This window comes from Notolepis coatsorum, assembly GCF_963971535.1.
Source record: "Notolepis coatsorum genome assembly, chromosome: 19".
In the NCBI taxonomy this organism is placed as follows: domain Eukaryota; kingdom Metazoa; phylum Chordata; class Actinopteri; order Aulopiformes; family Paralepididae; genus Notolepis; species Notolepis coatsorum.
Genome location: NC_140183.1, coordinates 74264593 through 74336681, shown reverse-complemented (window position 1 = coordinate 74336681; position 72089 = coordinate 74264593). Strand labels below are relative to the sequence as shown.

Sequence of the window (72089 nt, the reverse complement as noted above, 5' to 3'; positions counted from 1 at the left end):
AGATTCATACCTTCAAAATAAGCCATCAATTGTCAAATTTGAGACGATAGTTTTCAATCAATGTCCTATCAAACATTCTGGTACAGTCATTACCAATTTGCAGCAGGAGCCTCTGAAGAGAATTCAGTGAATTCAGCTAATGATAAGGGAACTACACTCCTTCCCAGAATGCAATGTGATGTCAATGTCAATGTCAATGACTAATTCACACCATGAAACAAAGGCCCAGCAGGGAACAATTACGGCTGAATGGGGGTATAGTGTGACTGATCAATACAGGCAGGCCTACAGCAACACACACTTTGATTTGATGCCAAAGTGTCAGATAGACAGAGGTTTAGATATTTAGATAGATATATAATAGTAATATAATAGAAAGAGAGAAAGAAAGAAAGAAAGAAAGATACAGAGAGAGAGACATTTATAATAATAATAATAATTATTATTATTATTAAATAGAATCATTTTCTATAGGCTTGCCGTGGTAGTCAGTGATACTGGTGTATACACACACTAGATAGACCGAGGTTTAGACATTTAGATATATATATATAATAGTATAGTAATAGAGAGAGAGAGAGAGAGAGAGAGACATTAATAATAATTATATTATTAATTAGTTTTTTACACACACACACACACACACACACACACTAATAACATGATCATAACCAAATCAATTTCAAATGTATCAAGTACAAAATAGATTTGATCGTAATATTTATGAGAATGCATGTTTTTTCACACTACAGGAGGAGTATGTCACAGTATATCATAATCGAACATTTCCACTGATCCTAGTTATGCCCATTCTGTGTCCGAGTACAGTAAAGTACAGTATATATAGTACTGTAAGAAAAAGAAGCAAACCAATAACAATTTGTGGTTGTATTTCTCTAGAATGAGAGAGAGAAATGAGAGAAAGAAAGAAAGAAAGAAAGAAAGAAAGAAAGAAAGAAAGAAAGAAAGAAAGAAAGAAAGAAAGAAAGAGAAAAAGAAAGAAAGAGAGATAGAGGGGGAGAGAGAGGGGGAGAGAGAGGGATATAGAGGAAGAGAAAGAAAGAGGGAGATACAGAGGAGAGATGGAGGGAGAGAGAGGGAGATATAGATAGACATGAAACCTAGGTATGTAATTTCATCTTTCCTTGTGACAATATTGTCACCCACTGTACAAGACTGTACAAGAAATTCCTTCTGTAATGTACTGATTTCTTTTGATTTCTCTGTTTGAGAGAGAGAGAGAGAGTGTGTGTGTGTGTGCAGGGGAGTAGCTGGGGGGGGGGGGGGGGTTAGGATGATTCCAAGGGCCCAGCAAATGCCCCAAATTTCTTTATAGATTGGGGGCCCCACATTTTTTAATAGATTGGGGGCCCACAAATTGATTCTTTCATGGGGCCCAGAATCTCCAGCTACGCCCCTGTGAGCGCACCTTTCTACTCTAGAGAGCTGTCATCACCGTGATGCGCGCTTGAATGAACTGCGAGATAACTCATAACTCGTACACACACGCACTCTGTCTCTGCCATACAGTAGTTATGTTGTTTTAGCACGATGTGGGTATATACACGGGCGAGGATGAAAAGCATGTTAGACTACTTTTAATACATAAATTAACGTTCTGTCGGGTCCCGTGTATTCTCGAGAATGATAATAATAATAATAATGCAGGACCTCTTCAGATTATATTATCAACGACAGACAGTGAGAAACACAACCCCCCCCCCTCTCGCGCTGAAGAATATGCATATTAGATCACTCAGTGATTAACACCTATGCGCTGTTTGTGTGTGCGTGCGTGCATGTACGTGACGCGTTGTAGTTTCGGGGAATACAGGGATAATTTAGAACTATACAATTTAGCAAGAATTAAACATATTTACAAGTCGTATTACGTTTAGCAAGTAAGGAGACATATATATTACATCTCAAAGCACTAGAAAATGTCATTTTTCTATTTTGACCGATTTCTGAAAAGCGCTACTTCCTGAGCATTTCTGAGAGATTCTAAATCCCTTTGTTCTCCGCCGACGGGTTCAAACAGGCCCTTGGACTCTCAAGGGTTAACTCGTGCTTCGATTCCATGCGTTGTGGACCAGAGCCACGAGTTAACTCGTGGCGAGTTGTTATTATTTTATTCCATATTTATAACGCTATTAACGTCCGCGATCGAGATGCATGACCTACCCACATATTTGATTTTCGAAACATGCAATACCGGCCAGATCCGCTTAGGGGTGCCATCGCTCCACTGCAGTATCATTGAGGGCATTTGAAGAAAAAAAATCTTTTCACTGTATGTGGGCGTTTCATATGAGCCTCGGTTCCAAACTAACACCCTCCATCTTTGATCACGTTACCGATCACATATTTCAGCCTGGAATAATGGGATTTATGATTAGCCAATGGACATATCGATCTACCAGATTCAGATGACTAATGACGAAATGCTGCCGGCGATCACATGGCCTGACAGTAGGATACTATTCCCCCAAATTACAGCTGGATTGGACATTGTTTTAAAACCTAACGTGATCGATCACTGACATTGGCTGATTGATTGATTGATTGAAAAGTTTATTAACAGATTGCAGAATGGGTACAGTACAGTACAATACCTGAACACACACTGTATTGCTAATCAATAATACTAATCTGCGTTCCCCGCCGCCCCCATTTCATCCATAGATGCTCTGTAATAGTCCGGATGCTACAGTTTGTTTTATTTCATTCGTATATATACAGCAGAAATGGCGTTTGATATAACGGCGCCAACGTTTAGCCTATTATCTAGCTTCCTGGAAAAAAGACGAGACGAAAAGCGCGATAAACCTTATATTCACGACGCTATAAAATGACAACCAACCGATGGATTTTTATTTTCTTTAAGCCATTATGAAGGCACGGTTTATGCACTCAAGTGACAATGAGAATGGACAGATAGCAATACTATAAATTATATATATAGCTCTTAGAAAGTACATCGGTTTGTAAACAAACCTCTGTCCTCTGAGGCATAAATTGCCGCAAGACTGTGGTCGCCAAAGTGTTAAGGGTTCACTCAGCAAAATGACGTCTCGTGCCCCTAGATGGCGCTTTAACTCAACGCTGTTGAAGAACGAGGAATTTAACCTACAATTTAAGGAGAAGCTCATTGAATTCTTGCAGTTTAATGCTGGATCAGTACAGGACCCCAGAACTTTGTGGAATGCGGTTAAGGGGTTTATTAGGAGTAATACCACTCTATTTGCTTCCAATCTCCGCAAGGGGTGTCTCTCCAAGTTAGTAGAATTGGAAGAGCTGCATAAAACAAGGATGTCTTCTATGCAGCACAGATACTCTAGCCGACTGGAACTCCAAATTAAAGTGGTAAAAAGGGAGATTAGGGTGCTCCAGTAGCACACCATGTTACCGCGCTGCGTCGCGGGACTCCGTGCTGCGTCACGGATCTGGTTGACTCCGAGTTCGATTCCCGGACTCGCCGTCATTTGCCGAATGTCTCCCCCTGCTCTCTCTCCCGTTTCACCCTACAACTGTCGGTCATGCTTGACCAGAAAAGCGATAAACGCTAAAAAATAAAGTTTAAAAACAAAAAAAAGGGAGATTAACTCCATTTTAAGACAACAGTCTGAATTTCAAATGCACAGAACAAGACAACACTACTACTTTCATGGCTCTAGACCTAGTCACCTACTAGCTATGAAGATACAGGCCAGCGATCAATTTGCAGATATCCCTGCCATTAAGAACCAACAGGGGGAGATAACCACCAACCCCAACAAAATCAACGATACATTTCATTCGTTTTATTCCAACCTGTACGAGTCAGAAGTGGTCTTTGATCACGCCAAGCTGGAGGACTATCTTAGTCAAATTAACCTACCATAAATCTCAGAGGAGGACGCTAAACGGTTAGCTGAACCTATCACACTAGATGAGCTCAGGGAAGCAATTGCTGACATGCAGCGTGGCAGGGCTCCTGGTTGGGACGGCATTCCACCGGAACTCTATACTGCGTTCTGGGATGTACTCGGTCCCTTATTACTTTCAATGATTTTACACTCAGTCGAGGAGGGCAATTTTTCCAGGGATGTCAATATGGCACTTATATCTGTTCTACTCAAGAAAGATAAGGACCCCACCGAATGTGGCAGCTATAGACCCTAAGTCTCCTCAGAGCCGATCTCAAGCTATATGCTAAGGTGCTAGCCATCCGACTTCAAAAGCATATGACATTTCTGGTTAACCCCGATCAGACTGGCTTTATAAGAGGCCGACTAGTCACGGATAATATCAGACGGTTACTGCACGTGATTGATGCCAGTAAGGATGTTGCAACTCCTACGGCTGTCATGTCCTTAGACGCGATGAAGGCCTTCGACAGATTGGAGTGGTCGTATTTATGGGCAGTACTAGGAAGGATGGGATTGGGTGATGGTTTCATTCACATGATCAAAGTTCTCTACACAGGTCCCTCTGCCATGATCTTGACAGGGAAGCTTTGCTCACCACTCTTCGCTGTTTCGCGCTCTTCTAGACAGGGTTGTCCTCTTAGCCCAGGACTCTTTGCTCTATCACTCGAACCTCTAGCTCAGTACATAAGACAATCCCGGGTTATATCCCCTGTGTCAATTAAGGGCACACATCACCATATCAGCTTATACGCGGATGATGTACTCCTATTTATGCAGAACCCAGCCGTGATTTTGGCAGTCTATCTGGATTTAAGATCAACTGGCCAAAATCAGCCTTCCTTCCACTCAACGAGACTGCGAAGGCAACCATCCTTCCAGCAAACATACTCATGGTAGAGCACTTTAAATGCCTTGGGATTGAAATATTCCCAACTATTAACCAGACGGTAAAGTATAACTACTCCAGCTTGCGTGACAGGATTACGAAGGATTTTGACAGGTGGTCCAAATTAAAGAACTCATTACAGGCCCGCGCCTCAATAATTAAGATGAATGTTTTACCCAGAATAAATTTTATCAGCTCCATGCTACCGTTATCTCCCCCTGTTGGTTACTGGCAAAAACTGCACTCTGCTGCATATAAATTCATCTGGAATAACAAACGCCCACGCTTAAAGGGGAACTATCTTATAAATGGCCTTTTTCAGTGTTTAGCATTGTTTCCTAGCTATGTGGACTTATATTAATATGATCTATGTCTCTAATTCTCATATTGGCGCATTCTTCCAATTCTCCTCTCACAATATTCACCCTCACTGAACTGAGTCATCTGAAAATGTGCTGATTTGTGATGTCAGAGAGACACCGCTGCATGATAATGTGGCTCCATGTGCTGAGACTCGTACCCACTCCACACAGTCAGCTCAAAACGGCTTAAGATCTTGAGGTCGAAATATGCTGTTTTTGAGGACTTGATTCGAAATACAAAACAATGAATTAAAAAAAAAAAATTACAGAGGTGTTCCATAAACTCAGAGGAATTGTGTAAAAGTGCCCAAACAGTGAAAGAAATAGTAAAATAGTTCCCCTTTAAAGAGATCCACTGCACAGAGGAGTAAACTAGACGGGGTTTAGCATTTCCAGACTTCAAGTATTATTTTCAAGCTTACTCTTTGAGACCTCTTATCACTTGGTTTGACGCTCAAGCAGCTGTATCCTGGTGACCATTGGAGGAGAAGATGGTGTCCCCACATAGACTTCAAGATATCGTGTATACCAACATTTCAATTAAGCAATGCAAATTACGATTTGGCCCTCTGATCACACATGTGATCCAGATTTGGCGTTACACCCAGAAAGCACGCACTAACCGCCATAAATGGCACACGCATTCCCCACTATTCAATAACAATTTGCTCCTTATTGGACAACGACCCATTAGATACCCTAGATGGGAAGGGAAAGGCATCCATACATTGGGGGATATCTTCAATGACTCTGGTATCCGGTCTTTTCAGGACCTATCCAACGGATTTGATCTCCCCGGAAACTCCCTTTTCTTTTATTTACAAATGAGGGCAGCTCTGAAGGCTCATGGAGTTCCATGGGACGCTCCACTAGAGCGACACCGGTTTCACAAATTATTTTATGACGGAGACATCGAGAGGCTTCGTCTCTGACTTTTATCGGCACTTACTTACGTCCTCATATAAGGACCTACCCTTAGATACGATTTGGAGAAAGGATATCCCTGAGTTGGATATAGATTTTGATTGGGATGCAGTCTGGGAAAATATTAGGCTATCATCACGCAACCCAGATCACCAACAGATTCATCTAAATTTTGTTCATAGGACTTATTTGACCCCCAGGCGATTGAACCTAATGGGTCTCAGACCTGACTCTCGATGTACCTTGTGTCCAAACGGTGCCATTGGAACATATATGTATATGTACTGGGAGTGCCCTCCTGTTGAGATTTTCTGGGAAAATGTTACCACTCAGTTATCAGAGATTTTCTCTCTAACCATACTTGCCGTCTGTTTTATTGTTGAATGATGTTTCTCAATTGCCAGCCTCTGTACATGTAAGGAGACTTATTTTGGCTGGCTTGACGGCTGCCAAAAAGCTGATTGCCTCATGCTGGATACAACCAGATAAGTTATGTCCGAAGGTATGGATTCTCACGAGCGAATATTCATGTATGTTGGTGGTTTTGGTGTCTTTTGTGTTTTTGTTTTATTTATTATTTTTCATACCTTGTGATCCTATGTATATTTTCTGACCCCCTTCTGATCTGGGTCTGGTGGTCGTGGGCTCGGACTGGGGGGGGGCGTGGTTCGGGGTCTCTGCGGGTTGAGGCACTAAAGAGGCGTGGTGCTTTGGCTTGCGGTTGCCGGCCCTGGAGGTGGAGGGGGCTCGGTAAGCCCGCTTTTATAGTAAATATTTTATTTTCCTTTATTTCCCCTTTACTTTGTGACAACTTATTTTGACTGGTTATGTATGTAAATGTATAATTTGTCTAATCTATTGTCTAATCATTGTTGTGTTAGTTTATGTTCTTGGATGTCTTTTATGTATTATTGTTACTTATTGTGTTGTGAGTTGTGTTGTTTCTTGTTTGAAAAATGAAAATAAAAAGATTTGATAAAAAAAAAACAATGGAGCGAGTGGAAATAATGCGAAAGCGGTTTCCCTGTCACTGACACTTCCTCAAACAGGTTGACGTGACGCGAGTGCTGATAGAGAGAGAGCGAGAGAGAACGAGTGAGGGAGAGACAGACAGACAGAGAGAGGGAGAGAGAGGCTCTCATACAGTGCAACTCGTCTCGGAGCATTTACACACACTCCCGACTGCGTGTGTGAGGGGGGGAACACACGCACGCTCTCGGAGCATCTCTCCCTCTCTCTCTCGCTCGCTCGTTCTCTTGATTGAAAAGTTTATTAACAGATTGCATAATGGGTACAGTACAGTACAGCTCAATACATACAATTGTTAAGGGGATGCAGACCAGAGAGACTTTCGTCTTGTTTACATCAGGGTCCCCCATTTTCAATTCATCATAACATATATGACACACACGACATACAGATAGACAGTACTGCTACATCTATACATTTATGACATGCAAATACAGTACTGTTTGTGATACAAAAAGTGTCCAGAAAAAGGGGGGGGGGGGGCTGTACATTGGAGGTGGGGGGGGGGGGGGGGGGTTGGGTAGGGGGTGGGTGGGTGGGGGACACTGTACATTGGAATACTGACAAAGACATACTTGGTCATTTACTGTACAACTGGGTTAGGACATTTGTAGGGGCCAGTTTCGAATTGCAGTCTCCCATAGGTGTTCTTTGAGTGTTTTTGAAAGTGGGTAGTGATTCACATTCCTTTACAGCTTTGGGTAGGGCGTTCCACATTGATGTGGCATAATTGCGAAACGTGTTTAGTCCCTTGTTTGAGCCGAATCTGGGTTTAACATGATTTGTGGAGCTCCCTCTGGTGTTGTGATCGTGGTATTCACTGACCTTTGGGAAGTATTTTGACATGTACATGGGTACCTTGGTCGTGTAGTGTATCTTGTAGACCAGGCCCATTGCAAGTTGCTGTACTCTGTCGTCTACTCCATCTAAGCCATCCTAGGTTGTCAAAGTGGGCAGGGGTGAGGTGGGTTCTAGGAGTCAGGTCAAGCAGTAGTCTGACTAGTTTGTTTTGAGATGTTTGTAATTTGGTTTTTAGTGCCTTTGAGGTGCTTTGGTACCATGAGGTGCAAGCATAGTCGTAGTACCCTTGAATGAGTGCTCCTGCCAGAGTCTTCAGGGTATTCTTGTTTACCAGAGAGGAGATCCGGTACAAGAATCAAGTTCGTTGGTTGACTTTTTTTATTACATTGGATGCCATTTTGTCACAGGAAAGATTAGCCTCTAGGATGGAACCCAGGTAGGTAATTTCATCTTTCCTTGTGACAATATTGTCACCCACTGTAACTGAGAAGCCGTCGGTCTTGCTGAGTTTGTTATTTGAACCGAAGAGAATGGACTCTGTTTTGCCCATGTGTAATGATAGTTTGTTGTCGGCGAGCCATATGCAGATTTTGCCTAGTTCCGAGCTGAGGGTTTTTTCAACCTGTAACTTCTTCTTGTCAGATTTGATTTTATTACGGATCCCCATTAGCTTGTGCCATGGCAACCAGCTAGTCTTCCTGGGGTCCACACAAAAAAACATACAAAAACAATTATTGCAAAACAGAATTATTAAAAGTCAGTACTCAACATACAATACACAATGAAACTAACAATTAAGATGGCTAAAATTGCATGCAAGCAAAGAAACAAAAAAACAAAACAAAACACAGTGTTAAATACAATTTAAGATTGTTTTTAAAATTGAATCTTTTTAAGAATTGTTTTTAGAATGCTCATCAATGTTACTAAAACATCAATTTCACCATACCTTTAAAAAGAAAAGAAAAACACACAAAGTAATCAGAAGAAGTTTTGGATAACATGGCTGCAGCTACACTCATGCATGACATATATTAACACTTTGGGTGCCATGGGTTAAATTCATGATATACCATAGATTGCCAGCTCTATTTGTCTATGGAGAAGTACCCCTTCTTTGCATGGCTATAACTATTTAAATTCTATTGCTACATTGCCATTATTAGGACCCATTCAAAGTCCTATATGGGAGGGTAGTTTATTTACCAGTGTTGTGGCTATGTTTGTGAAGAAAATGTTTAGGTAATTGGCCACATCTAGCTTGTCTGTGATGAGCGTGTTATCGGTCTTTATGTTTATATTTGAAAATCTGGTTAAGTTTTTTACTGCAGCCTAGTTGATTATTGAGTAATTTCCAAAGTTCACGTGGTTTATTTTAGTTTTCCTCAGTTTTGTCATTGATGAAATTCTTTTTTGCAGTTTTGATCATGGAGTTTACGTCATTTCTTAGTCTGTTTCTTTGCAGTTTGAGTTCAGTCACGTGGGTTTGGAGTTCACTGCTCAAGCTTTTGGCTCAGCGTGATTTTTTTACCCTGGTGGTTCTTAGGGGGGGCCATGTCATTTAGTATTGTTGAGAATTTGGTTTTGAAACCAAGCCATGTTTCTTCAACCAGTGTACCACTGAGCTCTTCTGACCAGTCCAGACTCTCCAGTTCTAGGTTAACACATTGAGTGCCATGCCCCTTCCGGGAAGTGACCTGGCCTTGCCGTCCATTAACCCCATGTAAACATAGTTGTAGTTTGTAGAGCTAAACCTATATTTCATATTATAGCTATGGGTCTAATAACACCGTCGATTTGTCAGTGAGTTGCTTCCAGTCAACGTGCAAAAAACAGATAGTTTTTTCATCTGTACATTTCCATTTTATACCGTTTTGAATATGAATATAGTTTGGGTGCTTCTGAGTAATTCCAGGAAAAAGACGCGAAAACAGCGTTTTTGTGTAATTCAATAAACACCTCTGATTATCGAATCTGCCTGAAATCAACGCTAGATTATCATTATTATCCTTCCTCGTGCATACATGAAATGTGCCCTGGAGTGCGGCGCTCCCCCCCTCCCCTCCTGCACCCAACGGCACACAGCCACACACATAAAACACAGATAGCTTCAATCGCGGGGCGGCTAAGTGGCGCAGTGGGCAAGGCTCTCGCCACTAACGCAGGAGATGCTGGTATCAAGCCCAGCTCTCAGCGTTGCTACCGGCTTGGCTGGTCGTCATACTAACACAATTGGCAGTGTTAGAGGGTGGGAAAGCCGGTGGGTGGGGATTGGACGTTGTGGACAGCGACTCCTACAGGTCGGTTGGGTGACGCCGGTGCGGCAGAAACAGGAAGTATCGGCGGCAGCGTGAGCCTCCCACATGTTACTCCTTGCCACTGAGAGTTCGAGCTGCTGCGGTGAAAAGATGCGACAGGCTGCCTCCTCGTGTACCGGAGGGGACATGTGATGCAAGGCTTCTATCGTCACTACAGCCGACCAGTGGGAGGCATAGTCTAGCAACGTTCAAGACAGCGGAGGGAAGAATTGGAAATACGAAATTGGGATGGGAGAAAAAGTGGATAAAAAAAAAAAAGATATCTTCAATCGCGGTAGAAAGAAATATCAGATCAACGCAAGATTTTATATATAGAGTCCTTACCTGGTATCTGATGTAATGCAAAAAAAGAATCCAATTATCTGATCGCCAATACAGTTATCCACAGCGATCTTGTCTCCGACGTTATTGGGCATTGCACATGAACGGGCGGGCGGGGTCAGTTGTCCAAGCCATCCCTACAAGCCCGTGTTTTGCCGGAGTGCTTAGGATCCGCCCCCACGCTGCAGCTCGGTAGAGAAAATAAACTACACCGTTTCTAATGGAGTGCAATATCGGCCGAAGGCGTTAGAGGGCGGTATAAGACCGTCTGCCAGCTCAGACACACTCAGAACAGTATGCACAAGGTGCCCCGCTGAATTATGAATAGCAATAGTGAATAAAAGAAATACCGTGAGAAAAACGTAGTTCTACGTTTCCGGCACTCAACCGTTGAGCGACAGAAACGTAGTTCTACATGAACGGCACATGTGTTAAAGGCCTCAGTCATTGGGTAAAGTGATTCGAGTATTTCACAGTCCATCTGACCAGGCACATTGGTTGGCAATAACAATAATCCTACATAAACACAAACTTCGGCCCTTCGTTGAGCCGACCGCCCAGTCCCCCAATAGATAGTGGATAAGACCCCCCGGCTTCAGGAACACACATATACAGAAGTGCTCCCCGTTCATACACCAAGCGTCCCATCCACCCAAGAATCCCCCCCCACCAATTGACAACCGGTCAATCCATTAACGTTCAGCAATTAACATCAACACTACAACTGAAATAAGCTACTCCTGAGTAGGGCTGGGCGATAAAACGATAACGATAATTATCGCAATATATTTTAATAATCGACATCGGAAAAAAAGAATATAGGAAAAAATATATATCGAAAAAAATATTCTTTATTTTTTGTGACCTGCAACAGGGCAGTTTTAAAACCAGAGAGAGGACAGACTTGTCTTTCTTGCCTGCAACTTAAAGTAATGGCCTTGCTTGTCCAAATGACAATACTGACCAAATTGAAATTTATTTTTCTCTTGTCCATTTATTTTGTTTGCTTTCTAATTTAAAATACAGTTTTAAACTGTCTGTACACAGTAGGCTATGTGTGCTAGCAGAGCTAGTCTCCAGTCACGAGTCACGGTGCACATGTGCGGTGGTTTGTCCACCAAAAAAGCGCCAAAAGATAGAAAAGAAACTAGCAGAGGCAGACCTATTCAACTCCCCTGGAGCCACAGCCAGCAGAGAAGGTTGTTTACTTTCGCTTTCAAACCAGCTGCAGCCTGAGAACTGGAGTGTGAGGGGATGTAACACTAAAGATGGTGGCAACGACAAAGAATTGCTGCAAAATAAACATACATCTGTTGTTTTTTAATACTTATAAAAATATCGATAATTAGCGATATCGAGTGGTATGATATCGTTATCGATATCGTTATCGTGATATCATTTTTGGCCATATCGCCCAGTCCTGAGTTAACAGTTCAATAAGGCTCATGGCTAGTTAACAACCAGCCAAGCATAATAAGTAGGGTTGGGCACAGAGAGCGAACCTAACTTCCGGTTCCGGAACCAGATATTTAAATTTTTTATAATTTCTTATTAATTAATTTGTCACATGACTTTGTTTTATTTTGTTTCATATCTCAACACCCACCTGGGCTGCAGCTCCTTTTTTTTTAGACTGCTGCCAACTTGCAATGTTATTTCAGCAGGTTTCAGTTTATTAAGTATTAAGTTAACTCATTCTGCGCCAATCACGGGAAAAGTCGGGTTAACTCGCCAACCGGTCAGCGCCAATCACGAGAAAAGTCGGGTTTTAAACTTTTATTAGTTATATCCATTAATTTTCATCAATCCAGCTGATGTTATCGTTGGGAATGGGTCTGAGCTCGCAAAAGGGCAAATACCGCCTGGTATTGCACTCCATTGGGAATGGTGTAGTTTATTTTATGGGACGATCCGAGCCGTGCGGGCGGGGTTTAGGTGCTCATGCGAGGTAGGCCTTTGCAACGATGGTATGGAACAGTAACCCCGCCCACCCCCTCATGTGTAACGGTCGGTAATGTGGGACGGAGCTCCACGAGCAGTATTTGGAATAGCGATCAGATAATTGGATTATTTCTTTTTCATTACATCAGAGACAAGGTAAAAAAAACTATATATAAATTTGATCGTTGATCTGATATTTATTTCTACCGCGATCGACGCTGTCTCTGTGTGTGTGTGGCTGTGTGCCGTTGGGTGCAGGAGGTGGGGGGGGGGGGGGGGGCGCCGCGGTCCAGGGCTCTTTTCATTCTTGCACGAGGAAGGATAATAATGATGATCTAGTCCGCTGCGCCACCCAGCCGCCTGACCCATAGCTATAATTTAAGATATTATATCTATTTAAGCACTCGCAAATCTCGCAGTCCCCCCGTTGATTAAAACGGCGGCATTCTAGCGCCCTCTCGCGCATTAAGCGATGGCGCAGAATGAGTTAAGAGTTTCATGTACATGTGCCTTTTCAGTTTTACAGTTACAGTTATTGAAGTGTAAACTGTATCAAGTAAACTGACAATGTGAATAGTATGAAAAAAATAAAGGATTTTTCAAATAAATGTTTTCTCCTGCGAAATAAGCTGTGACCTGTTTTGACCTGCACCTCAAATAATCTGAATCGAGAATCGTTTAGAACAGGAATCGAAATGGAGAATCGGAATTGTTCAAATCCAAATGATGCCCAACCCTAATAATAAGTAATACAAAGTAATACAGATCTACTATCAGCATTACTGAACTAATAAAGTGCATTCAGCCGGTTAGCATGTTAGCATCCTCAATGCACCCGACCACAGATCACGCTAACCCCCGCTGCTCAAAATGTTCCCGACACTTCATAAACATTGCGCCAACCTAACCCGTTAGCTCACATGTTAGTCAGACCACCCGGTCCCTGTGGCCTGCTCATCATTAATTCCAAACAAGTATTAGTTTAGGCATGAGCCAACAGTATAGTTCAAAATATTGTAGTAAGACATTTGTATTAAAAAATAGAAATTAGTGGACAATAACCATTGTAGCAGGAATGTTGGGCCACTTATCGCTCGCTAAAAAGCGAGCTAGGTGCAATACAGATTGTCATTTCAAGCACATGTCTGTGTCGGTTAGCTTAAAAGCACGAGGTCAGCTTATTTAATGATCAGAGCTGGATAGCATATGTAGCTAGCTAGCTCAATGTTGTATATCTGCATAGTCCGCCGTACAGCTAGCCAGCTATTGTATCTGTTCCCTGGCTTATTCAAGAATATGTTGTTCCCGGCACACGGGCCAGTCCAGTGTTACATCAATATAAAAAAAACGAATTATTTTATTACTAAGCCTAGCTTAGCTTAGCATGACAAAAGTTGAAAGCTTGTTAGCCAACCTAACTTTGCTCCGCCCGGCCATAGCCGGTTCCATACCCACGTCGTTAGCATTCACTCTCTGTCATCTTCCAGTTTAACCCACTCTTTTTTCAAATATTCTCCAGCCTCTGCAAGCGACCAAAATGTCCTCCGTTCCTCATCCCTTCATGAACAACCCAACTTCCATAATTTGGACATGGTGTACCGGTCCTCCCCTCTCTGTGCCAACACTTCAGGAGTATAGTCCTCAAATATGGCAACCTTGTGTTCTTCATAACGTAAATCTCCTCTCCTGGAGTGGGCCGCTCGGTCGATTAGCTCCTTTGTTTCGGTCTAGGTTTTTGGTCCTTACCAGGCCTTGCTAGGTTAGCTCTATGGGCTACATCACATTCTGGAGGACATCTTTGCCCAATATTTCCTGCAGTAAGCCGGGTCTGAATTCTGAAGAACGGTGCCCTCAGGGATTCCAATGATTCTTATATTGAAGCGTCTCTCCCGAGACTGTATCTCGCTAATTCTGACCTGCAATCTGGCCAGCACTGTCGGTTAGGGCCTTTTCCAAAGTATGTAGCTGTAGGCTCTGTCTCGTGGCTTCCCTTGTGAGTGAGGCGATCTCCCCATCGTTAGCCAAGGTTCTAGTTTGAAGCATTTTTACTTCCTCCATCACCGGCTTAATAGCCGTTCCTATCTCCTCCGTTACCGACTGACGATAGACGTCGAAGTGTTTGGCGAATTCTATTGATGCCGTAGATGCCGCTGATGCCGCTAGGAGTTTGCTAATGGCTGTTAATGTTAGCTCAGCCCCTGCCACGCCAGCTGCGGTACCTTCGGTTGCTGGCGTCGCTACACCTCGTCCAGCAGTCCGTTTGCTAGCCATATCCGCAAAAAGAAATTATACGTGATTAACCTGTCGATGTTCTTAATAAAAAATTAAAATAAAACAAAAACTATAAGGGGAAAAAAAAGTATGTTTTTCAAAGTATACAGGAGCAACTGTGAAACACGTCCTCAGTCCATGCCGCCTGGCTCCGCCCCCCAATTGTGCCAACTTTTATGTCTATTTTGCATCACTGCTGTGAAGCACTTTGGGCTGCAATTCTTGTATGAAAGGTGCTATTATTATTGTTATTATTATATTTTCTGTATTTGGAGGAACTCCTCGTTCCATCACAGATCATCCTCTCAGTTCTCTGGTTTCTAGCTTTGGGAGGGAATTGGTAGTGTTCAAGTGCCGGGGTCCCTTTAACGGAGAGTCAATTCATCCCCCGACGAGCTACAATCACCGGCGACATGACCAGACTCACCGTTTTACACGCCTCCAGCATCTCTTGAGCGAGCCGGTACACTCTCCAAGCCACATCCAGCTTCCCGAGAACGGCGACGTGCGCAGAGATGTTATCCATGATGACAGTGTTGATCGACTCCATTAGCTCGTCACCATCACCATTACATGGACTATTTTTTTCTGTCCGACAGAAAGACACCATGAACGGACCCACACAGTTAGGATTACGGTCAGAGGACTATGGTCAGAGGACTGATAGAGCCTAGGTATGGGTGCTGTTGCAGGGTATCTGCAGGTTTCAAGTTTCAAAAGTAAGACTTTTTAAGGGGGGACAGCACCCCCTATTAGGGAAAGAAAAAACTTGAATAGATATCACTATGAAACTTTCCCAGTTTGTTATGTACATATAAACTAAGAAAAAATATATTACAAGTTTTCTGAATTGTATGTTTATATATGCAAATGAGGCACTTCCCCATTAAATATGTGCACATCTATGGATGCAATCAGGCAAAATGAAGTCAAATAAACAACTAAATGTGTGTTTTTGACATTTTATTGTCACTAGTTTCATAGAAGACATGTTTAGGAAGCAAAATATAACAATCTCAATATCGTCGAAAAAAAGCAAAAGGGCAATTTTGGGGGTGCTGTCTCGCCTTAATTTTTTAATACCATTTAGATCAAGTTTTAATACCAATTTCACAACCATACTAGCAAAAAAACAAAACAGATACTGAACTGACAGCTACACTTGTGTGCTAATTGAAATTCTTGCACGTTCCATACAAGCTCTCGCCAGACGCACCAAGCCCTGCAAAAAAAAGTTTAATACAAAAATATTTCATATATTTAATATTATTTCATCTCCCGACAGCCGGGCTGCCCCACCAATAATTGAATAACTGCGGATTAAATATTTTTTTAATAAATGTTAAGGTCTTCAATTATGAATTTAAGACTTTTTAATACTCTGCAGGTACCCTGTGTTGTTACTGAATTAACAGTCTTGTGAATATAAAATGTCAATGGCCCTCTGTTGTACTCTATGTAATGGGTGACAGGGGAAGTACCTTAATCCCCTCAAAGTGTTGGCTTTCACCGCAAGCTGGTAAAACCGCTCCGCTACCGCCGTGTCCAGAACCTCTTCCATTTCCTTCTTCAGAATCTCTCCAATCATAGTCTGAATATTGGGGTGCATATTTAGTGATGCACCGATGTGAAAATTGTGGCCGATACCGATAACCGATATTAATATTGCTGTTCTGGCCGATACCGATATTTACCGATGTCGATATCTCTGTATAGATAACACTTTTTTATGATAATGAAATAAAGAGCTATTTTACAAAACGCATTTTCTTTTTACTTTTGTAACTTATTTTCAGAAATGACTGAAGATTAATTAATTTTTTATTTTATTTTTTCATATCGGCCCTATCTTGATATCGGACCGATACCGATGTCTAAAAAAGCTGCCATACCGGCCGATATTATATCGGAGGACGATATATCGGAGGACGATATATCGTCCGATATATCGTGCATCACTAATAAATCAAATCAAAATCAAATCAAATTTATTTGTAAGGCCCGACAACACACGTTAATGTCCCCATGGGCCGGACACATCTTCTTTAAACAAGTCAAGAAGAAACATCACGATAAGTCAAGAAACAAAACAAGAACACCATAAGGTCCAACAAATTTAAAATAAATGCAAAATAAATGAATGCAATGCAAACACTCCCAGACATACCCCACGCGAAGGTAAGGAAAAACTCACTAAAACCTAGCAATAGGAAAAAATGCACCACAGGCAAAGCTTGTGGACGCGACAATAGTGGTGGGCGTAGGGTGTTAGAGCTTGTAGCGCTAGTTAGCTCATAGCTACCCAGCTTGTTAGCTCGCAGCTATCGTTAGCTTCTAACACAACGGTGTATACCAGATTTAAAATGGTTCTCTCCTCCTTGTATACCCGCGTCCTCACAAGTATTCTGCCAGGGAACTTATGGACATGACAATAGTATTTATAAGGTGTTTGATCATTGTGTCGTTGTACATATTGTGTATACACCATTGCATTAGAAGCTAACGATAGCTGCGAGCTAACTAGGCTACAAGGCTAACAAGATGGGTAGCTATGAGCTAACTAGCGCTACAAGCTCAAACACCCTACGCCCACCACTATTGTCGCGTCCACAAGCTCCCCCGGCAAAACACCCGCAAGGACAAAGGCACACAAAGAGGAGAGAACCACCCCAAATTGGGCACTCATGCCGGCCAACAAGCGACCTGCGTCTATGCCTTCTACATCGGGCATTCATGCTGGCTACCAGGCTAAGCTGCGTTAGCTTCTAACGGTGTACACAATATGTACAACGACACAATGATAAGCTGCGTTAGCTTCTAGCGGTGTACACAATATGTACAACGACACAATGATTTACATTATTACATATGGTAACGTGGTTGTGGCTTTTACAATAGTGCTGTTAGGTGAAACAGAAGCTGGTGTGTGACTCTCAGGCGTAAGCGGGGTAAGGGGGGCGTGCCATCGTAGGGTCACATGGGCTTAGTGGCCAATCAGGCCAACCCCGGAAATCAAATCCGTTGCGGAACTGGTACACGCCTCCGGCACAGCAACTCACAGGGAGACGGGGAGACGGGACAGGCGTTAGACAGCTCGCGTGATTGTAATGGGCGGACATAGCAATAGATACAAGTGGTAAGCATATATGTGAATAGATATATGAAGTAAGCATATTAAGTGAATAGAATAGAAGTACTTAACCCAGCAATGAAACCACGTTGACAGACCACAAACCACTTTGACAGACCACGGACAGAAGACGGTAAGAAGCTGATCCATGGCCTCGGTGGTGCACGTAGAACAGTCACTGCAATCTTGGCCAAGACCCCGAGACATCCACCACCTTGGTCAGCACTACGAGACAAGCACTCAGAGAGATGGGGGGGGTTGGGACAGGGGTTAGAGCGTTCCCATGTTTGTAGTGGGCGGAGATGGAGCAATAAATACATGTAGTGAGCATATGCATACATGGTGACAGTAGAATCATAGTATATAAGAAAATTGTGAAATAGAGTAATAGATAGAACTACTGCAAGCGTATGGATACAGGGTGAGATACAAGACAACAGCTCAGGGCCGTATGCCCCGAGGGGGCAGGAGGAGTCACTCAGAAGGTTCAGCACTGCAGGCCAGACAGAAGGTGGTATGAAGCTGTTCCATGGGACCGGTTGAGACAGAGACGGAGGTTAAAAGGTTCTCCCATGTCTGCAGAAAAGCAGACGTGGGAGAAAATACACATCTAACTAAGGCCCCATCCACACGAGCGCTGGATTTAATATAACCATGATTGTATGTGCGCAGTTGCACTGTTCGGCCACACAGTGAGCTGGATGCAATCCTACCTTGAGGGGAGGGAACAGATGGTGGAGGTAAACGGTACCCTATCCCCCCCCCTCACAGTGAGCTGTGGTGTTCCACAAGGAAGCATACTAGGACCGCTACTGTTCCTAATTTATGCAAATGACATGTCGTCAGCTTGTGACTGCAACTTGTTCCTGTTTGCGGACGACTCAGCCCTGCTGGTCTCTGACAAGAACAAGTTACAGGTTGAAAAAACCCTCAGCTCGGAACTAGGCAGAATCTGCATATGGCTCGCTGATAACAAACTATCATTACACATGGGCAAAACAGAGTCCATTCTCTTCGGTTCAAATAACAAACTCAGCAAGACCGACGGCTTCTCAGTTACAGTGGGTGACAATATTGTCACAAGGAAAGATGAAATTACCTACCTGGGGTCCATCCTAGAGGCTAATCTCTCCTGTGACAAAATGGCATCCAATGTAATAAAAAAAGTCAACCAACGAACTCGATTCTTGTACCGGATCTCCTCTCTGGTAAACAAGAACACCCTGAAGACTCTGGCAGGAGCACTCATTCAGGGGTACTACGACTATGCTTGCACCTCATGGTACCAAAGCACCTCAAAGGCGCTAAAAACAAAATTACAAACATCTCAAAACAAACTGGTCAGACTACTGCTTGACCTTACTCCTAGAACCCACCTCACCCCTGCCCACTTCGACAACCTAGGATGGCTTAGAGTAGACGACAGAGTACAACAACTTGCAATGGGCCTGGTCTACAAGATACACTACACGACCAAGGTACCCATGTACATGTCAAAATACTTCCCAAAGGTCAGTGAATACCACGATCACAACACCAGAGGGAGCTCCACAAATCATGTCAAACCCAGATTCGGCTCAAATAAGGGACTAAACACGTTTCGCAATTATGCCACATCAATGTGGAACGCCCTACCCAAAGCTGTAAAGGAATGTGGATCACTACCCACTTTCAAAACCTCTCTCAAGGGACACCTACGGGAGACTGCAATTCAACACTGGCCCCTGTAAATATCCTAACCCAATCATTCCAACCCCCTCCAATGTACAGTCATTTACCTAGTATGGTTTTGTCAATAGTTCAATGTACAATTGTGTTTGTTTGTACAGTGTCTCCTCCCCCCCCCCCTCAATGTACAGTGTTACTTGTTTATACAGTATGCCCCCCGCCCCCCGCCCCCCCCCAACCACCTCCAATGTAAATTACCCAGTATGGTTGTCAATATCACAATGTACCCAACCCCCCCCACCCAACCTCCAATGTACAGTTTCTACGTCAAATGTATATACTCCCTTTTCTTGACTCCTTCTGTATCACAAACAGTACTGTATTTGCAAATCTGGTATGTCATAAATGTATAGATGTAGCAGTACTGACTATCTGTATGTCATGTATGTCATATATGTCTATATGAATTGAAAATGGGGGACCCTGATGGAAACAAGACAAACGTCTTTCTCAGGTCTGCATCCCCTTAACAATTGTATGTATTGAGCCGTACTGTATTGTACCCATTCTGCAATCTGTTAAATAAAGTTTTCATTCATCATTCATTCACACAACCGGGGATTTGCTACACTGCAACCGCGGTCTTGAAAACCGGTGGCCAGGGTGAAGTTTTGCGGTTTTGCGGTTGCGTGTGGGCATAGCAACCGAGGTTATTCCCAGTGTTTACAGCAGCGCTGTCGCAATTATTTCCCATGTTCACGGCAGACCGCGGGGTAGAGAGAGCAGAGCTAGCTACACCAGTGTTTACAGCAGAGCTGTCCCAAGTAGCGTTATATGAAAATGATTGTAACAAACTTTTGTTCGAAACGTATCGTCTGTGTTGAAGAGTGTTGTGATCGACTGATGTCTGTTGTCGCATTCCTGACCTGATGCTCAGAGTAAACATGTAGCTACGGCTAAACTAAACTCATGTGTTGTCAAGTTATTGTTATAAGGAACCCAGTCCAGACTGCATCCCCTTAACAATTGTGTGTATTGAGCCGTATTGTATTGTACCCATTCTGCAATGTGTTAAATAACATTTTGCATCCATTCATAGCGGTAACGTTACCACATTACGTTAGCATTTAAGCTATATACTATACATAGATATAGCCATTCACATTAGCATGTAGCTAACAACACCGGCGGTCTTTTGTGAGACTAAACTATCCGCTCTTGGTGGTAAATTGTGTTGCTGATGGTTTTGTTTCATCAACAAATGAGGCAGAACACACAGTGAATGTATCCGTTTGTTTATTGCACTTTTATTTGCAGTTTCTTTCTTTGCTGAAAAATATATCCTCCGTTGGCAAAATGACATAGATGGCGGCAAAACAGGAAGTGTAGTGAGCGTTCTACCTTTTCTGATTGGTTGAAATGGCCTTCATGTCTGAACAACATCGCCGCCTACTGCTTTGGCATTGTATTACATTGTACTACATGTATCGGTTGCTGGGTTTCCAGCCCTGCCGTGAGTACGCAGTTATACACGGTTGTTCACCTGTGTTCACCTGTGTGGACGGAGTTTTATTTTTTTCAAACTTCGGTTATATTAAATCCAGTGCTCGTGTGGACAGGGCCTAAACTAGACAGATTAATCTAAAGGTCAGTCCCCGACCAGGTGAGATATTAACAAAACATCCCAGTCGCAAAGTGCCCAATAGTCAATAGGGGGTCGCGAGCCGCCGCAGTCAGGCCAGTGCAGTCAGGCCACTGAACTTAGAAGCAGGCCAGGCCAGTGTTGCAAATATATGCCATCACACACACTGGCATTTAAAGGGTTAGAATTATAAAATGAATATGTGGTGTTATGATCAGGGCTGAAGTTGAATAAAAGATTGTATTTTTTTCAATCTGACATTACAAAAAAACTGAAAAACAATAATTTGTGATGCCATCACAAACACTGGCATTTAAAGGGTACAAATAAAAAAATTCCTGCACCAGAATGCAGGAAATGAAGTCTTTGTAACAAAAACATTCCTGGTGGGGGACCCCCAGACCCCCTGCTTAAAAAGTGGCCTGACTGGGGCTATATTTTGCACTATATTTCCTGGCCTGAATGATTTCCCCAGTCCGGCCCTGGTTAAAAGCTTGTTTGAATGTTTGCATGTTTCAACCATATTTCCATTTATATATATTTTTTTTTATAAATTCTTTTTTTATTATAATTTTTTTTACCTCTTATAATAGTGGGGGTCACGGCTCTCTGACACCGTTATTTGGGGGTCGCGGCCTGAAAAGTTTGGGAACCCCTGCAATAGTGCATAAAATTAACGAGCTGCTAATGAGAGCAATAGCCACAAAACACTAACCCTTAATAATCAGTGTGACCTCTACACAGCACACAACAACAGCAATTACTACATTCAGGACATTGGGACATAGAATGGTGTAAGTGAAAGCAAAGAAAGGGAGGGAAATTATTCTATAGTTGTACTGTACTTGTGCTGTATTAATGACAACACATTTGAATCTAATCGAATGCCAGTAGCTTGGTCAAGAGCAAATACAGGAGTATGCACCTAGTATGTATGTATTTTGGTGGAGTACCTGGAGAAAAGTGCCAACTCCTGGGACCTCCTTGCTGTGAGGCAACAGTGTTAACCGCTGCACCGCCTTGCTACCAAACACAAGGGGATTGAACATTTCCATTTGCTTCCTTTGTGTGTGACCTGTTGATTAAGGGCATTTGAACACGACCTCCCTGTATTCAACGGCCTCACCCGCTGTGAAATCTCCACTTGTTTGCGGAGTTGTCTGCATTCGCGTTTAACCTCGTTCGCCATCGTTTTTGAGCTCTCGGCTTCTCTCTGGCATCAATCGCGCTCTTCTCTTTCAGCCTCTGTGGAAAGAACGGCAAACCCACCAAATCAAAACGATGCACAAAATACCAAAACTGGGTCCAGTGGAGCTCAGTGCACGTGGAGGAGTGACTCTGCATGGAGTTCCAAGCGGGCGTCTTCCAGCTCCTTCTCGTTCTACTGAAGGTTGTGTTTCTGGACACTGAGCTCTGCCTTCAGGCTCTGGTTCTCCTCCAACAGGTCCTGGTTCACTTCCTTTGGGACAACAATGGCAGGCTGGGAAGCATTTGGAGCATTTGTCTCTCTAGGATATGGTACAAAAACAAAGAAATCGGGTCACACAAAATACTTTAGCCCGCAACAGTCCCTTCTTCAATTCATGACAATACCCTCATCACAATACCTTCTTAATAGCATTTAGAGCTAAATGTTATTTCACAACCATATAGCAAAAAACACATAGCGACACTGAACTGGAGGCTGCACTTGTGGCACTTATTTTTATAAGCCCTCATAATCAAGCCCTTAGGAAAGAATATTGCACAAAGTCGATCTGACAGACACCATACTAAAGCTCAACCATTCCCTATTATATAACATTACATCCACCTCTGCGGACGACAACTCTCTCAGCCTCAGCCAACCGGGGGCCTGCTAGTCACTTGTATACTGCTGTCTACTTGTGTGTGTTTAGACTGTGATTCTAAACATGTGCATAGCCTTCTTTTAACTGTGCAATCTCAATGTTGTTTGCACTGGGAGCCTGTATCCCAGCAAAATTGCAATTGCAGATATACAGAACATACTATAGTTTTGTATCAACACCTGCAGAAATATCCACACATTAGAATGTACTCTGTGCATACTAAACCAGTCTTTATTATGTCTTTACTGTTGTAATTGGGGTTTAAGTCTATAATTACCTCTACATATCATGTAAATAATCAGACCATTTGCACTATCTACACCTGTGTACATTGCTGCTCACCATGTTTATATTATATCTGTATATATTTGTGGAGTGACAGTGGCTCGGGAGGTAGAGCAGTCGCCTGGTAATCTGGAGGTTCCCGGTTAGATTCCCGCTCCTCCCGGGCAGTGTGTCGAAGTGTCCTTGAGCAAGACACTTAACCCCTAACTGCTCCTGATGAGCAGGTTGGCACCTTGCATGGTTGCCTCCGCCGTCGGTGTGTGAATGTGCGGGTAAAATGTGAGGAACAAATTGTAAAGCGCTTTGGATGAAAGCGATATATAAATGCAGCCATTTTATATACCCCCCCCTATATACTTTCCCCAAAATATCTATAATCTGTTTATATCTTACATCTATTACCTAGTACAATGCTGCCCTAGTCAGGCCCTGGGGGCTCTTTAAATTCACCGCAGGCAAAATTGGTCCAGATCAGATTATTTTGCTCATACTGTATGTAATGCAGGTCTGTTTTTTTTCATAACAGTGTGAACAGCACAAATCACATGGAATGGAATCTAATCTTTTCAATCCTAATTTGGGGCGATTTTCATATGTGGTCCTAAATCATGCAGTCGGAATTCATGCAACTTTTACATGACTTTTTGGGTTGGCGGGACTCGGGAGTCACTTGGTGAATACAAACGTGGAAGACAGCTGTGATGGAGGTGGTCAGTGACGTCCAGGGGGGTGTTTACCGTATTTAAGTATTTGGAGTGATTCTTCTGTACAAGTAAAACTTGAGGGGACGTTTCATAACCGCTGTTTGAAAGCATACCTCCTCCTCGCCACCATTATCTTCTGCTCACGAATTTGTTGGCCTCCACTACACATAGTTTTATAAATTAAACCATAAACTAGGACTTAAGTGTCCTCCATGTTTACGCCCATTTATTGGTTGTGTAGCGGGTCAGTTCAGGAGTGTGACCAGTTCACATTGGAATCTGATATTGGCCACAAAATTATATTAATATTAACAGCCAAACAAAAAATCGGATCTGTGCAATAAATCCAAATTGAGCAGTTATGCATGCAGTGTGAACGTTGCCAGACTTGCCTTATCTTCGGTGTGCTGATACCAACACTTGTCCTCTGAGAAAAGAGCTGCATAAATCTCAAACAGTTTTGAATTTTTTAACAGTCCCTTCAATAGATAATCTAGCAACATGTCCTACCTTCTGGGGATTCCAGACATGAGCTTTAGGGCATACAGTATGTCTGCCAAGCTGTTCATTGTTTTAATTTGTACTTTACTTTGTAGTTGTATATTGTATAATTTGTAGTGTTTGATCTTTATTCTTTTTTTTTATCCACTTTTTCTCCCATTTTTCTATTTTTCTCCCATCCCAATTTCGTATCATCCAATTCAACCCTCCCCTGTCTCGAACGCTGTTTCTTGCCTCCCACAAGCTGGCTGCAATGTGGACGAGGCCATACATTGCACGAGTCCCCTCCGATACTCGAGGTAACAGCAGTCGCATCTTTTCACCTGCACAGCGCGATCTTTCAGCGTCAGGGGTCTGCGCTTTGGAGGGGCACCGCCCCCATCGCTTCCTGATTCTACTGCGCAGGTGCACCAACCGACCTGTAGGAGTCGCTGTCCACAACGCCCGATCCCCACCCATCAGTTTCCCACCCCCTAATACTGCCAATGTGTATTAGTACGGACGACCAGCTAAACTGAAAGCAATGTGGAGCGCTGGGCTCGAACAGGCGAACCCAGCGTCTCCAGTATTCGTGGTGAGCTCCTTTCCCACTGCACCACGTAGCCGCCCTGATCTTTATTCTTTTAACCTTTTTTTTTTTACTGTATGAAGCTCAAGGGGCTCATACAAAACCAAGCATCACTGTACCTTATATGTGACAAATAAAACAACTTGAAACTGGTGTTGATTTGTTCAATTGCTGGGTCTACAATGGCGTTCTAAAGGGACATTTTAGAAATGTACGTTCATTTCGGGTTATCACTGAAATCTGTTGCAAGGTTGCTTGGATATACTTACCTGTGCCCAAAATGTGATGGCATCTTCAATGTAGGTAACACCAACAAGCTCCACTAGAAAAAAAGTTGTTAATTAAATCAGGTTTGGAGTTTACTCACTCTAGTCTTCTCACAATCTATATGTTGAATTGGTCCATCAATCGCTCCCACCATCAGAAACACACTTGAGTTCTAAGCAGACAGTTGGATGACATTCCACTGTTTAGCAGGCTGTGACGTACAGTCATAGAGGAATCAGAAATCTACACAAACATCTTAATTAATTAGGCCTACACTATTAGTGGACAATAATAAATTGTGCGTTTCCACCTTAGTTGTGTAATTTATATAGTTCAAAAATAAATATTCAACAACCTCACCTGAAACGTTTGCTTGTATAATAATAATAATAATAATAATAATAATAATTGCTAGCACAAAAGAAACATGCAGGCAATCAATGTAATGAATCGGCTAACATTAAAGTAATCACTAACATTTTCATATAAGTGTCTAGTTTGCCACTTTCTATCACCAGCTGATATAACACAATAGTGATTTTACATAGCATACCCAGTTAATTAATGCTTTTACATTTGCTGTTCTGGTGTCTGGTAGGACATAACTGGGGGAATCATCCGGTGCATTAGGAAGTGATGTGTTTTATGTCACCAGTAGCAACAGCGGTTTGTTTGGAACTAAGACGTTTACCACCAGAAAATTGGCCGACCAAGTGGTAATGGTGCATTCCATTGAAGTGGAAACTAGGACAAATCCGACCTCCTACTAGGAAAAAATTCAATGGAATGGAATTCCAAGTAGGAAACTCAGGGGTTGGTCTCTGCATGCATTCGGTTGGACCTCATCAACTCAGAAAGTTGGAAATGTATCATGTGACCAAATGTGACAGCTGATAGCATTCATTTACATATAATTAACATTTAGTCATTTAGCTGACGCTTTTATCCAAAGTGACTTACAAGTTCTGTACAAGTCAGCAGGAAGGGTACAACTCTTCATGCTATTTCCCCCAGATTCCCTCCCTGGTGAACAAGCGCCCTGACCGACCAGTAGGAGTCGCTGTTTGCAACATCAGGACTCATACCCGACCAGCTTCCCGCCTGCGAACACTGCCAATTGTGTTTGCAGGGATGGCCGGAGGCATAGATATACATCACTAGATGACTTACCCCAACGGAGACCGACGGAGCACGCCCACTCATAACATGCATATGGTGCATGTACTATTGAAATAACCATAGCTTGCTCAATTTTCAACCGTTTCGTTTGTTAAAAACGTTAGAGATGTAGTTATCATACTGCATACTTATAATGGACTTTCATATGAATATTTGTTTATAAAAAATAATTCTTCCAAGCAAGAATCATAGCCACGTTAACGGTTGTAATAAACCAAACCGTTTGTAAATCCGTCAAGATTTCAGCAAGTTAAGAGTATTTTTGTTTGTGCTGATCATCACCTTTAAGCAGTAGTCCACTCAAGCAAGATGGCCGCCAGTGAACTACGTGGGAGACTCCACCTTGAGCCATCTAGTGTTTATATATCTATGACCGGAGGTACCGCTGACAGCTGAATTCGATCAGAGTCTCTGCGGTGGTAGGCGAGACGCTCAGCCGCTCCTCAACATCATATTTCTGACGATATCTGATGATACTCCATCTTCATAATAAAGTATGTTTGCCCCACAAAAGGTGAAGGGTCAGTGGCATGTCACAACTCATAAACTTGGGCTGAGTTTTACGAGTTGTGACCTTCTGATCTCCGACTTTGAATGGAACGCGCCTTAACACTTTCAGTGCCACCAGGGGGCGCACGACTTAGTGCTTGAATGCCACCATCGGCGCCAATGTTAACGTTAATATCGCCTAATCTATGTTTTAAATTATGGCTATGTGTCTAATCTGCCCGTCGCTTATCAAAGAATCATTTTCCAGTCAGTGTTGTCAAGGCAGATTGGTTTTTTAGCGCTTCATTTCCGTTTGAGAGCATTTTGAAAAGCACCCGTTTTGAGGTGAAAAACAGCCCATTCTGTGATAATCGCCTTTTACTGGAATATTCCAGAACGTTGATATTTGTCGGCCTATTTATGAACCGTTTTCAAATAAACGCTAGATGATCAGTATACGTGCACGCACGCACGTTCGAGGCGCGCGCTTATAATAGCTGCTTTCATTTCCTCGTGGATTTTACAGTGAAACAGCCATAGCACATATAGTGGAAACGCTTATCTTCATGAAAATGAGTCTGATTATCCTAACACTGATAACATAGATTCCTTACCTGACATCAGATGGTATCCAACTGGTATATTCAAATTCCTGATCACCATTAGAAAAAATCAATAAGTGTAGTATAGATCTAACGTGTATACAGTAGAACTCATGATCCGCGGGGCTCAGAGCCCCCTGAATGAACTCTGCTACTCCGGCTGCATGGGTGAGAAGTGAAATGTGGACTGGAATATTTTTTTTCCCATCCATTTTCATCGAGTCCATTCCAAAAGGGTGATTTACCATCTGGGAGACGATAGGGGGCGCTTTTTTCACATCTGATCGCCGGCGGCCCTTGGGTAGGCTAGGGTAGGCTCACGTGATGAAATATGATTTCAGATTGCTAAAAAAGAATAATAATAATAATTCCGAGAAATCTCGTGAGTGGCTTTCAACGTAACTATCGTAAACCCGAGATTAGCCGTGAGTGGCAGTCAAAGTGTTAAATACCAGTAGTAAACTCTGGCTGATACCAGAGTTTATGCTTTGTGACCTTTCACCTTTTGTTGTGCAAACACACTTTACTATTCAAATGGGGTATCATGAGAGTGAGACACCATCAGAAATGTGTTGTTAGGGGTTAGGGGTTAGTGGCAAACCACATAACGCGCTGAGTCGCGGCACGGCCGACCCGGGTTCGATTCCCGGACCCGTCGTTATTTGCCGAATATCTTCCCCCCACTGTCTCCCGTTCCTCCTCTCTCTCTCTCTACTGGACTGCCAGTGCCCAGTAGTAAAAAGCAATAAACGCTAAAAAAAAAAGAAAAAAGTGTTGTTGACATACTGGGATTCATTTTTTTTTTATCCAATTTTTCTCCCATTTTCTATATTTTCTCCCATCCCAATTTCGTATCATCCAATTCAACCCTCCCCTGTCACGAACGCTGTTTCTTGCCTCCCACAAGCCGGCTGCAATGTGGACTAAGTCATACATAGCACAAGTCCCCTCCGGTACTTGAAGTAACAGCAGTCGCATCTTTTCACCTGCGCAGCTCGATCTCTCAGTGGCGAGGAGTAACGCGTGGGAGGCTCACGCTGCCCCCGACACTTCCTGATTCTACTGCGCAGGCGCACCAACCGACCTGTAGGAGTCGCTGTCCACAACGCCCGATCCCCACCCATCAGTTTCCCACCCCCTAATACGGCCAATGTGTATTAGTACGGACGACCAGCTAAACTGAAAGCAATGTGGAGCGCTGGGATCGAACAGGCGATCCCAGCGTCTCCGCATTCGTGGCGAGCGCCGTGCCCACTACGCCACATAGCCGCCCCTCATACTGGGATTCATATGGATAGGTTGAATAATCTGACTGAATCTGCTGCCTTGGATCTGATTGGTTCTGACTTTCTGACATAACTAGCACACCGAACACTATTGTATATACAATTTGGTCACATGATAAATGTACAACTTTACCAGTTGACAAGGACCGACAATGCACCATACAGCTAGAGTGTGCACGCCTTATCTACACAATAGTCAAAGGGGTAAAGCAGATCAGAAAGTTACTGTACCTACATTCAGTCATACCAGTTTATTAAATTAGTTATTAAATTAGGCTACACTACAGTATGTGCATAAAAGCAGTGAAACATTAAAAACAATATAATCGAACAAAAAAAAGGTAGTGACAGACTTTTTCAGACAAGATCAATCAACCAATGACCGTGGCAAAATGGAACTAACTTCTGTCTAAATCTAGATAATGAATGCAAAGGCCCAGTCAGTGATCCAAACATCAACAAATGGTTGCCCCACTACCAACAATAAAATAAATAGAAATTGAGACTTTTATTTCATCCTGTAGTTGATTGACTAACTTAAAATAGATTTTGTCCTATTTTGTGACTGTAAAGGGTTTACGTTGGTAATGTTTGCAAACACTGGAGTAAAAAAAATTGCTTTATGACATGAATTAGGATGGTAACTGAAGTAAGAAAACTGAAAACTAGCTGTTGAGAGGGAAGTGGGGAAAGAGGGAGGGGGTGAAGAGAGAGAGAGGAAGAGAAATGTTGTGACCACTAGATGGGGATGTGACTTTAGACATTAAACCGTAAGAGATCTCACCAAGCGGATCCACTTAATGATCCAGTGATTCAACACAACCAAAAAAATGGCAACGGTAAATTGATCCAATTAATTCAGTATTTCACTTTTTCTGAGTGTTTATTGCTTATCAAGATTGTTTTTATGTAATTCATTATGTAACTGAACTGCTGCTGCTGGTCATAGAGGAGATCCTTGATCTAGAAACTTCCTGAATGAATAACTGTTATTAAAAATAAAACCTGTTGAACCTGCTGTCCTGATTATAGACTGTACAATGTTTCCTACAGTTTCTTTTTCCTCCACTGGTATCTTGTGGTCTATTTCCATAGAAATGTAGTAATAATTTATGCTCATTAGATGCTGATGTGAGCTCAGACTCAGAGTACATAGACTTGATTTGAGGATCACACAGGATTTAACTCTGGTGAACATTAATCATAGAGTAAAATAACTTAAAATTAATGAAGAACCTGAAGGCAACAGCTCGTCTTAAGTTGGGAGATTTATTTTATTTGCCGAATGAAGTTGTTCATCTTTTCACACTAAACCATACCACGTTTGAATTTCTCCTCATAGAAAATGAATAATCACATCAATAACTATTCCCTGTCCCTCGTTTCATGGACTTGAATGCAGCAATAATGAAGAAGACAAATTAGGATATTACTGGTAGGTCTGATAAGAAACTAAGCAGAGCCCCCACATAACCAGGAATAGTGTCTCAGTTCTCACCCCTCACACATTCATGTGTGGACTGCCCAGGAGAACTTCTGACATGTAGTCGTCTTCTACAGTTGGCCGCAAAGCAGTTTCAGTTCCACGTTGGCTGTAATGGTGGATTCTTTGATCATTTACAAAGAAACTAATATCTATTCCTGTGTCAGAACCGAGACCTGAACCAATGTCTCAAAATGAGACCTTGAGCAGGAGGCTCTAAAGGACCCGACTGGTCTTGTACACAACAGACCGGTTCACTTTTACCTGCGAGTCTCTGACAATGTTGATGACAGTCATCGGTTGCCCCCCACTGTGACCACTGGGTGGCTATCACATTCAAGGTGCATGTCTTGTAAAATATTGAAAAAACTAAGGATTTGTCTGAAATTAATTCAAATCACACAGTAGAGTAAATTCTTAAAAAAACACATTTAATGAAATTCAGTTAAATTATTCATATTATGGCTCAATTGTCAACAGAAACAATCTCCTCAATCACTGAGTAACATACAGGTTTAATAATAAAATAGAAGGGAGGGGGGAGGGGGGGGGAAACAAAGACATTTAATAAATCCAACACCTTTTATTTCCATAAAGGTCAACACTTTCTCATTAGGTCTCATTATGAAAAACATGTGCAATTCTGTGCTATTCATGTCCTATGATGTCACTTAGTGACATCAGCGCCATATATATAGTCTTCTGGTAGTGTATCGGGAGGGATACTCATCAGCTGCTCATCGTGGGACCGGAGAGTCCACAGTTTCTCCAGTTCATACACCTCTCTGGTCTCTGGCAGCATGAAGTGGACCACAATGTTCCCTGAAGAGGGGGGGGGGGGGCAAAAGAGGATAACAGAACTGAAATCAGTCGCTTCTGGGTGTTCCAAAATCCAGGCTCAAATGAGCTCTCGCATCTAAAGGTTCTTTATTCGAAATCTGCCCTTTATTCGAAATCTGCCCTAACCGTAGCGATTTTTAAGTCTTTGTTAAAGACTGACCTCTTCTCACTGGCTTTTCATTCAGGTTGAGCCGTACATCCGTGCTTCTATTTTGACTGTGCATTTTATTTTTCTGGTGTATTTGTATTGTTATATGTGTAGTACTGTTTGCAGTACTATTTCTGTTTGTAAATTGTATTGTATTTACATTACTTTAGTATTGTGCAGCACTTTGGTCAACTTTAAATGTGCTATATAAATAACTCTGACCAGGGCCGCCGCTAGGGGTGTGCGAGCAGTGCGGGCCTCGTGAGAAGGGGGGCCTCGGGAGAAGAAATATATATATATATTTTTATTTTATTTTATAAAAATAAAAATAAATAGAATGTTAACAATCACTTTCCATCACAGACCTAAAATCTAGTTTTGCTTACATGCTTATATATTTCACATTAGACACGTTTGTAGAATAGTGTTCCGGGCTCTGCAGATATACTATTGGTTTCATTCAATGACCCGTTTACTTTTGTGCAAAGCATCGTGGGAGGACTAACACTAGGGGGAGCTGGTTGGTGTCGGTCTGGTAGTCGGTAGAGAGATGTGAAGAAGACCGGTATTATCCACGAGGGGAGGGGGTACAGGTACGGAGTCTATTCGGCGCTATCCACGGGAGCGAGTGGATGTCTTGGCCAAGAGCATCCTACTTTTGAAAACCAAATGTGCAGCATCGGAGCAGAAGAAATAACGCTGCGTGCCGTAAGCTTATCAATACCAAGTATCGTGATTAGGTTAGGGCTGGGCGATAAAACGATAACTATCGCGATAAATTATTTCCTCGAAATAAACATGAAACGTGGTCGCAAAGTTTCGATATATCGATTTTCCAAGCTTGGATATGAGCACACGCACTAACAACCAATCAGTGAAGGAGATGGCCGACAGCGAAGGAGACCCGCGCTGCACCTCTGGGTAGAGAGGTAGGACTCCATTAGTAAACCAGGCTGGCTAGGATAATTAGCTTGCACGCCGCTATTTTATAGTTTACGTGCAGAGTGGGTGTGTGGCGTGAATTCTGAGGCCACGGTTAGAGTAGTGTGGGGTATGCGGTGGACGTCGTTACAATGTATTGGGGCGGAACAGAGTATTTTAGGGTGATAGTTAGTACATTGTCATGGGATACACCGCTTGCTCTGGCTAACTGCTAACGTGCGCGGACTGATGACGACATCAACTCGAGACATTCGCAGCAGCAAAACAAGTCTATTAATAGCCCGTCCATCGGCGCCAGCATAAGAAGTTAATTAAACTTGACAGAAATTATATCGACGATAATTATCGATATCGAGTTATATGAAAATAATTTAATAATTTTATCGCGATAACGTTTTTGGCCATATCGCCCAGCCCTAGATTAGGTTATGCCAAGACGAAGAGGACGTTCGGCAGATGGACTGAAGATGAAAGTTGTTGCGTGTTAGAACATTCAGTCAGGCTAGCCATGTCGGCTAGTAGCTTAGCTAAAGGCAGGGACAGCTAACTAGCGTTAGCTAGTTAGCTTTAGCTACGTTATCAAGTGCTAACGTGTGGTTCAGTCGGGCTAGCCATGTCGGCTAGTAGCTTAGCTAAAGGCAGGGACAGCTAACTAGCGTTAGCTAACCTAGCTAGCTAGCGTTAGCTAACGCTAGCTAGCTAACGTTAGCTACGTTATCAAGTGCTAACGTGTGGCAGATAAACTAGGAACAGACTCCCAAGTTTATCCCAACGGGGGGGGACAATATCATGGGACTGGTGAACTTTGTCATCTTCACGGTCGTCTCCTTCCTCTTGGACCTGATTCTGCGTTAGGGTGAGTTTTTAATGCAATCCATTCTGTTCCCGCCGTCTCTCTCTCTCTCTCGGTGTGTTGCATCATGCAACAGGGTCTGCTCCGGTATCAATATTGAATGTGCAGTAATGCTATGCACTGTTCTGCTGCCTGGACATTACTGCTCAACATGATTACTCCAGCTTTACAAGTTGCTCTCTGGGAACATTTCCCACTGTGCTCGTGCAGTTTGTGACATGTGTACTAAGCTTATAGAGTTCGATTCAAATAAGGCAAAACTGCTAATCTGCATGTCGAGCTTGAAAAATGTACCTGGCTTTAAAGGAAAACTCCAACATTTTGGGAAATTAGCTTATTTGCCATCTACCCTAGAGTTAGACAAGAAGATACATACATTTTTCTTCTCTGTGCATGCAGTAGGAGTAGGAAGACGTTGGGAACTAGGCTAATGGAGGAACCTACTTCCAGTGACTGACGCTAAGCTAGGCTAACGGTGCGCGTCTTCCTACTCCTACTGCATGCACAGAGAAGAAAAAGGTATGTATCTTAACACTCCAACATTTTGGGAATCCTGGAGTTAGACAAGAAGATGCATACCTTTTTCTTCTCTGTGCATGCAGTAGGAGTAGGAAGACGTTTGGAACTAGGCTAATGGAGGAACCTACTTCCAGTGACTGACGCTAAGCTAGGCTAACGGTGCGTGTCTTCCTACTCCTACTGCATGCACAGAGAAGAAAAAGGGTATGTATCTCCTTGTCTAACTCCAGGGTAGATGCCAAATAAGCTAATTTCCCAAAATGTTGGAGTTTTCCTTTAATCTTGTTTATCAGGTTCCAGGGGTGTTTTATGCATTTTCCCTGTTACTGCCAGGTGTACAACTGTACAGGTGCATTGCCACTAAGCCTCGGGCAGCGCTATTATTTAAGAATACGTTGAGTGTATCATATGCCCATCCTCGGGCAGCGCTATTATTTAAGAATACGTTGACTGTATGCCCAGCCTCGGGCAGCGCTATTATTTAAGAATACGTTAACTGTATGCACAATTTTTTTTTAAATGATTATTAACACTTTGGGTGCCATGGGTTAAATTCATGATGTACCATAGATTGCCAGCTCTATTTGTCTATGGAGAAGTACCCCTTCTTTGCATGGCTATAACTTTTTAAATTCTATTGCTACATTGCCATTATTAGGGCCCATTCAAAGTCCTATATGTATTGTTCATTGTGTAGCAACGTTAAACTTTTTCATTCACATATTCATAGTAAAGTATGGTCTAATGTATAAGTATGTTTTCATCTCTTTCTGCAGCTTTCTCCAGAACGTGATCTATAGCCCCAAATGCATTATATTGATGATGAAATACAGTTTGATGGCAATCGGGGCGATATAAAAAATTTCAATTGGACGTACTTCTAGAATGATCGTATGATCTGATGATGACCGGATGGGCGGGGGATCGTTTATAATTCCGTGGGCAGCGTTATATCATTCATCTAGTGTGGGTCATATGTTCATCATAACAGTTTATAAATAACGCTGAATCTTACCGGATCTTCCTCGCGCCGTTGGACGATCAGCGTGGTGTAGACCGTTTTCGATTATGGGATGTTTATCCTGATGAACCATTTCCAGCTTGTATAATACTATATACGTCCAAATCATGTTGTTTATCGAGTTATTGGCAATGGATCGCTATATATTGTGACGAGCCAGAGTGCCGGGAGCCAAACCGAGTGCCCGGAAGTAATATGGCCGACCAGCACAACCTCCACAGCACTTCCTGTTTGGCGATTGCGCCGATCGGCCACCAGATGGCGCTCCTGAACCGCCAGAGAGCTCAGTGGGTCCTCCTGGTGGATCTCAGGCCAGCGGAGGGGAAATATGAATCCGATCACAGATTTTTGAAATATTGATATTAAAGACGCTGTAAAGCGTCCTTCGGCAACTTGAGCATGGCCGGGAATGACGCTGTAAAGCGTTTTCCGGCACCCAAAGTGTTAATTAATTAATAAAAATAATGTATTAATTAAAAAAAATTATTATACTTTATTTTTTAAACCTTTAGGGGGGGGGCCTCGCGTTTAAATCTCGCACTGGGCCTCGCATTTCTCCCAGACGGCACTGACTCTGACCTTGAAGGTGTAGTCTATATACCTCCTTGTAACATGTGTTTCTATACAAGCTGTGAAAACTGTGAGTTGTGTGTCTCATGTCACCAAGACCAATTCCTGTACATTTTAAGTAGGCCTACTTGGGGCATAAAGGGATTCTTAGTTGTGTACATTTTTCTTAACCTAATGCACTAGATGGTTTGTTAATTGTTACACAGAACCATCTGAGAGGTCGTTCTTGGAAATCGACAGGCACTTTCAAAAAATACTTGACAGGTGATTGGATGGACCGTCTGTCTATCACGGGCTAACTTCAACCAATCAGATCAACGAACCATATGATGTGGTAGGAGAGCACTGAAGAGGAATGTAGGTGGACGGTTCTTGCGGTCTTTGTAAGGAATACGAATACCAAAAATACCTTTGTTTCAAAGAAGGTAGCAAACATCACACCTAAACTAGGCTGGTAAAGCTATGCCTCCTAAAATGTGAATCGGAAATACAGAAATACCGGCTACAGGCTTTCCGGTTTCCGGGCACCTCCTGATCTGTTTATAGTCCCCAGCGAAACAAACAACAAGCAGGTCTGTCAGCCTGTCGAGGGAGGCGATAACGAGGTTGTTTCTGGGGGGAATACATTTTCATGAGCACCGTGTCGTGATTTCAGGGGCGGGACTTCCTACCTGATTCCCACTTTCGGCCGTAGTGCTTTACCAGGCTTTATCTCTCGAGATAAAGCTGGGAACGAGGTTACACCTAAACCCTCGCCTGTAGCTGCCAGTAGTTCCTCATAGGACACTGATTGGTCCGAACCACTGTGGCCACAAGCGCAAAACTTAAGGAAAACTCCAACATTTTGGGAAATTCGCTTATTTAACATCTTCCCTGGAGTTAGACAAGAAGATACATACCTTTTTTGTCTCCGTGCGTGCATTTAGCTTTGGGAACAGTCGCTCCGTTAGCGTAGCTTAGCTTCATCACTGGAAGTGGGGGAGGACAGGAGCCTGACGTTCCCTTACAGTGTATACAGACTCCAAATACAACTCAAACGTTCATGTAAACATGTTGTGACCTGTGTATTTACCACGTGGAGAAATAAAAAATAATTGAATTAGACAATTACGTTTTCTAAGCAAATATACTCTAAAACGTTTATTTTGTACATTATCTAACGTTAACACGAACCTAAACTAACGTTACAACTAACCTAAAGTTAGTTTAGGTTCGTGTTAACGTTAGATAATGTACAAAATAAACGTTTTCCGCTGCTATAAACGTCACTTTTATTTTGAAAACCCCAGAAAGGAAGTCATTATATTTGCTTTACCATCCTGTTCTGTGTTAGCTCCGGTTAGCTCCGAGCGTGCAGTAGTTAGTATTATATTATCAATACCAGCCATTGGATTACTGTTTTCTAAATTGGGGAGGCTTTTAATCGTCAAGGTAAGAGGATGGTATCCATAAACTTCAATCGGTTCGGATCCTTTGAATTAATGAGTGTCCACAAACACGGCTTCACGTAGAAATAACTGGCTGCGCGCAGAGACGAGTGCTTAGGCAAAAAATAGTTCAGAGTATATTTGCTTATAAAACGTAATTGTCTAATTCAATTTTTTTTTCCTCCACGTGGTGAATACACAGGTCACAACATGTTTACATGAACGTTTTGGAGTTGTATTTGGAGTGTATTTGGTGACTGTATACACTGTAAGGGAACGTCAGGCTCCTGTCCTCCCCCACTTCCAGTGATGAAGCTAAGCTACGCTAACGGAGCGACTGTTCCCAAAGCTAAATGCACGCAGAGACAAAAAAGGTATGTATCTTCTTGTCTAACTCCAGGGAAGATATTAAATAAGCTAATTTCCCAAAATGTTGGAGTTTTCCTTTAACTGACAAGAAGGATTCTCGTGTGATCTTACGAATCCAGCTGCCTCGCAAGGTAAGGTATATCTAGCAGGAAAGAAACAACCTTTCATCCAATGTCTGTCTCTGATGGGGGTCAGGTGACATTACTTACCAAAGTCGACACACATCCAGTCCTCTGCATCCTTTCCTTCCAGCTTGACATGTGGATCCCCACGTTTCCTCATAAATTTGTACTGGAAAATCAAGAAACAAAGAAATCCTGTATATTAACATCAAAAAGAAGAAACATTTTGTTCCTCACATTCACTCACACACCGACGACGGTGGAGGCAACCAGGCAACCATCTACCTCCTGAGCCACTGTCGTCCCTTGCTACAAAATTGTGTTGTACTCTTGTGCAATGACAATAAAGGAATTCTATTATAACCCAAAAATAAAATGGTTAAAATATATATAAATCTTTTTTTACCACTTTGATTGCATAAAGCGCCATTGCGCGGAGGTGTCTTGGAGATATGCCACTGGCAACAATGAAGTAGTCAGTGTATTTTAAGTTGTCTGGTACTTTTATGACGCAGATGTCCACTGCGTTTTCCTGGCGGAGAAGAGACACCATCACATCAATATTGAACTCCTCCATGGATTCTGGAAAAAAAATACATGAAGCAGAACAGTCAAATTACAGTTAAAGGCTGGGTGACAGTTGCAGGTGTGTGTAAACAACTCTGAGATAGTCCTTAAAAGTAGTGAGGGAGGTCAATTTGTCAATTTTATTTTTGTATCTACTTTTTTCTCCCATTTTCTATTTTTTCTCCCATCCCAATTTCGTATCGTCCAATTCTACCCTCCCCTGTCTCGAACGCTGTTGAACGCCATGTCTCCCACAAGCCGGCTGCAATGTGGACGAAGCCTTACATCACGTGTCCCCTCCGGTACTCGAGGAAGCAGCCGTCGCATCTTTTCACCTGCACAGCGCGATCTCTGTGCGGGGGTCTGCGTGGCGTTATTTTTTTCCGTAGCCGCATTTCTGGAAGACGCTCTCTGATTGGCCACTGACATGTTTGCCCAATCGCGTGACGAGCTGTGTCTTTGCCCATTTCCGCGTCGAACAGCCTGCAAACTACCTGGCGTTCTATCGCCATGCTCCAAGACAAACTCTAACCTTAACCAACTTCGAAAGAGTGCCTAAGCTTAACCGTCGAAAGAACTTGCCGTCACGCTCTAAGACAAACTCTAACCATAACCAACTTCGAAAGAGTGCCTAAGCTTAAAGGGGAACTCCACTTTTTTTGGAAATTAGCTTATTTAACATCTTCCCTGGAGTTAGACAAGAAGATGCATACCTTTTTTGTCTCTGTGCGTGCATTTTAGCTTTGGGAATAGACGCTCCGTTAGCATAGCTTAGCTTCATCACTGGAAGTGAGGCAGGACAGTAGCCTTACAGTGCCTTACAGTGTATTGCAAGGTCTGACATTGACCAAACTTGATATGCATGACCTTGGTGGGCTCTAGGTCAACTCCTGAAAAGGGGGTCAATGTCAGACCTTGCAATCAAAAGTTAGGGGGCGCACTGAAATTATGGCAAGGGTTATTAGCCCCCTAACTTTTGATTGCAAAGTCTGACATTGACCCCCTTTTCAGGAGTTGACCTAGAGCCCACCAAGGTCATGCATATCAAGTTTGGTCAATGTCAGACCTTGCAATACACTGTAAGGCACTGTAAGGCTACTGTCCTGCCTCACTTCCAGTGATGAAGCTAAGCTATGCTAACGGAGCGTCTATTCCCAAAGCTAAAATGCACGCACAGAGACAAAAAAGGTATGCATCTTCTTGTCTAACTCCAGGGAAGATGTTAAATAAGCTAATTTCCAAAAAAAAGTGGAGTTCCCCTTTAACCAGTGTAGAAACAGGCGTCGGCCAATCAGAGAGCGTCTTGCCAGAAATGCTGCTACGGAAAGAAATAACGTGTCTGGGTGGGAGGGACACGCCGCCCCCGTCGCTTCCTGATTCTGCTGTGCAGGCGCACCAACCGACCTGTAGGAGTCGCTGTCCACGATCCCCACCCATCAGCTTTCCCACCCCTAACACTGCCAATTGTGTTAGTATGAACGACCAGCCAAGCTGATAGCAATGCGGAGAGCTGGGCTCGAACCCAGCGTCTCCTGCATTGGTGGCGAGCACCTTGCCCACTACACGACCTAGCCGCCCCCAATTTGTCCATTTTCAAAGTATTTTGCATTTCGTTCCAACTGCTGGGAGCAGCATATTGGAAGGGTTGGCCGAAGGAAGTGTTAACAACACTGCGATTGAGCACAGTAGAGGTTGACTCATTTACATTTAGCTGACGCTTTTATCCAAAGCGACTTACAAGTTTTGTACAACAAGACAGCAGGAAGGGTACAACTCTATCAGCTGAGTAACAATGTTCATCAAAGTGTTGAGTGCTACTCAGTTACAACGCCACTGACCGAATCAAACCGCACGTTACACAATACAACATTAGTCAATCAAGCCATGTTGTGAAAACATAATCACAAGATGAATTGAAAATGGGGGACCCTGATGTAAACAAGACGAAAGTCTTTCTCTGGTCTGCATCCCCTTAACAATTGTATGTATTGAGCTGTACTGTACTGTACCCATTCTGCAATCTGTTAATAAACTTTTCAATCAAGCAATCAATCAATCAAGGATTTAGATCCCCTGTATTGAAAACGTGGAGCTAGCTACATGGTACGGTTAGCCTACTTACTTTTGCCAATTGTGATTTCCACGTCACTTTGCACTTCATCTGCTTGCTCTTGTGATCGGATCTTCTTTGAATCGGTGCTTTCATTGTGCATATCTGAATAATATCTCGTTATGCCAGAGTGACAAGACAACAGTCGGTGTTTCTGATGACGGTGAGAGGGCAAACTTGACGTGAAACGTCGATGCAAAAGCCCGCTGTTATGTCGGACTTTGGATATAAAACATGCAGTTCTAACAACGCCGACATAATCATGCATAACATTCTTTGCCAATATGAATGACATTAGTTGTTTAGAACAAGTCAGAATACACATGTTCAGCGTCATTGTCAATGCCTGGAAACAGGAAATGTAAATATAGATTTTGATTGGTTCTTCTTCTTCTTCTTCTTTTCTATTTTTTGGCGGTTGGCAAACACTTTCGACGAGCATTACCGCCATCTACTGAAAAGGAGTGTGGATCTGGATGTCCTAAATCCTATAAAATAAACCTGTCGTTCTCAAAAAATAAAACAAACTCTCCATACACACTTCTCCAGAATTCCTTTGCAAAATATCAACTATTTTAAGCGCTATCTTTTCCCTCTTCAAATCCCTAATAAGACCTTTCCTTTGCCTTTGATACAACGCACACTGTTCTACCACATGTTCTACCGTTTCTAGACTAACACTACACTCACATTGTCCATTAATATGCTTTTTTAACATAACTAACGTACTATTCAACCCTGTATGCCCCAACCTCATCCTTGTAAACACGTCCTCTTCTTGCTTGCTCCTACCAGTAGCCCTACTCCAACCCACCCTCTTTTGCACCCCATAAAACCATCTCCCTAACCTCTCATTATCCCACATGCCTTTCCATTTTTCCTTAGCCTCCATTTTGACTATACTCTGGATTTCAGCCTTACTAATCTGTACATTCATTGTAACTCCATTAAGTCCACAAGCTCCTTTGGCCAACTTGTCCGCAAACTCATTCCCTCGAACCCCTATATGGGCCGGCACCCACAAAAAGACAACCGTACTACCCGAACGCCTAAGTCTGTCTACCATCTGCACTATTTCCAGCACAATATCCATCCTTGACTGGGACACTACATTTTGTATACTTACCAACGACGACAATGAGTCTGACGCAATTAAAATTTCACCCTTAGGCCTATTCTCCTCTATCCACGATAACCCTATCATTATAGCTACTAATTCTGCCGTATATTTTGATTGGTTAGACAGCTTCTTTGTTGGTTATGGGTTCTTCTCTTGAGAAAGCTTTGCGCCCCCTATCGTGAAGCATGTCAGTCTATATATATCAAGCTTCCCCAGGCTATTGGTCAAGGCTTGGGATGATATGAAAACGGTGTCTGAAAAAATTCCTAACACTTAAGGCGCTCCCATAGTCCAGCAGACTGTACACAGAGCAGACTCCGCGGAGGTCCGCTCGACTATGAAGGCTCAAAGAGTCCGCGCGGACCTCCGCGGGGTCTGCTCTGTGTACAGTCTGCTGGACTATGGGAGCGCCTTTAAAATACTGGTCATTCTATCCGATTGTCATTTTGAAATGGAAACCAACAGTCTGAGATTAGTAGTGTCTAATCTCCATCCCCCAGAGGAACGAAACATGTCTATGCATTCAGTGTAATATGTAATCAGTCTAGTATGAATAAAATGTTCCCGTGTTTAAACCGCTGGGGGCCCAGGAATGTGTGCGTACACAAAGTAAATCTCCCATTTGTAAACAGAGGCAATAAACAGTGGACATTTGTAAAAATCTGTCATATCATTTATTTCAACAGGCATGAATTCAGAGTGTAAAAATAGAACAAAAATATGTTTCTTCCCACACACTAATTCCCAGACAGTATAAAAGGTATCAATGCCCCAGACCTAAAACAGGCCCAAATGTATAGACGATTGCACTGAAATTGTGATGCTAGGGAAGAGTTTGGACTTGTGTTTACATCCCATCAGTTATTGATATTAGCAAAACATTGCAACATTTTATGTCGTCTAGTTGAAACCGTCGATATAACTCAAGAGTTATTACTCAGCATAGATTCGTTACCTGTAGCCTCAATCAAATCAATATTCAGTTACCAGATAGTCACTCTGGGAGGTCATCCAATCCCACCTGGTGACTAACTCATTGATCATACATCAGTCCTAAAGTACATCATCAGTGTACCCGTGTAGACTCAGTAGTGCATTGTACCAGGGATGAACGATATCATATTGCAATAATTTCCTCTGGTGACCCGATATTAATTGCAATATCATTTTTTAAGGTCTATTTTAAAAAAGGGGAATACCCCCTATTATAGGAAGTCTTTCCTGTGCCCCGGGGCAGTTGGCTCAGTATTGGTGAACACGCACCGGTCTCCCATAAACCTAGAAATCAGAGAGGAAACTGTAACTGGGATATAAAGTCTAAGGCTGCGTCATAGAAGATGACTTTATGACACCATAACATGTTTGTGTGCGCTCTTACACCCAAATTAGGTTTTAATGGTGGTTCATACCATTGAGCAATACTAGAATATACACCTCATTTGAGTGCAAGAGCTCACACAAACATTCTATGGCCTCATAAATTCCAATTCAATGTCACCAGATTTTTACATCCCAGTGAAGAAACATCCCCCTCAATCCATTTGCACTAGAGGAGTGAAAATGAGCTTGAAGACAACGGAGGCGATGACCTTGAACGCATACAAGCCCCCACCGATACAAGTAGATGGAACAAACCTACCCACAACGGAGGAGTTTATACATCCTGGAAGCACTGTTGGATAGGATGGAGGAACACACTGTGACTCAGCGAGGCCAGAAACACCATCGGAACACTGAGCAATGTGTGAAACTCCCTCCAGTACGGTATCAACGACAAGCTGATACTGTACCAGATTTGTGTTCTTTCAACCCTGCTCTACGGCTCAGAATGCTGGAGAACGAGAGAGTGACCTCTCCAAGCCGTCAACATTCCACACGAGGAGCCTCAGAAAACTCTACTCAACAACTACTTGCTCTGACCAATCAAAAGAGAGCATGCGAAGTTGGTGGAGGTTGATTGGACACGTCGTGCAAAGAGTACAGTATGACATCACGAGTACTGGCCTACAACTGAACACCAGAAGGAAGGCGTGAGAGAGGAAGACCCAAAGAAACCTGGCATTGAATGGTGGAGAGAGACCTCCAGGTACAAAAATCTGCCCTAAACAGACAGGAGTGGAGATCATTTGTGGCTACATGCCAGTAGGTATGAAGGGCAGTAATTAGAGGGTTCTCTCTGCGATTTCTAGCTTTTACGAGAGCAAATACTGACTTAACTCTCCGGGTGCACAGGAAGTCCGCGAATTCTTTAAATGGGTAGTATTCTTATTATAAGCTACTTTTCCTTTTCATTGCAAGTAGTATAGACAGTTTCAGTGGAATTGCATAGCTAGGGAACAGCTTGGACCCGAGTTGATTTCCTTTTGCAGCGTTTGTCAATATCAACAGCCGACAGGAAGTCAAACGCAGTTTGTCATCAAGTTGAAACAGTCTACTATAATCTAGGGAATCCATTTACCCGCTATACAAGTATAAACTTTTGGCATCATGCAGACTCCTACTGGATTTCTCAAGTGATAATTAAATAACGCCTTTGCGATATGCATATTGCATCCGTGCATATTGCATCCGTTCATATTGCAATATCGGAATGAATTCCGTATATGTATTGTTCAAACCTACATTCATGTCTGTGTGCATTTTGTTCCCTGTCTTTTTATAGCAATATACAGTATGTGTCACTTTTCAAGCCTTAACCCATCAGCACAGTCACTTTCAAGCCTTACTCATCAGCACAGTCACTTTTCAAGCCTTAACCATCAGCACAGTGACTTTCAAGCCTTACTCATCAGCACAGTCACTTTTCAAGCCTTACTCATCAGCACAGTCAGAGTCCATAGCAACAGTCAGTCTCAAGCCCACAGGGATGTGGTCCGTGAGGCCGGCCAGCTGGGTTACATAAGTAAACTCCTCAATTTCCTGGATGAAGACAGAAAGGGTTATGTGGTTTAAATGATGCATTAGGCTTCTCCACAAAATGTACAACGTGGGTTTTAATAAGGCCTTTTCCAGGAGCACCCAATAGCAGATTAGTCGTGTTGTATCATGGAAATTATTCATGAAATACTAAACAGCATTCACGGTGTTCTCAAGGTTCCTTCCTTTCTTTTTTAAACAACAATTAAGGAGACGGGTAGTAGTGGAGAAGGAGGAGGAGAAAAGGGAGGAGGAGAAGACTGGGGAGAGGAGAGGAGACACATACTGTTCGGCAGTGCTCTGCGATGGAGCTCTCGCGGTAGAGGATGTAGTCGATGCGCCGGCCGACCCAGGGCTGTCCGGGCTCCGGGTAAACTAGAGGACAGCTGGCCGCAGCCACGGGAGGGGAGATGTAGCGCTTCCTCAGCTCCTCGCTCTCCAACGTCCTGCAAGGAGGCGGGTGGTGAACACGCGGTGAATCATCACCTCACTTTTAAGCGAAGAGTTTTTAGTGTGGGATCAGATCTGGTGAGCAGCAGGGTGGGCCGATCGATTCACTTTCAAAAATCAAATCAATTGAAAAGATTAGTCCCGCCCACTTGTCTTCACCTACATTCACTTTCAGGTCGTCCGACCTTCATCGGGCACCATGAGGCAGTGTTGTAGTCGAGTCAGTAAATCGAGTCAGAGTAGAGTCTCGAGTCCCCAGTGTTAGAGTCCGAGTCACCAAAGAAGAGCCCGAGTCGAGTCCCCATTACCCGAGTCAGTCATCAAGGTTGAGTCCACTCCACTCTGGCAGTCAAAGAGCTGATGTACACATAAAGAAAGGTCTACATTAAACATAAATGACACAGCACTGCAGTCACCATTTCAAAAGGGAGTTTATTTACTTTGTGACACAATAGCCAAACAAATGCACTAGCCATCAATATCTTATGCCAAATGATTAGGGCCCATTGCAATTAAAAAAATCTTTTTTTAATAACTATTTGTCAATTAACAAGTCAGAGTATGAGTCTGCACCTTCCGAGTCTGAATGCAGTCAATGCTCGAGTCCAAGTCATCAGTGCTCAAGTCCAAGTCGAGTCACGAGTCCTGAAAATCAGTCCAGGACTCTTGACTCGAGTCTGAGTCCTGGACTCAAGTACAACACTGCCATGATGACAGAATCTAATAATAAAGTTGAATGTAGGTGAAGATAAGAGCGCGGGATGTTTCTCTTTTGACGCGATGACCGCTCCTCTCCCAACGCACCCATCCAGAACAAGCAGGTGTGCAAAAGACACTATTGTTTAGATGCAAAGCACCTGTATGACTGGAGTGTCACTAACTCACTCAGTAATTCAATCACTCGCACTTAGCCACTCTGCCCCCTAGCATGCCGCTGGTAAAAACCTGTTCACATAGAAGATTCGTTCTCATTTACTTCTCTTCTCTTGGGTACAAAATATACAATTTAGTACTACAGAGTGTAGTGCTAATCAGATGTATGTACTACAGAGTTGTAGTATTAATATGTACAGGGATAAAGACAGTATGGTAGTAGTCATACTGGCCAGCAGCGTAACTAGTATTTAGTAGTATATGTACAGATTAGTGGTGGGACTCTATTAAAAAAAATTATCGAATTAATTCAAGACTTTATAGTTAATTAATCGAAATTAATCACATTTTAATCGCATATCAATATTTGATGCGAAAAGCAAAATGTTTCAATTCAAATTCATTTTGGTATACGAGTGAATCAATGAATATACATTATACATACGTTTAAGCAGCTAAATCCTGTATTAGCTACTACACAGATCAATGCCATTTTTAACAGTGCAGCAATTTTAGGAATAATATATATATAGCGCAAAGGACCTTTTGTAAACTCAAGCACTTTTGAGGTAAAAGTAAAACGCAGTACTTTCAAGTACATTCTAGAACAGTTGACCATTGAAAAAAAAAAACTCTTGATTGATCTAAATTTCTCTTTTTTTATGAACAAACCAGACTAAGAAAAACTAATTTGCGATTTATTATACTTTATACTTATAGCACATGCATGAGTCTGGTCTCCTTTGAAAGGTAAAATTCTAAATTTTATTTAATATTTATTTCATTAAATAAATTATTTTTAACTTAATTCTTTCTGTAGTTAATTAATCGAAATTAATGAAATAAAGTCCCAGCCCTAGTACATATGTGTCAAAGTGTCAACATTCTCTACTGAATCACGCATTTGTGTCAACATTTTAGTCAGCTAGACGAAATTGTATCCAGATGGCGTCCCTCACAGAGGGAACGAATCTAGGAGGCCAGAGGATGTGTAGAACTTTAGGCACCAGAGAGAAGAGACGGCTCATGGGAGATAACCAAAGACCAGGGTAATACTATGCCAGAGAAAGAGAGGATCTTGGCTGTTCAGTATTCAACTCAAGAGTCCTATCCTGAAGGATTACAGGATAACTAACGTTAATTAAAAGTCAACGAAATCAAACAGAAGCAACAGTTGTGATTGGATGATCAAGAAAAGAGGGCAGGGGTTTGAAACGGGTCACTTACCTTTGTAGGTTCTCGGGGGTCCTGACGTCCTCTTCGTACAAAGTCGGCTGTTCCAGCAGAGTTCCTATGGCAACCAGTGTTTAACTAATATTAGTATTTGTGATCATACATACAGTTTTATCTTATTGTACCGTCTTCACTTAGTCCCTCGGATTAATTATTGTTATCTACTTGATATGCTGATGATAGATGACTATAAACTCGCTTGACTGTTGCACGGATCACAAGTCTCTCAATAGGAGGGTGTGCAGTATAATAGAATGACATGATTGACATGATAGAACTTGCCTATCACCCAGGGCTTCTCTTGGCCTGGCCCGGCCCTGCAGGGGTCTCTGTAGTCCTCGAACAGACTGTGCTTTTGTTCCAGACTGTCATCTAGGGAAAGAAAATACATTTGGTTTGGTTGGTTCTCATTCTGTGAGAATTTAGCTTTTACACTATTTGACGTATGGCTGGGAAATATGGCAAATATCATAACACAATAGGATATTTTGGCCATCATAACACAATCTTTTTACAAGGCGATGGTATTGTAATATCTATCCAGTGGTTCTCAACCTTTTTACACCAAGTACCACCTGAGAACGTAGCTGGCTCTCCAAGTACCACCATATGACCGGCGTTAAAATACAGTCTATTCAGCTATGCACAGTTCACGCAGGAGGCAAATGTATTCCTAATAACATTATTTATTGTTAACTTTTGTCAGACGGGGCGGCTAGGTGGTGTAGTGGGCAAGGCGCTCGCCATCAACGCTGGATTCGAATCCAGCTTGGCTGGTCGTTCATACTAACACAATTGGCAGTGTTAGGGGTGGGAAAGCTGATGGGTGGGTCCTGGGCGTTGTGGACAGCGACCCCTACAGTTCGGTCGGGGCGCCTGCACAGCGAGGGTAGGATCTGGAGGGAGGTAGTGTGACCTTCCACACGTTACACTCTCCCGGTGAGAATCTGCGCTGCCAGGCTGGCTGCCGGCTGGCTGCACATGCGTCGGAGGAAAGCATGTGACAGTCTCCGGCCTCCCGGCCCAACAGTAGGGAGGAGTGCGCAACAACCAGGAAGGGGGTTGGGAATTGGCATAACGACTAAACAGTGGGATGAATAGAATATTCTCATACAATGCAAGGGGCATTGAGAACATAATAACTAACACTCACATAGCAAGTGAGAAAATTAAGAACTGTATTTCAGCAAATGTACTCTGCACGGTGATTGATTGAATGAAAATTGTATTAACAGATTGCAGAATAGGTACAATACAGTACGGCTCAATACACACAATTGTTAACACTTTAATCGCCGGAAACGCCGAAACTCGTCATTGCCCGCCATGCTCATTCTGCCGAAGACGCCGTAACACGTCTTTGATATCAATATTTCAAAAATCTGTGATCGAAATCATATTTCTCCTCCGGGGACCTGAGATATACTGCTGAGCTCCACTCAACTATCTAACGGTTCAAGAGCGCCATCTGGTGGCCGATCGGCAGATCGCCCAACAGGAAGTGACGCGCCAAACAGGAAGTGCTCACCCATATTTCGTCCGGGCACTCGCGATCGTTAGCAGGACTCCATCTCGACACACTGGATAATCAATCGTTCGCCCTAACTCAATAAACAACGTTATTTGGACGTATATAGTATTATACAACCTGGAAATGGTTCATCTAGATCAACATCCCATAATAGAAAACTGTCTACTCCAAGCTGATCGCCCAACGGCCCGAGGAGACTGGGGTAAGTTTCAGCGTTTATTATTACCGTGTTCGATATAAACTGCTCTGATGATCATATGACCCACACTAGATGAATGATATAACGTTGCCCACGGAATTATAAACGACCCCCCGCCCATCCGGTCAACATCAGATCATACGTAGTAACTTCTAGAAGTACCTCCAGTTGAATTTTTTTATCTGGCACCGATCGCTATCAAACTGTATTTGATCATCAATATAATGCATTTGGGGCTATAAATCAAGTTCTGGAGAAAGCTGCAGAAAACGATAAAAACATACTTATACTTTAGACCGTATTTTAGTATGAATATGTGAATGAAAAAGTATAACGTTGCTACACCCTGAACAATAGATATAGGACATTGAATGGGCCATAATAATGTCAATTTAGCAATAGAATTTAAAAAGTTATAGCCCTGCAAAGAAGGGGAACTTCTCCATAGACAAATAGAGCTGGCTAGGGATGGTAAATTATGAATTTAACCATGGCGATCAAAGTGTTAAGGGGATGCAGACCAGAGAAAGACTTTCGTCTTGTTTACATCAGGGTCCCCCATTTTCAATTCATAATGAATTGTAAGTAAGGGTGCAACTTGCTCCGTGCAATCCATTCTTTGTGGATTTAGCCCTTAATTTCCTGCATTCTGGTGCAGACATTTTTGAATTTCTACCCTTTAACTGGGCATCACAAATGATTGTACAAAAATTAATAAAAACACAAGGTAAATATCTTCAATTTATCAAATCCAAAGTGGGTTTTTCGGGGGGGGGGGGGGGTTATGATTAGCAACATCACTGATTTTGATGGATTTTTAGTTTTTTTGTAATGTCAGATTTAACAACAACTCTTTTCAGAAAAGTGGGAGTATTTCATTTTTTATCTGACATTACAGAAAAACTAAAAATAACAATGGTTATGATCAGGGCTGAAGTTGAATAAAAGATTTACGACTGTTTAGACTGCATTACGCTCTGTCACAGTGATCTCCTGGTTGTTCCCCACTACCTTCATGTATATATTTACTGCATATATATCCAGGGCTGTACAGTGCGATGAGGGCGTCGCATTTTGCGCCAAAAAATTGCCTGTGCAAATAGAAACAAATATTTGGGGCACCCTTGCGAGTACCGATTTCAACCCTTTCATTCGCATTTCAAATATTTTTTTCGAGGAATTTAAACGTCGCAAACTAATCTTGTTGGCCGTTTTCTATATCTCTCCTCCCTCGGTCTCTCTCCGTCTGCCCGAGGAGCGGGGCTGTTAAGTTACACACTCGCGCGACTCGAGTCACTCACACATACGGGTACTTGAGAGGTGCTTTCCGTGCTGAAGCAGCACACAGAAGAGCTCATCATAGCGGAGAGAACGAAACGTTCGAAAAAGCATGCATAGCGCGACCTGTGTAACATAAAGTTACACTGCTATCGTTAGCAAGCTAAGCATTCATAGCGCGACATGTGTAACATTAAGTTACACTGCTATCGTTAGCAAGCTATTGTCAGCAACTTCGGGTCATTGAGAAGCGCTATATAAATTAAATGAATTATTATTATTATTATGCATGCATGCATAGTGCAACCCGTGTAACGTTAAGTAACTTGTGTTCCGCGGGGAAAGACCGTTCATCACTGCATACAACTTGGGTTTAATCCAAATATCCATTCAGAAACTTTGTATTATGAAATAATTCTGGGATGTCCGACTATTTCCCTATGCCTTGTTTGGTGCGAGTTCAGCTGACACTGTTGACATGCCCACTACGCAAAGCGTGCGCTCTCACACACATACAGCATCAGGCTATTGTTCTAAAAGTATCTCTACTAATAAAATGGAGTATTGAACCGTTTTTAACAGCTGGGACATTCTGATTTAAGAACTTTCTAAATAAAATAGAAAGTCCCAAAAGTTAATTTATCTGACTGCTTGTATTAATTGATCAAAAAGTTGCCATGTGCAGTCATATAGTTATATAAAAGAATAACAAAGCAATGTCGATTCTGTTCTTAATAAAAAAAAAAAAAATCTTCCAATAACCAATAAGAGTATCGATAAAATACTGAACCATTAAGCAGTATCGATAAGAGTAGTAGTATCGATAAAATCCTAACGATACCCATCCCTAATGAACACTGTTACACTGTTATCAATGAAAGAAGAAATGTTTGCAGCTGTGGTAATACTTCAGTTGGTTCATTATAAAAGATACAAACCTGAAAACAAAAGCACTTAAATGTTAAATAAAAGGACCACTGTAATGAGGCAGGAGGAACATTTTTTTGCACTATAATGGTAAAATTGTTATTTAAAAAAGTGCCCCTAAAAAAGATTCTGTGCGCCTAAATCTTTCATTTAGGGGTACCTGTGCCCCTAGTGAAAAAGCTTAGCATACAGACCTGCATATATCCATATCTATCTGAATATACCTGCATACAATCCTTCTACTGTATATACCTACTTATACACCTGCATATAACACATATAACTATATGATAGAATGTACAATAATGCTGTATATACTGTGTGTGTATATATATATATATTTATTCTTACCGCATATATCCATCCACATTTGTCTGTACATACCTGCATATAATCCTTTTACATATCTGTGGATTCTATATCTGTACATATCCCTACCTACTCTTACTAGTTACGCTGCTGGCCAGTATGACTACTACCAGTGTCTTTATACCTGTATCACTGTACATATTAATATTACAACTCTGTACACACATCTGATTAGCACTATACTCAGTAGTACACATTTATATATTTTATACCCATATTAAATCACCTGTATATTACCATTGCACTTTACGGTTACATTTGCACTCTGGTTGGATGCCAAACCTCTTTTCGTTGTATTGTACTTGTGCTGTAATGTGGTGAATCTAATCTAATATTCGGTACCTCCCAGCCCTAATTTGACCTATACGAATGCACACACACGCCCACCCACCAGGTGAGCAGTTGTCAAAGTTGAGGTCTCCACAGAGCATGTCGAACACAACCACTTCATCGGGCTGCTTGGTGGCATCTTGGAACTCGCTGATCCATCTGGTGACCATGTTGAGCTGCTCGCAGCGAACTTCCCCATCACCTGATTACAGAAGACACCACAGGGTAACTATCACAGGATCAACTCTTCACTTGCATTTTTAATAAGGCCCAATTAGTGATCAGTGATTTTCCAGTTGATTGATTTGGGTTCTTGATACAAAGACAACACATGAATATGAGTTCTCTCATTTGCAGGACTTTCCCTAAACAGGGGCGTTGCGTCTGCATGTGTTTAAAAGATTATTAAAAAGAAATTGCAGTGAAAGCTTGGGGCCAGCTTAGAAACTTTGTATCATTATCCAATATGCGATTGCTCCGTCCTCTGTTCCTCTCCGTGTCTGTGTGTGTGTGTATGTGCATTCAGGCAGGCATGCATTTGTGTTCAAATGTTGCACAACCATATACACTGTACTAAAACCTATTTGGAAGTTACCATTGTTTTTGCTATATTATTCAAAATGTGTTTTTAAGTTACAGGAAGTTACAGCAAATGGCTTTCTACTGTATATAGCAATTCTTTCAGATCAAAATCTTCAAGAACAGACATGAATATTCCACAATATAATAATGTGGTCAAATGTAAATGTAAAGAAAAAATGGATTGGGGCTTTAATAGTAGCAACATATCACTAAAACATGTGATATTGACGTTGGCATGTACTAGGCCTAAGCTACTGATAAATGAATAATACAATTAATAATAGATCAAAATTATGAAGTTGACTTGCCTTCTGGTGCATGAAGATGAGTACAGTTAAAATAGCCAACCACTTTCTTCTCTTTCTGATTCTGGCCAATTAGCACCTGTGGAAGTCACATGACAACATTACATTTTCATACAGTATACAATGCTTTTTTCATAGCCTGCCCTAAATCATTGATGAGCAATCTGCATCAGTATAATTAAGCCTTGAAACAAAGAATCACAAGAGTATTCTTTCAACTTTGAGAGGAGCGATGCTTTCAACCGTCAGTTGACAGTAGGAGCTGTGTACTTCAAGGAGCAACAGTGATGCTTCAAACGATTTAAAACCTTTTTCAAATGGGACTTGCATGGTTCTTCGTCTGAAGGGTTCAACCCGATCTGGGTAAATAGTATTTGCTAAACTTTTTTTTATTTATTTTTTTTATACATGTCTGGGTTATATATGGGTGGAGTTTTCCAAATAGGACATAATATGAGCACTAGAAGGTTTTGACAATTGTTGTCAATTAAATATACCCGTTTGGAAAATATTTAAGGAATACAAAAACTCAAAAACAGACTTATATAATAATAATAATAATTTAGGACCTGCTCAGAGGTCATCAATCGGCACGCATGCGATGCATGCATGCGATTCGTATCTGCGATTAACCCATCCCGTCGTCCTTCCCCCCCAAGGGCAGCCGGGAGCAGACCGGCGTCAACGTGAGCCGCACCAGGGGACCAATCCAAGTGCTCCTGTCCGTCTTCGTCAAGGACGCCACAGTGTTAGCAATCTGTTGTTGTGCATGTTTTTCCATTGGGTTTATCTTATCGGGGGGGAAACCCTTGCGAGCACGGGGAGAACATGCAAACTCCACACAGAAAGGCCTGGGAGATACCCCACCTGGGTAACTGGCATCATGGAAACCTCGTCCCCAAGCGGGAATCGAACCCTGGACCTTCTATCTGACATACTCAGAAAATACATCATTATTGGAATGGAATTTTGGAACATAAAGTATGGAACCCGTTTTAGTGACTGGCTGGTCCTTAAGGTCCCTCGAATTTGCTCGGAACAGGGTAAATCTGCATCTAGCTCATGGAATGAACTCCCACAGTCTAAAGCTTGAGATCCTCCCCTCTGTTAAAGAGTTTAAAACCTTTGTCAATCAAGTTGTACGTGTCTTAATTGATTTGTCATCCTTGCTTTTTGCCTTGTCTAATCTTATTGATTTTATATGCTTTTTAAAAAAACTAATTTCTGTATACATTCGACGTGACTGTAAATGAGGGAAACTGCAGTTACATTTTCGAGTAACAAATAAAGGTTTGAAATGAAATGAGATACTGTAAGACCCAGTAGTAGAAAAGACTCACGCACATCCCAAGTATAGTCACGGGTGCTTGACTCAAATAGATATGTAAGGTTGTGGAAAAAAAGTCAGCACACCGTCTGCCGTGTTCCCAAGTTTAATTTACTTTAACACAACGTTTCGGCCTGTGGCCTTTGTCAAGTGTCACCAACATGTGAAAAGGGGTGGGGTATATATACATACATATTAGGGGTCAAGGTGTGCTGACTTTTTTTTTCCACAACCATACTGTAAGACCCACCCATCTAGTACTCCAAATAGGTCAAAACAAATGCAGAGAATTCTATACTATTACAAATACTATTACAAATACTATTCGACGCCAGGTTTGGCTTCAACCGATAGCAACATATAATGCGTAACGATACCTTAGTGGTGAGCAGGCCCTTGGCGGCCAGGGCATCCTCCCCGCGGCCGTTGGGAAAGAGGTGGTACCGGGCGTCCAGCACCGGGAAGCGGCTGGCCAGGAACAAGCCACTGTTGACGAACTTGAAGGAGGAACAGGCGCCGGGCGGCTGGAAGGCGTAGACGCCCACGTCGTACAGTATGTGCCCGTAGACCGAACAGAGGGTGTCCGTCAGCTTCCGCGCGGCCCTCTTGTCGAACACTTCCTCCAGACACAGTATGTCCACGTTGGCCGGAAACAGTGAGGACACCTCGCAGGGCACGTCGCCCCCCTGGCCCCGGCCGCCGGAGCCTAAGAAACGGGATGGGTTCTGGTGACCCGCCCGCTCCTGCTGGTTGGAGTTGTGGTTGGTGTTTATAAGGAGAGTGGGTGACTCAGAGGGGCAATCCGCATCGCCGCCGGGTCCATCTCGGCCGGGGCTATAATTGGAGATGGGGATCGGAACCTCTCCTTCCGAGTCCTCGTCGGAGGGGCCGGCCGATGGAGCCTGCGGCAGGCTCGCAGTGGCCCCGTATGTGGAGGCGTTGGGGGTTGTGGGCAGGAGACTGCTGGAAGGGCTGAGAGTGCCACAACTGCTGGGCGAGTCGACAAAGATCCGGATATGAGGTCGGCTCACGCCGTGTGCAATGCACCGGCTGATGGTGGCCGCTCTGCGCTGGGTGTGCCCCAGGTTGTTGAATCGAGCCAAACTGTCGGGCAACAGGCATAGATTGGCGGTCGCAAATCCAAACGTCGCCTTTCCTACCAGCTCAAAGCCCGTGTTTGTCTCGCTCTCTGGCGAGGACGGCGGCTCCCGGTGGTAGGAGAAGGGCCTGCGTGCGGCTTGGAGCGGCGCCCACAGGAGGAACCCCAGGAAAGCCAGGGGAGCGGTAACCAGAAACAGGAGCAAAAAGGTGACAGAGCCGAAGAGCACCTTTAGAGGGTGGAGGTAGCATTCCTGCTCTAGTCGCTGGGTTTTTTCCAGGGTGGTGGACATGCACACGGCGATGAGCCGGTCCAGGAACCAGAAACATGGCAGGATGAGTGCCCAGCCCACGTCGTGGAGGCCCGCGACGCACCCATTGGGGAACGGGGATTCCCGTAGAGCCATGCCTCCTCCTCACCTTCACAGAGCACCAAGAGGGAGGGCTGGCATCAGGTGATCAGGACCACTGTGACATCATTCCTGGACAAAGGTTTCTGCCACCAACGGCTCCACTGTAATCTAAAACAAAGGGAACCAATTAAGAGACGGTGAAGATCTGACGTGAACGGACACTGGCACATTCAAAAAAATACATACGCAAAATAGCTTTCAAAATCTATCAGAAGAGAATACATTTAAAATCACAACAGCACCACTGTGTACTACTGTGCATATCATACAATAACCTGCCCCAAGTGCAGAACACCACAAGTGCAAGTGATAAGTACATCAAGTTATTTAGTTAGTTAGGTCCCCCTTCTCCCATACTCGTCGGAGGGGAGGAGATAGAGATGGTAGAGTCCTACAAGTTCCTTGGAGTACACCTTAACAAAATACTGGACTGGTCGGACAACACTGAGGCCCTCTACAGGAAGGGACAGAGCAGGCTGTTCTCCCTGAGGAGATTCGGGTTGTTCGACATGTGCAACCGACTGCTGCTATCTTTCTATCAGTCGGCCCGGTTGTAGCCAGCGTCCTCTTTTTTGCTGTGGTGGGCTGGGGGGGGGGGGGGGGGCAACATCAGTTTGAGGGACTCCAGCAAGCTGAACAAGCTGGTGAAGAAGGCTAGCTCCGTAGTGGGTGGTGAGCTGGCTAATCTAGAGGTGGTGGCTGAGGAGGATGAGGAAAAAGCTAGAAGCCATCCTGGAGAACCCCTCACACCCACTATAATATGAGAAGCTAGCCAGAATGAAGAGCACGTTCAGCCAAAGCCAAAGGTATTTTTACTATGCAATGTTACTTAAAGGGTAGGTAACATTGCTTGACGAACAATCTTACTTACCATTAGCTGACTGGTTGTACAGAATGAATGAATGAAAACTTTATTTAACAGATTGCAGAATGGGTACAATACAGTACGGCTCAATACACACAATTGTTAAGGGGATGCAGACCAGAGAAAGACGTTTGTCTTGTTTACATCAGGGTCCCCCATTTTCAATTCATAGTGACATTTATGACATACACAACATACATGACATCATGACATTTATGGCATAGGGACATACATGACATACAGGTATATAGTACTGTTACATTTGTGACATATATGATGACACAAGATAAAAGTATTTCTCTGGTCTGCATCCCCTTAACAATTGTATGTATTGAGCTGTACTGTACTGTACCCATTCTGCAATCTGTTAATAAAGTTTTCAATCAATCAATCAATCAATCAATGACATGCAAATATACAGTACTGTTACCCATAGATCCTGACATAGTATAATGATGGGGAGGAGACTGTACATTAGGAGGGGGTGGGTGATGGGAGAGAAATATACATACGGTGGGGAGGAGACTGTCTATTAGGAGGGGGTGGGGGGACATTTACGGTGGCCAGTTTCTAATTGCAGCCTCCCGTAGGTGCTCTTTTAGAGCGGTTTTGAATGTGGGTAGGGATTCACATTCCTTTACAGCTTTGGGTAGGGCGTTCCACATTGATGTGGCATAATTGCGAAACGTGTTTAGTCCCTTGTTTGAGCCGAATCTGGGTTTAACATGATTTGTTGAGCTTCCTCTGGTGTTATGATCGTGGTATTCACTGACCTTTGGGAAGTATTTTGACATGTACATGGGTACCTTAGGCGTATAGTGTATCTTGTAGACCAGGCCCATTGCAAGAACTTGTAAGTCGCTTTTGGATACAAGAGTCAGCTAAATGACTAAATGTAAAATGTATATATGCAAACATCGATGGTGATTTCCTGTCGAGGTAACATGAAACCAGCTTGACTGGTGCTTGCCGCATATTCTCAAATGTTGAGGGATGACAAACTGCACGCCCATGTGCATCATGGTGGAAAAGAGGGCAAGGGGAGACAATCTGTCACACCATCTGTATACTGTATTACAGTTCCACTGATCGCCAGCTGATAGTAGCGAGACAGCCTGAAGCCCACCGCATGCAGTTATATAGCCATAACATCTCACCCACTCATAATTGACATTCAAAAGGTTTCTGCTCTAACAAACAGCTAGAGTTAGCAACAATTCAACACATTGCGTTAACGTTACATCGCCGTGCTTGTTTATAATATTCATATGTGGACCCTCATCATCACAAGAGCGTCCCTAACATTCTTTTACATCAAGTTAGGTCACGTTAGCCATTCAAACGCGCTTGCAATTCAACGTTACTAAAACGGCATCGTTAAGGTTAGATCGACTAACGTTATTGAACGCTAATATTACAGCACCTGCATAGTTAGTTAGCTAGTAAACCGGCTAATCGACTTGCTAACGCCGGTTAACCAGAACATCTTAACCTGCCGGCAAAAACGGAATTCCTCACTGGAATGTAATCCACAGAGCAAGCTATATATAATAATGATTTCAATACGACATATTCCCGCACAATCAGCACTTTCTCAATCACAGAAAATAGGAAATTCACATCACCTTGCTCCCTGTGAGGTAGTGTGACGTCTGGGTGCTAGACCGCTTCTCATCTCTGCATGATCAAACCACGCCCCTAAAGGCGTGGTTGGTTATCGTGGTGGATCAGTTCTGTATCGTTAGTGGCTTAGCTTGGCATCGCCTTCTGCACTATCTCGCGTACGTGCACGCGTACTGAATAAACCACAAATGTACCTCTAATACCAGTATTAGTCTGACCACACCCCTCATCAGCTTACCTTCATAAGCAGGTGTGTGGTCACCTGCTCTCCTCCTTCTCGCTTTCACCACAAGGAAGAGGTGCCTCGGTAGATCCCCACACTTGACACCATGATGGAAGAAATTGGATTAGGAACAGCTTGGGAAACAAGGATACGTTGACATCATATCTTTATTTTCTCTCTCACTATTTTCGAGAAAATACGGCGATATTGTCTTCGTACTGGAGTGTCTAGAAGATGATGATCATTCTACAAACCCTCCACCGGTTTTCGTATTGGGAGCACGCCGCTGCATGCTTCTCAACTGCAGTTCCTTGCTGTGTTTGTTGGGGTGAAACCTGTCAGGCCACAGCTGAACTGTCGGACATGCCGCTGTTGTGAGGAGCGGTGCGTTCCAGGTTGGGTGAGTAGTGTTTGCTGGCGGGCTCCACTTGTCTGTTAGTGCTATGGGGGCTACTAGACAAAGTTTATGGAAACCGGCCCCAGGCTAGGGTCCTTTGTTTAGCCGTCTAGGCGACAGAAGGCCTTGGTCTGGCGACCATTATAGTTTTAACTAGTGGGCCGCGACCATTGACACTGGTGATCCCTGTGTGTTCTGGACGAGTGGATTCTCTCTGTCACCGTGTTAAGACCCCATCTTTCATATCCAAATGAGAGTATTCCTTCACGAGGGGATATGTGCATGTAATGTGCGATAGCGGCAGATTCATGTTCAAAGTCAGCTATACAGGCCAGTTGGTACTGTGCTGATTCCGCCGGACGTGTTAATGTCACCGTTGTGAAGCGGTGTTGACGTCTTGTTTTCTCTTTTCTCTTAAAAAGTGAGGAGGGTTCAGAACGGCGGCCTGTCTGGGTGAGTGTTATGTCATTGTTTACATGTTCATAGCTTACGGTTAGCCGGTCGGTGGCCTGGCGCGGGGTAGCTTGGCTTCTCGCGCGCCGCCGGGAGCTCGCTCCTGATCGCGTGCGTCGTAGATCGGCGTCTCGCGAGCGGAAGCGATAGCACCCGAACGGTTGGAGCAGCCGTTAGCTTGATGCTATTCTGTTGAACGTGCTTTGATTTTTAACATGTTTTACACTCTTGACCACGACGTCATCTTTGACAGGGGATGTTCGTCAACCCTGCCTGAGCCTAGACGGGGATTGCGTCAACAAAGAGGGCTGTGTTCTACGGTGGCTTATGACTGCACTTCGCTGATCTGCGTTCCGGGCAGGTACGGGGTTGGCCAGACCCTCATAACACGTCTTCTGGTTTTACCTTGCTAAATGTATTGTGAATGACGGTGTTTTTTTCCCAAAACGTGTGTTGTTGCAATGCATTTGAGATACGTTGCGGGTTGTGTGTGAGCTGTTTTTGTCACTGGCAGTAGCTTCTCCGTGCAGGTCGTGATGTATTGATCTGGTTGTTGTGTGAGAAACATCATGGTGTTTATGTGTACCGTGTACTCACTACTAAGGCAACTAACCTATGAAGCTATGCTTGGTGACGAGTGAGTAAAAGAATGTTCTTTCTCAGACTGTAATGACAATGGACAGTGAGTTCACACATTAACAGGTTTTCCTGTTTTAACTGGCCGTATTGAGGGTAAAATAGGAGGATTGTGTTTTTCCCCCCCCGGTTCCCTGGGGACTTTATCACCTCCTATCAGACATGTTGTGCATTAATTGTGTCTTTTGTGTGGTAGGGATACGATGTAACTCTCAGCTTGATTGCTGAGGTTGTGCTAAATCTGCTGGAGAAACTTATTTCCTAAAGGGAAATTGGTTTGGTTGCTGTCATGTGTGCTTAGCAAGGCCTGTGGTCGATACTAATCAAGAATGATGTATTCTCTCATTGTGATGATGATGGGTTGTGTGTGTCATGTGACCTACAACTGGGTTGTACTGACCACAGAAGCACATGTGTATGTTGGACCGGGGTTCTTAGAGCCCTCTCTATTCTGTGTTTTTCCTTAGTAAAAATCAGATAGCAGGTTAGCTCGTGCGCTGTGTGGAGCTGTGAAACGCTTCATAGAGTTGACTATGACTGTGTCATATTCTCTTTTTGTCGTTACGTCGTATCATGGGTGTGGGGTCGTAAAGGGGTGAACTGGTAACCTTTCCTCTCCCCGTTGTTCTGTCGGTCAGGGGTACACCCCCTGTCCTTCAAGGTTCCCGTCACGTGGCGGTTCGGCACGTTACGGGGGGGGGGGGGGGGGGGGGGGGAGGGAGTTCCTGGTCCCACGGCCTGGTATATTGGGCGTGTGCACCGCAGGAATTCCCCCGCCATAGAGTACGTCACCGTGCGCGTCTCTGTTGGTAGGACTTCCGTGTGCTGTTCAGGTCCATGTGATGGATCTGTTTTCAGGGGGGGTGGTCAGGGCTCCTCCTCACCAAGCGCCTACTCAGGCCTTCTGTGAGTTCGGACTCCTTCTTCCATGTGATCCATGTGAGGAAGCCTCCATCAGAGTACAGAGCCTTCCTCCTCAGATTGTCAAAGTGAGTGGACCCTCTAGAAGGGTCCTTTTCTATTGTATGTATATTCGATTCAATTCGTTTATTGAGTGTGTATGGGTTCGGTGCCTCTTCCCCGGAGGCCCTAAAACCAGTTTTTTACATGGCTCAAGGTGCAATATATTCTTTTCAATCTGTACAGCTCGCGTGGGAAGTCTCTCTGGGGATCCCCGTCTCTTTCCTATGGGAGGGTGGTGGGATGTAAAAATGTGAACATTTTTTACCCCGGCTGTGTAGACTGGGATACATACTGTTGATGCTTCCTTCTTTCTATTCCAGAAGTGTTGGAGTTAGGGAGTGTCACACCCCTCTTGTCGTTCCCCTGGGCGCCTTGGGGATTCAATGGCAGGTCTAAATAGCCTGTTCATTGATGGGGGTGTGTCCCGACGCACGTATAGTGCTAGCTCGCTGTAAACAGGCGATTGACTGGCACGCCTTAGTTGCTTGTGGTTGAAACAGCGTTTTTATAAAGCAACTGAGATGGGGGTTTTTCCTCTTCCGGCGACCACATCCCATGACCTGGGTGGGTTGTCGACGGATCCTCGTTCATGTCTGGGGGATGATGACGGGATGGATCTGAACATATGTAGTGGGGTCTCACGCCCTTGGGGTGGGCCACCAGGCGCGGTTCGTCCCGACGTCTGGGTGGCGCCTTCTTTTCATGTTAAGATCAACACGCATATCTGCCCTTTTCCTGGGGCATGTCGGCGTGGTTAGGGCACGGGACTGGTTCTGGTCACGCTGGTCCAGATCAGTTGAACCCGTTGTCCGCCGGGGATGCAGATCTGCTGTTCTGGTACCCTGAGGGACTTGGGCTTTTTTCAGGGGGAAAAATGCCAGGTCGGTCTGGGTGTCACAGGGTTAAGCGCTATGGAGACCCTGGTTGGGTATGTTTTTACTCAGCACTGTCGTCATGGCTTACAGCCATGCCATTCTGTACGCGCTCGATCTCGTCGGATCTCGGCCGCTACACAGGTTGGTCCTGGTTAGTACTTGGTTGGGAGACCGCCGGGGAATACCAGGTACGGTGTGCTTAGGGGCTGGTTCTCCATTGTTTTTCGCTCCTCTCTCACGCATGGCGAAGAGGGGCCTGTGGGGGTGGTTTTTTGACCTCCTCTGGTGACCCTGTGCTTCCCGTACCGCCAGGCCCGGTCCGAAGTGATGTTTGCGACCCGTAGGCCTGGGTTAACCCTTTTTGGAAACTGAAACACTTGTACTGCGGTATAGCCGGTGTATACCCGCAGGTGTGTTTTGGAGTTTTTTCTTGAGGGGTTATAGGAACAACCACCGCATTGGGTAACACCGAGGTGGTTGATTCCCTGGTGTGTTGGAGCAGTGTCAACTCCCGGGTTCACCGGTTGAGGGTGCCCCTGCACGTTCATGACGTCTGCCAATCGTGTCAGCCTTCTCTGCCTCGACCCCTCTGGGTGGGGGTTGTTAAATGGAGGCTTGGTCATGCAACACCGCCAGCTTACGCTCCTTCCGCCGGGGCGGCTGTGTTCAGCTGTCCCCTCTGGCGCCTGTCTCGTCCGCAGTCTCCAGGCTAGGGTTAACAGCCTGTTGCCTGGTTTTTCCCCGGTGCGCTGCCTGCTTCCGTTGGTTAACCTTTTTTGTGTGCTTACGGCCATGCTGACTGCCTATTCTGCAGGGTCAGTGTGCCAGGCGGTGTACTATTGGGGGGACGGGGCCCGCTCGGCTTACTGGCCTGGTTGGTTCCGCCTGGGAATACCAGGTGCAGTAACTGAGGGGCCTTTGTCCGAATACGCTGGCGATGTGGGGGGCGGGGCACTACGTGCCCACCTGGTGGGGTCTTGATGCTGGCATCATGGACTTCTCCGGGCCCCCATTCCAGGGAGTCCAGTCCTTTTGGTGGGTCTGGGTCTTCCTTCGTGCTCCGCTGCTACGGCCTTGCCACGGGGTTGGGTTTGCCCTTGACCCCGTGATTCTGGGGGCAGTAACGAGGTTGTTCCTCCGTTCGTTCCCGGGTGGCATGCGGGTTGTGCGTGTGTGTAGTCGTGGGTCAAGCCACGGTCTGCTCACCCTGTGCGTTGAGTTGCTTGAGTGCCTCTTCGCACGGTCGGGTCCGTCGCCCTCCCGTGACGTCCCTAATAGGGGGGCTACCCTCCATTAGGGGGGGTCGGGGGGGCTCGGCCCTCCCTGTTCTGATGGTTTTGGGGGGCTGTCAGCGGGGTGTATTTGTCAGCCAAGTGGCTCCGCTTGGCCTCCCTTGTGCAGAAGGCGATGCCAAGCTAAGCCACTAACGATACAGAACGTTAGGTTATGACTATAACCAAGTTCTGTTAGTTAGGGGCGATGCTTGGCATCGGACGCCGCTGCAGCCCTTGTCCTCACCTTGTGGTGAAAGCTTGGGAAGGAGGAGAGCAGGTGACCACACACCTGCTTATGAAGGTAAGCTGATGAGGGGTGTGGTCAGACTAATACTGGTATTAGAGGTACATTTGTGGTTTATTCAGTACGCGTGCACGTACGCGAGATAGTGCAGAAGGCGATGCCAAGCATCGCCCCTAACTAACAGAACTTGGTTATAGTCATAACCTAACGTTACCCCACCTATCTGTGTCAATATTGTGCAAGACCGTTGGAGTTGTGATAATAAGAAGTTTAAAGTTCAAGTTTTGTTTTACTAATGCAAAATGGCAGATACCTTAATTGAATATATCTCATGGAACTGCAGAGGCCTTCAAAAGCTTACTAAAGTAAAACAAGTTATGAACAGGATAAAACAACTAAAAGCCAAGATTGTGTTTTTACAGGAGTCACACTTATTAGCGAACGACACACCTAAAATACAACGGAGGTGGCCAGGACAGGTCTTCTCAACATCATACTCTACCAATGCTAGAGGTGTAATGACACTAATACACAGGTCTATCCCATTCCAAATTGAAGAGGTGATAAAGGATCCTAACGGTAGATTCTTGATTATACGAGGTCGCCTTCTCTCTGAACACCTCAATCTAATCAACGTATATGGACCAAATAATGATGACGTTAACTTCTATAATAACCTATTTCTAAAAATCTCAACACTACCAGGCAAATATATTATCGCTGGGGACTTTAACTGCACCCTCGACCCAAAGGAAGATAGATCATTCGGAGTGGATAACACCCACACAAGATGCAGGAAAACACTACACTATTTTATAAAAGAGCTGAACCTACTGGATATATGGAGGCACCTAAATCCATCAAAGAAAGAATTTTCCTGTTATTCGAGTACATACAAAAGTTACTCCAGAATAGACTACTTTCTGATATCAACAGAACTACTACCTAACATTAGAGGATGTAAACACAACAGCATAGTCATATCAGACCATGCAGCTGTATCTATGGTATATGTGGAACCAAAACTGATACACAAACCTCATAAATGGAGATTTCAAACAAAATGGATGAAAGATCCAACATTTTTACTTTTCTTGGGAGAACAAATTGATATATACTTTGAAATTAACACGAATCAAACGTCAGCCACAATTAGATGGGAAGCCTTCAAGGCATATATTAGAGGTCAAATTATAAGCTACACAAGTAGAACGACAAGAGAAAGAACGAAAGAAATTAGAGATCTGGAATCCAAAATAAAAATGTTTGAGAATGAAAGGTTTCAGAAAGGACAGAACGAACATCTCATTTCAAAACAATTATTAATACTCAGAACTCAATATAACGAGATAACATATGATAAAGCTGCTGAAAATGTGATGAGGCTAAAACAGAACTATTACGACCAAGGAGAAAAACCTGGTAGACTCCTTGCATGGCGCATCAAAAAACAACAGACTGAGAGGACAATCACTAACATAGAGGACGGTAATGGAAATAATATAATCGATCCATTAGAGATTAACACAACATTTAGAACCTTTTATGAAAAACTATATAGCTCAGAATATAACATTAGTGAAGTTACACAAACTACATTTCTTGATAACCTTAACATCCCCAAAATCTCTGAAGAAAGAAAAAAAAACCTGGATGAACAATTAAACATAACAGAGATATCAGAGGCCATAGGAGCATTAAAACCTGGAAAAACAGCGGGACCAGACGGCCTCTCAATTGACCTATATAAACACTTTAAAGATAAATTAGTGACCCCCCTTTTTGAGATGTACCTAGAATCCTTTGAAAATGGTTACTTACCCGCATCAATGAAAGAGGCCCTGATTATCCTGCTCCCAAAACCAGGCAAAACCAATACTAAATGCGAGAACCTCCGTCCTATAAGTTTGATAAACAACGACACCAAAATCCTTAGTAAAATCTTGGCCAAAAGAATAGAGAACGTACTTCCAGAGATAGTGGGAGATGATCAAAATGGATTCATAAAAGGGAGACAGGGATTTCACAATGTTAGAGGGGTCTTCAACATCCTATACAACCAAAAAGGAGAGAGGGACACAGGTCTTCTCTCGCTCGATGCGGAGAAGGCCTTCGATAGGGTGGAATGGGCTTATCTTTTTGATGTTATTGATCGATTTGGATTTGGAAATAACTTTTGTAACTGGATCAAATTACTACACCTAAACTCTGTAGCTGAGGTACTAACAAACGAAGTGACATCTAAACCCTTTAATATCACCAGGGGTTGCCCTCAAGGCTCTCCCTTATCACCGCTCCTGTTCATTTTAGCTATCGAACCGTTAGCAATAGCAATCAGGGCTAACAGACAGCTACATGGGATTGAAATCGGTAATAACGATCACAGAATAGCCCTTTTTGCGGACAATGTCATTTTGTTCCTAAAAAACCAAGATACATCGATACCTGCACTGCTCGATATAATTGATCAGTTCGGTAGTATCTCTGGATATAAACTAAACGCCTCAAAATCATCACTTATGCTGCTTAATGATAACGAGAGAAAAACCAACAAGAATTTCCTTTCAAGCTCTCGAATAGCTTCACCTATCTGGGCATCAAAATAATACCCCAAATAGAAAATATAGCATCAATAAACTATGAACCTATGATAGACTCTGTATTCAAATCCATAGAGAGATGGATGTTCTTGCCCATCTCTGTGATAGGGAGGATAAACATACTAAAGATGTCCATACTACCAAAGTTCCTATACTTATTTCAAAATATCCCTCTGGCACCACCGGTAAAAATTTTCGGAAAGATTGCGTCTCTCATCTCAAAATTTATATGGCGCAAGAAATGTCCTAGAGTCCGCCTATCTCTGTTGTATCTTCCATTCGATGCAGGGGGGTTGACCTGTCCTAACCTTCATTGGTATTACCTGGCTGCACAATTGAGAACTGTAATGTTTTATTTTTCTAAGGAAGAACCACCATCATGGATGGGAGTGGAAGCATACCCAATGCAACTACCACTACATTTATACATGTATTCAGCTGAGCCAAAATATTTAAGAAAACATACTACACACCCCATAGTGCTCAACATGATTAATATATGGTATGAGGTAAAGAAATGTATGAAAATAAACAACTCCATGTCGCAATTCAGCCCAATCTGGGGAAACGTCTCTTTTAAACCAGGCAAACTGGATGCCGGATTCAAACTATGGGCAAAAGAAGGAATAAGTCAAATATCTGACCTTTACAAAGATGGGGTCTTGATACCTTTTGAGGAACTATCAATAAAACACAACATCCCAAGGAAGCATTTTTTTAAATACTTGCAACTGAGAAGTTTCATTTCCTCTCAGCAAAACCAGTCACTGGCAATTCCTACACTTTCATCTTTAGAAAAAATTATCATCAAGAACTGCAACAGCAAAGGCCTGTTATCAATGTTCTATAACTGGATTATATCTGGTTCAGACGAGACGTCACTATCTAGATTGGAGTCATGGAGGCTGGACTTGGGAGAGGAGATCTCAAACGAGGACTGGAACAGAGCATGCGAGGAGGCTCAGACACAAACAGCCAACACTAGCTTAAAACTACTTCAATACAAATGGCTGATGCGGACTTATATAACCCCTGTCAAATTGAATAAATACAACAGCAACACACCAGATAGGTGCTTTAAATGTACCAAGGATACAAAGATATCCTGTCAGTGAATATCCCACTAGACTCCAAAATGATATTGTTACATTTATATCCAATAAATCTGAACCTGAGAACCAAACAATTTAAATTGATTGATTTTGCTATACTACAGGCAAAAAGAACAATAGCTTTCAATTGGAAGAAAATAGACGCACCCACAATCGGTGCTTGGATTAAAAACATGGCACAATGCATGTCTATGGAGAGAATAACGTATATCCTCAGGAACAATATAGAGATTTACGAGGATATATGGAAACCATTTAATGAATATCTGAGAAGGGAAGATATAGGAGGGCTGCTATAGGATGAGTCCCCCCGCTCTCTCCCGCGGTCAGCCGTGACCCGGACCCCGGGAGAGACCGGAGACACGTCAGTGAAGGTGTTGTAAAGATGTCATTTATTTTTTATTTATTTTCATTTTTATGTACATTTTCTTTTCCTCTTTTCAATTATTTATATTTGTGTACGAGCTATTCTAATGGAGGTACAAATGAATGTACATATTATTTCTGTATGAGAACAGTAAAAACAAAACCAAAGATGCTAAGAGAGAGAAAAGGGGAGGGGGGAGGGGGGTATGTGGGTATATGTATAATCTTGTGGAGAAAAGGAATTAAGAATAACTGACTACAATGAAAACCTGAAATGTGTACTGAAAAACCCAACAAAAATATTGTACTAGAAGAAAAGGGAGGTTTAAAGGAAATAGAAGGATACAGGAGGAAGGAGGTTCAAGGAGGGTCCCTGGACCCATGACGCGCATATTTACCTGAGTCAGAATTTAATTTTTTTTAGAGCAAGTATTATAATTTGATATGATGGTTTAAGGACGACATACACTAAGTATTAGTACCAAATATCTGGGAAATCAACTGATGTGGGATTAATAGCCAAGGATGATGGGGTATATATGTATGTAAAACAAAATGCAAGGTAAACTGAGGTAAAAACTTTTCTATATATCCCTGTTCAAGGAAGATATACATATCGTCATTGGATTTTGTACAGATCAACGAATGTGCGATTACTATTCAAAGAATGACTTGGTCAATAATTGTATATACTCTTCTTTCTGCAAGAACGATATTTTTGTATTTTTTTATTTTCTCTTCATGGTTTAGGCCTGTATAAGGGCGATATACACTGTCTGTGTAACCTGAAAAACCAAACGGTGGAAGATTGACAATCAAAGATGTTATTATTTGTATGTTTGTGAATATAAATGCAAATAAAAATTGAGTTTAAAAAAAAAAGTTTTGTTTTATTCGTCACATATATACGGTGCATGTACATTCCAGTGAACTGCTTGGTTCTGTGAATGAATGAATGAATGAATGAATGAATGAATGAATGAATGAATGAATGAATGAATGAATGAATGGAAACTTTATTTAACAGATTGCAGAATGGGTACAATACAGTACGGCTCAATACACACAATTGTTAAGGGGATGCAGACCAGAGAAAGACGTTTGTCTTGTTTACATCAGGGTCCCCCATTTTCAATTCATAGTGACATTTATGACGTACACAACATACATGACATCATGACATTTATGGCATAGGGACATACATGACATACACAGGTATATAGTACTGTTACATTTGTGACATATGATATGCAAATATACAGTACTGTTACCCATAGATCCTGACAGAGAGTATATACATATGATGGGGAGGAGACTGTACATTAGGAGGGGGTGGGTTGAGCTGTACTGTATTGTACCCATTCTGCAATCTGTTAATAAAATGTTCAATCAATCAATCAATCAGCCTTCTGAGATTGTGCTTCATACAGTAAAAAAGTGTAAAATTATAAGAATAAAGACCAAACACTATACAAAATATACAATATACAAAACTAAAGTACAAAATGCAAAAAGGTAGTTTGAGGTAGAAATGTAGTGCAAATCTTTTAGTAATAAATAGATAAAATATGGTGGGCGGCTACGTGGCGTAGTGGGCAAGGCACTCGCCACGAAATGCTGGAGACGCTGGGCTTGTCAGTTCGAGCCCAGCGCTCCACATTTGCTTTCAGTTTAGCTGGTCGTCCGTACTAATACACATTGGCCGTATTAGGGGGTGGGAAACTGATGGGTGGGGATCGGGCGTTGTGGACAGCGACTCCTACAGGTCGGTTGGTGCGCCTGCGCAGTAGAATCAGGAAGTGTCGGGGGCAGCGTGAGCCTCCCACGCGTTACTCCTCGCCACTGAGAGATCGAGCTGCGCAGGTGAAAAGATGCGACTGCTGTTACCTCAAGTACAGTTGCAGCATTGTCCAATTGTCCGAAAAGGGCTAGGGAGAAGCACTAGGCTTGTCGGGCCCTGCCCCTGAAGACTTACGTTTAATTTTTAATTTAATTTTTTCATTTACATACATACATAGTAGATACATATAGTACACATTTCAGTACACACATATAGTACACATTACAGTACACATTACAGTATAGTATACCTGCAGTATATAATAGTATATAGTATTTCTCATATATCAACACGTAATAACCTTCTCTTACATTGCCATGTACAAAGCAATGGTTGCTATGTTACAGGCAGCCATGTTGGAACTACACAAACATTCCATGCAAAGCCTGTCTATTTCTTTAGTCGTGCACAGCTTTAGTAGATGGTACTCTGTAAATACAGAGAAAGATGAGGGGTGGGACCAGTTTAGATTCTAGAAGGTTCCAGGGTCATCTTTATTGAACCTTGAACCTCGCTATCTCTGGTTTGACACGGCAGTCTTTATAATCTTGGTTTCTGCATCACTCCATTCAGGCCTTCTGGTTTCGATATGAAATGTTGTTTAACTGTGAAGTTCAATAGGGCACTCGCCACGAAATGCTGGAGACGCTGGGCTCGTCGGTTCGAGCCCAGCGCTCCACATTTGCTTTCAGTTTAGCTGGTCGTCCCTACTAATACACATTGGCCGTATTAGGGGCGTTGTGGACAGCGTCTCCTACAGGTCGGTTGGTGCGCCTGCGCAGTAGAATCAGGAAGTGTCGGGGGCAGCGTGAGCCTCCCACGCGTTACTCCTCGCCACTGAGAGATCGAGCTGCGCAGGTGAAAAGATGCGACTGCTGTTACCTCAAGTACCGGAGGGGACTTGTGCTATGTATGACTTAGTCCACATTGCAGCCGGCTTGTGGGAGGCAAGAAACAGCGTCCGTGACAGGGGAGGGTTGAATTGGATGATATGAAATTGGGATGGGAGAAAATATATATATAAAAAAATGGGAGAAAAAGTGGATAAAAAAAAAAATAGATAAAATATGGTGTAGTGTTTAAAGTGTTTAAAGTGAATGTTAAGGTGAATGTTTGAAGTGAGTGTGTGCATGTGGATGTTGTGTGCAGTGAATGTAGAATGGGTGAGTTGGTGTTGCGGGTCATTGAGCATCCTGATGGCCTGGGGATAGAAGCTCCGTCTGAGTCTCTCTGTACTCTAGCAGCTCGTAGAAGAGGCGAACAAACAAGTACTCCAGCCAGAGAGTGGATTAGACGCTGTGTGGAGATCAATGAATGTGTGAAAGTGAGATATGGGGATTGGCTGAACCCAGGGAGTCTCTATAGCTAAATGAAAATAGTTTATTCTCACTTGTTGTCACAATGACATTTTGTAGATTTCAATCTAAACCTGTACATATTAATATTACAACTCTGAACTTACATCTGATTAGCACTACACTCAGTAGTACTCATTTATATATTTAATACCTAGTTTAATCACCTGTACATTGTATTGCACTTTACTGTTAATTATAATTTTTTTAATCCTCTCTTTCTCAGATTTTTCTGTTTTCTCCCCATTCCAATTTAGTCGTTGTGCCGGGAAGTAGCATATTATTATTCATTATTAATTCATGTTAATTATTATTATTATTATTATTATTATTATTATTATTATTATTATTATTATTATTATTATTATTATTATTATTATTATTATTATTATTATTATTATTATTATTATTATTATTATTATTATTATTATTATTATTATTATTAACAATTGTACTCCCCCCTAAAAAAAATTTGGAACACTCTGACATGGTGTCACATTTTGAACAGAACAATGAACGAGGGAATCCTCACCTGTATAATCTTCTCTTGCATGTTAAGCACGGTGAAACCAAACCATAGAGTCTCGTCTGGCCCTGGAAAACGTGGAACAGAATTCTCCTATCCAACTGGAAGCCAATCTCTCCCACCAGCCTCTCTGGATCTGTGTTGAAGTCATTGTGGTTAGGCCTAAGTCATCTTTCATTTGATCCTCCCACTGTATATCCTGTGTTAACTACATGTAGTTCAATTACTAGTTTAAAGGTGCACTATGCAGTTTTGGAGGAGGGGTATTTGTTTGCAGAGCCTGCAAAATACATTTACTGTAGTTCTATCTTTTGTTATTTTGTGAACCAAACGTAAGCCTAGACTATGTTTGTTAACACAATTGCAGGCCCTGCCTTTGTAAACAACAGCAATGAAATAGTAACTTTTCAGGTAGCTTTCTATAGCTTCAAACAATGTTCCAGGGATCCAATTCTCAGTTTGTTTATTCAGTTATGAAAATATAATTTTTTTTTTTATCCACTTTCTCTCCCATTTCTATATTTTCTCCCATCCCAATTTCGTATCATCCAATTCAACCCTCCCCTGTCACGGACGCTGTTTCTTGCCTCCCACAAGCCGGCTGCAATGTGGACTAAGTCATACATAGCACAAGTCCCCTTCGGTACTTGAGGTAACAGCAGTCGCATCTTTTCACCTGCGCAGCCCGATCTCTCAGTGGTGAGGAGTAACACGTGGGAGGCTCACGCTGCCCCCGACACTTCCTGATTCTACTGCGCAGGCGCACCAACCGACCTGTAGGAGTCGCTGTCTACAACGCCCAATCCCCACCCATCAGTTTCCCACCCCCTAATACGGCCAATGTGTATTAGTACGGACGACCAGCTAAACTGAAAGCAAATGTGGAGCGCTGGGCTCGAACAGGCAAGCCCAGCGTCTCCAGATTTCATGGCGAGCGCCTTGCCCACTACGCCACGTAGCCGCCCGAAAATATACTTGTACTATGTAAACGATTCACTTATCTGACTCTCACAAAACTACATAGTGCAGCACTTTTTCAGTAGTTAACTGAAAACTACTGAACTACTTTGGGTCATGTAGTTAATTACAAACTACACATTTCCTCAGTTCAGTTTTTGGTGTAACTATAAAGATTCCAGACTATTTTCTGTGATGTAGATTGGATGTAGCTGAACTACCTTTTTGAAGTAGTTTTACTACTTAATACTTGCACATTCATTATATTGTTTACACTGCCTATTTTTATTTTATTTTTTACTTCTCCACTGTACTATAATTGTATGACCTGTGTTATGGCCAGATTAAACCGAATATATATATTTATTTATATATATATATTTAATTGTATTTGTATATTCTCTAATATTCCCTGATATCCCTTGTATATTCCTTGTACAATATGCATTGAATATCCATTCTAGCCTACTGAACATCCCATAATAGTCTCCATTCTACTATTGGTCGAGACCTTGGTGCCAGGCTGCCATACCCCTCAGACCCAGTTCAAACGTACCGCTCGACATGTACGAACAAGTCCTAGTTCCGCGTAGGAATTTGGCTACCGCACCACTAATGGGACTATTTGTTCATAGTGCGTATATATACTGCGCTACTAAAGTAGGACTTTCTTTTCAGTCCAGTTTCTTACCCTCCAATAGAGTCACAGACGTAAAGCCTCCCCGCGATGCCACGTGTGGGAGTAAGGCCAAGTTCGCCTACCATCGGTATTGAGACATCGTGTATATTAATATTTGAATAGTCATATTTGGCACTATATCGTCGAGTTGGACGTAGTCTATTAAGCTAATAATAGTCTGTTAATATATAGTGCTTCGTGCGGTGAGAATACTACCGTAGTCAGTACCCCATCGTTTCGGGCA

General features: G+C 43.0%; 2 protein-coding genes across 2 annotated transcripts; both read right to left on the bottom strand.

The window, feature by feature from the left end:
• Window positions 1–30834: 30834 nt before the first annotated feature.
• On the bottom strand, window positions 30835–40247 carry malsu1 (mitochondrial assembly of ribosomal large subunit 1). The gene is made up of 4 exons (XM_084336433.1): window positions 39919–40247; window positions 37636–37811; window positions 37317–37398; window positions 30835–31240 (listed from the first exon to the last, which is right to left on the bottom strand). The coding sequence occupies exons 1-4, from the start codon at window positions 40241–40243 to the stop codon at window positions 31086–31088; spliced, it is 738 nt and encodes a 245-aa protein (XP_084192559.1). The 5' UTR covers window positions 40244–40247; the 3' UTR covers window positions 30835–31085.
• Window positions 40248–41687: 1440 nt separating this feature from the next.
• Window positions 41688–57382, bottom strand: smpd5 (sphingomyelin phosphodiesterase 5). The gene is made up of 8 exons (XM_084336938.1): window positions 57348–57382; window positions 53724–54965; window positions 52023–52098; window positions 51194–51334; window positions 46781–46870; window positions 46493–46556; window positions 44229–44388; window positions 41688–43945 (listed from the first exon to the last, which is right to left on the bottom strand). Exons 2-8 carry the CDS (start codon window positions 54849–54851, stop codon window positions 43838–43840), a joined length of 1767 nt encoding a protein of 588 aa, XP_084193064.1. The 5' UTR covers window positions 54852–54965; window positions 57348–57382; the 3' UTR covers window positions 41688–43837.
• Between the last annotated feature and the right edge of the window lie 14707 nt (window positions 57383–72089).

Bases quoted from the DNA above. Each gene is read 5' to 3' on its own strand.
- malsu1 (XM_084336433.1), bottom strand. From the start codon at position 40,243: ATGACGCTGAACATGTGTATTCTGACTTGTTCTAAACAACTAATGTCA. The intron at 37,812-39,918 runs GTAAGTAGGCTA...TTTTTTTTCCAG, and splicing joins GGAAATCACAATTGGCAAAA to AATCCATGGAGGAGTTCAAT. The intron at 31,241-37,316 runs GTAAGTAATGTC...CCCCCTCTTCAG, and splicing joins CTGGATGTGTGTCGACTTTG to GGAACATTGTGGTCCACTTC.
- smpd5 (XM_084336938.1), bottom strand. From the start codon at position 54,851: ATGGCTCTACGGGAATCCCCGTTCCCCAATGGGTGCGTCGCGGGCCTC. The intron at 52,099-53,723 runs GTATCGTTACGC...TGACTTCCACAG, and splicing joins AGGGCCTGCTCACCACTAAG to GTGCTAATTGGCCAGAATCA. The intron at 46,557-46,780 runs GCAAGTTCTATC...TGGTTGCCATAG, and splicing joins AGAGAAGCCCTGGGTGATAG to GAACTCTGCTGGAACAGCCG.